The sequence below is a fragment of the Momordica charantia genome, assembly GCF_013281855.1.
Source record: "Momordica charantia cultivar OHB3-1 chromosome 4 unlocalized genomic scaffold, Mcharantia_2.0 BLBB01000004.1, whole genome shotgun sequence".
NCBI lineage: Eukaryota > Viridiplantae > Streptophyta > Magnoliopsida > Cucurbitales > Cucurbitaceae > Momordica > Momordica charantia.
In genome coordinates, this window is record NW_028275162.1 from 18,358,568 (window position 1) to 18,430,656 (window position 72,089).

The 72,089-nt window shown below is 34.3% G+C and overlaps 4 protein-coding genes across 6 annotated transcripts; 2 read left to right on the top strand and 2 right to left on the bottom strand.

Annotated features, from left to right (window-relative positions):
- Positions 1 to 9,532: 9,532 nt before the first annotated feature.
- On the bottom strand, positions 9,533 to 10,537 carry LOC148211968 (uncharacterized). Its single transcript, XM_088122965.1, has 2 exons — positions 10,026 to 10,537; positions 9,533 to 9,950 (listed from the first exon to the last, which is right to left on the bottom strand). Exons 1-2 carry the CDS (start codon positions 10,535 to 10,537, stop codon positions 9,533 to 9,535), a joined length of 930 nt encoding a protein of 309 aa, XP_087979091.1.
- Positions 10,538 to 10,721: 184 nt separating this feature from the next.
- Positions 10,722 to 13,745, bottom strand: LOC148211969 (uncharacterized). The gene is made up of 3 exons (XM_088122966.1): positions 13,648 to 13,745; positions 12,203 to 13,546; positions 10,722 to 11,982 (listed from the first exon to the last, which is right to left on the bottom strand). The coding sequence occupies exons 1-3, from the start codon at positions 13,743 to 13,745 to the stop codon at positions 10,722 to 10,724; spliced, it is 2,703 nt and encodes a 900-aa protein (XP_087979092.1).
- Positions 13,746 to 34,967: 21,222 nt separating this feature from the next.
- On the top strand, positions 34,968 to 36,613 carry LOC148211970 (uncharacterized). Of its 3 annotated transcripts, none has more exons than XM_088122351.1 (3): positions 34,968 to 35,236; positions 35,452 to 35,678; positions 35,767 to 36,613. In XM_088122351.1, exons 2-3 carry the CDS (start codon positions 35,496 to 35,498, stop codon positions 36,073 to 36,075), a joined length of 492 nt encoding a protein of 163 aa, XP_087978477.1. In that variant the 5' UTR covers positions 34,968 to 35,236; positions 35,452 to 35,495; the 3' UTR covers positions 36,076 to 36,613. The 3 variants fall into 3 exon arrangements, with proteins under 3 accessions (XP_087978477.1, XP_087978478.1, XP_087978476.1); XM_088122352.1 differs by having other exon boundaries at positions 35,471 to 35,678; XM_088122350.1 differs by having other exon boundaries at positions 34,972 to 35,236; positions 35,467 to 35,678.
- Positions 36,614 to 40,709: 4,096 nt separating this feature from the next.
- Positions 40,710 to 43,562, top strand: LOC111022343 (sodium/hydrogen exchanger (DUF1218)). Its single transcript, XM_022299508.2, has 3 exons — positions 40,710 to 40,868; positions 41,403 to 41,608; positions 43,005 to 43,562. Exons 1-3 carry the CDS (start codon positions 40,770 to 40,772, stop codon positions 43,270 to 43,272), a joined length of 573 nt encoding a protein of 190 aa, XP_022155200.1. The 5' UTR covers positions 40,710 to 40,769; the 3' UTR covers positions 43,273 to 43,562.
- Positions 43,563 to 72,089: the final 28,527 nt, after the last annotated feature.

Here is a 72,089-nt window from a genome sequence, read left to right on the forward strand (position 1 = left end):
GTTTTGAATGCTATACATTAATTAGTTCCAAAGATTCTGAAATTTCCTGGATACTGTGCTTGTTTTATGTGAAATTTATACATGAAAATGTACTAAATGATTTTACATGTTATTTTAATTATTCCTTTATATATCATGTTTATCATTTTCAAGCTTATTAAATTTTATTTTATGTACTTCATTGATTAAGACTTTTTTTTTTTTTTTACAGGAACCGATTAAGATATTTTACCTTTGTTTTAAAATTTAGACGTTCAAATTTAAACAACTAATGTTATTTATATCAATTTAATAAATTTATGTGTACCAAACATAAATTTAATGTTTAATAGTGCTAATTTTTATGTAAAGAATTTAATATGATGTATTCCTTTTTATAGAAACTTGAATAACATAAAAATAGTTAAATTACTAACTTGCCCTATGAGTTAGGCTAAGTTTATTCTTCAATAATTAGGTCAAACCTAATCTCAAATATAATCGCCCTTATAGTTACAATATTAAAAACATGAAATTTTTTCCATTTTATGTAACAATGAGTTGGTTTTTCTCGTGATATTTTTTGTCGGAGATACATATTTTAACCAGTTGTTCAATTATGTTTAAGTTTGACAACTAAAGTAAAACTTTTAACCTAATTATATGGTCTACTATAATTTCATTGCAAAATTAAAGAAGAAGAAAAAAAATGTCAGAAAAGGAGTCACGATTTTTGTTGGATATGAAGATACAAGAGATCATATGTAAAGTAAATATATACAATACAACAATAGAAAACAAATATGAAAAAAATTGTTATGATATGGCTATTGTCCTCTCCCATCCCATAAGAGAGAGAGAGAGAGAAGAAAGTTGCATTGGGGAGGAGAAGCAAATTAGGAAATGTGGTGCATGCAATTATTTGAAAGCTTATTACAAATCTATGTATCATTTCTTTCTTACTCATATATTCATTTCTCTTTGTATATTTTCACAAATAATTCCAAACACACACCATCCACTGATCTTCTTCTTCTTCCTTTACATCTAAAATATACATATTTGAGTTTTTAATCATCTTCTTCCTAGTTTTTTTAAATTGTTGGATTTATAAGGAGGGCAAACCGAGTCCTACATTGACTAAAGAAGGAGAAGATCATGATGTATGTGTGAGGGACGACTTCTCCATTAGTATGAGATCTTTTGAGTGAAACTAAAAGCAAAGTCATAAAAGTAATCCCCGAAGCAGACAATATCATATCATCGTGGGAATGTAGAATGTGGAGGGTCCCTAGTTTGAATGAGCTCCCAACAAAAATATCCTACCTTTATCCACAAAATCGAGTAGATAGAACAAAAATGAAAATTTAATATCCATGAAATAGTCTCCTCCAACCACACAAACTAAAAATAGAAGTGTAACTTTCTTTTATAAAAATTTTCATGCAATGTGAATTAAGAGGGCAAATAATTTTATATATTACTTTTTTTTTAGTAAATTGAAACAAATGGAAATATATATATACACACACTTAAATATTCTAACTTTTTTGTAAATTAATTTTTTTCTAAAAAAATATTAATCAAACTGAACTCACTATGCATAAGGTAAAGGAAGGTTAGAGTGGGCCTCTTGTGAGCCCACTAAGCAAGAAGGCCCACTGTTGAGGACACTTTTAGGGGAAATTTTCATAGGCACTCTAACAATTCCATCATTTACCCATTTTACCCCTACTATTTCATTTATTTCAATACTATCGTATACGCCAATAACTATCATCAAAAGATATAACTCAATCATTCATCCTCGTTTATCCATAAATTAATAATGCACGTAAAACGTCAAAGCGAGCATAGAGCGATAAGATCTCCCACCATGCATGTAAAATCACTTATTTATATATATATATATATTTCTTATCCTTATTGAGTGAGGATCCATTATTGAGTTATATCTAGAATAAGGACAAGAAATATTATTATATTTCTTATCCTTACTCTAGATATAACTCAATAATGGATCCTCATTTATCTATTAATTAATTACACACAGATTAAATAAATAATTTCAAAACAATCATACATACATAAACCTAACATCAGGGTGTTCTGCTGATTCAGTACGTTCAGCTTTCTTTACCTTACTTGACTCGAGCCCCATCTACGTTGTGCCCGGTTCAAATTCCAGACGCATGTTCTCTCGAATTTGCTAACACATCTGTATATATATATGATAAATCCTTAATCGATACGGATTTGAAATCTTGATAGCGACTTGAATTAGCTTCCTCATATAAAATAAAGTGGGAGAATGTTTTCAATCAATCAACCCATCTTCCAATTTAATCTAAATAATAAGAAATCACTGGCTTTGAATCAACCAACTCACTACTTTCTCACTAGTCTGTCACTAAAAATAAGTAAAAAAAATTTCTCGCCGGTTCAAAAACGCCAAGGATATTGTAGAAGTTAAATGTAAATAATAGATACAAACGATTTTGGACAATTGCAAAATAGCCAAAATAAAATTAAAAAAAAGAAAAGCCTTTTAAAAAGAGTCAAAAAGTATCTAAGTGATAATTGGTCAGATGACAGTTATAGTAACAATCTGTATTTGATTTACGACAGTTATACCCCTAAAATAAAATGGACATACAACAGCCCAATTTTAAGAGAATTCTAAACAAATTGGTTTGAAAAAATCCAAACTTAATTTAGCACTAAAATCGGCTCCTTGTACAAAGTGTGATATTATTGACCATTTACAAAAATATTATTCAAATTTAGCCACTACAATAAATTTTGATTTTGATTTTCTAAAGATAATGAGACATACGAGATAGAGACTTAGGCATATTTGAAAACTCACGTACCGAATAGGCCAAATCTTAAAAGTTCTCTTTTTTTTAGGGATTAGTACATCTATTTAGGAGTCCTAATTAAATAAAAGATGGAAAAGTCTAGAATTCACACTTTTATTTAAAATAATTCCCAAATTAGATGGTACCCATAATAAAAATTATTAATATATTCATCTCAATATTAAATCATTAATAAAATATAAAATTGGTAAATCATTATTAAAATATATTAAAACCCTAAAATTATGCTAATTCAACTTTCCAAAACTGAAAATCCTAAAACCCCAAAATTTCGTAACCTCCTTCATCTCCCTCGATATTCTTTCACCGCTCCGACCGTCGGGCTTCGTCTCCTCTGAAGCATCTCGTCGACATCTTCGCTGTCTCCAGCGGCTTCTTCTCCGTTGTTTGCAGAATATTTCACCGTCGGCCTCCGTCGCGGTTCCTTCATCTCTGGTGGCTCCGTCAGCTCCATTATATGGTAAGATATTTAGGTTTATGCTATATTTCATCGTCACGGCTCCTTCGTCTTCATCAGTTCCCATTATACCGTAGTTTATGCTATATTTAGGTTTCAATTTTGGACAGAATCTCTTGCTCTCTTATTCCCATTATACCGTTGTTTACGCTATATTTAGGTTTCAACTTTGGATAGAATCTCTTGCTCTCTGGTTCTTTTATAATAGTGTATATTTGAGTATATATAATATAGTGTTTAGTGTAGGATATATAATATATCTCTAGTTTTAAGTATCTCGATATATAACAGTGAATCTATCATTTATTGTAACCAAAATTTAAAGAATTAGAACCCGAGCATACGGACCACTTTCCATGGAAAATGTATTTGGTTTTCTAGTAATCACAGAGGACTTTCGATATTACATTGTTCTTGCTAACTGGAAGGTTTAGCTAGAGTTTATATGAGTATATTTTTCTGATTTCGTTTGTTCTGAATAATGTATATGTGGGGATATATAGCGTTTATAGTAGGATATATATTATATCTCAAGTTTTATGTATCTCGATATATACTGATGGTGATTTAAAGTTAAGAATCTATTGGATATATACCGTTACTGATTTACATTAATACATCCGGATAAATTTTAAATCTTAGAAATTTTAGTCTATGTTATATCGGATATATTGTATATTCACTATGTTATACTTTATACCATGTCTTATAGAAATTCATATTGGCTTTCAGCTAGGATTGTTTGCCCTGAAATGAGCCTTTGTTATTTTACATGTTTTATGTAGATATATATTAGTTGAATTACGTTAACATGGTCAAGTGCAAATGACTACCAAAACAGAAGGAAAGAAGAAGTAATAGGTTACTTAACCAATCTTCCAGCAAGTCGAACAAAGACCCTTTATATGTTAATCTTAGCTCAGAGGTAAACGATACTTTCATTATATTATTTTCAAAATCTATATAGGTTATAAATACAATGTATGTTTTAAATTGGGTTGCTCTTAGGAGAGTAAGACAAAAATAAAAAGGATGCTCAACCACTGAAGCCTACCTTCTACAAAGATTTGTTCTGTAATATGTCACGTTATAGGAAGTACTCGCCAATAATCATTTTACCAGAATAAGATGAAAAGGTCAAGACGGAAGTTACTATATGTGATCCTATAGTTGAGTTTCCAAATGAAGATGAAGTCGTTGGAACTCAAAGTGTTTCTTTTGCGGTAATACATATAGATATTCTTTATGTTTAGCACAATTAATAGTGATGATATGCATATTAATATGTTATCTTCAGGTGCGTGCCGATCAACCTCTTATTGATGAAATAACAGAAGAAGTAATAATGGATAATGTGGAGGATCGAAGAGGGAAAAGGAAAGAGATAGAGGAATTTGAGGTATATATTCCTTATATTTATCACAATTAATAACCATTATGTGCATATTAATATGTTATCTTCAGGTGTCTGCCGATCAACCTCATATTGAAGAAATAACAGAAGAAGAAGTAATACTCGATAGTGTGGATCGAAGAGGGAAAAGGAAAGAGAGAGAGGAATCTGAGGTATTAAAACCTTATTATTAGTATAATTTCTTTAACTAGTAGTATAATTTGAATTTAGAATAATGCAGGATAATGATATCCCAATAATTGAAATGAATTTAGAATCATGCAGGATAATGATATCCCAATAATTGAAAGGTTGAAAAAATTAAAAAACGGTGTGCCAAGATGATTTAAAGGGAAGAAGAAACAAGATGATATGACGACCAAAAAGGTGATGATGGTAATTCCTTTTTTTCTTTTGGTAGAAGTATATTTTTAAGTGAAATTGATTATCTTAATCTTTATTGAATTACAGAATGTTAAAAACCCAAGACGCAAAGATAGGAGGAAAAAAAGGAAATATGATAAAAGCAATTTTATTGGTCAGAACCGGACAGATGTGTATGGGGTATGTATTATATATCCATGTATTATATTGTTATTTTTCAATATATCATGTGCATATAATTACATTTAGGCTTATATGATGTTCAAGAGGCTCCACTGTTACTTCCGAGAGATAAGTGGTTAAATAGAACCAAACTTCAAATATATTCAAAATTAGAAGTGTTGGAGAATATTAAGGACGTACTTTCAAAAAAACAACTAAGAAAATTTAGAAATACATGTTTTGGAAGCTTCTTAGATGTAAAGATTAAAAAATATCCACTCCAACTAATTAGCCACATAATTAGGAGACAATGTAGCCCTTGCCCAGGAGATTAAATTAATTTCAAGTTTGAGAGCAAAGTGGTTCATTTTGGATTACAAGAGTTTAAGGCTATTACTGGACTTAAATGCGAGGAACTACCTTCTGTGGACTTCAAAAAATTGAGTGGGAGATTATTGACTAAATATTTCAACAATTCAACAATTCCTGTGTGTCGCAACGTCATCGCGACGCAGAGCGGCTGACGTCATCCCCTGATGGGTCTCTTTCGAGATTAGGGTTTGGAGTTGCCACCAATCATCTACGAGGTGTGATTGGTCACCTATTTAAAAAAACTTGGTCTACGAAAATAGAATTTTGGTTCGGGAGTCGGTTGAGCGTAGGGAAGGTGTTAACACCCTACGACACCCGTTGGAAAACGGTACCATATTTTGTCAAAAATTATCCTATTATACTTTGATCCAAAAAGAAAAATACTTTTGTGTTTGATTTTAAATGTCTCAAATATATTGGTTCATATTTTACGATAAAATATGAACCAACAAGCATGAGTGGCGCAAAGACCATTAGAAAAACAAATTATCACCTTGAGAATATTGGAAAGATCTAATTTCTGTCATTGGGATTTTTGAAATAATTATTTAGTAGAAAAGAGAAATTAATAAATAAAAAAAAATTTAGCCTAGGGGCCATCAATACTTGAACTTGTGATGTGAGAATTCATGTACAAATTTCTTACCAATGTGCCAACATCCTAAGATATTACTTAAAATTTTATGTAAATGTTTTAAGATTTGAAATCTTATAAAAACGAAAGTTTTCTTTTTTATATTAAAAAAAACATTTTATCTAAAATAGTTGTTTGGTAAATAATGATATATAAAAAAAACATTAATTTAGGCAAGCAAAGACTCCAACCTAAAACATGTGAATTACTCCTAAGTAACCTACTACTATGCCAACATCATATGATACAACTTAGTATTAATTTTTATCATACAAATCTTTATTTTAAAAAAATGTTTTAAAAAAATAAAAATAAAACAAATAAAACTAAAACGAAAAAAAATAATAATAAAATAAAAAATAAATATTTAAAACTTATTTTAAAAATAATCAAATCATATTTAAACAATTTTATTTTAAAATATATCAAATCATACTTAAACAAATTTATTTTAAAATAATCAAATCATATTTAAACAAATTTATTTTAAAATATATCAAATCATATTTAAACAAATTTATTTTAAAATATATCAAACCATATTTAAACAAATTTAATATATCAAATCATATTTAAACAAATTTATTTTAACAAATTTATTTTAAAATATATATAATCATATTTAAACAAATTTATTTTAAAATATATCAAATCATATTTAAAAAAAATTTATTTTAAAATATATATATATATATATATCAAATTTAAAACAAGCTTATTTAAAACAAATAAAAAAAACCAAATCATTTCTAAAACAACTTTTTCTATACCACCTACTGCAGTGAGGAAATTCTAGGTGTGCCCGCGGGTCTGAAAACTGTGAAGGAGCACTCGAGGTCGAAGTCAGGTGGTCGGTGATCCGTGCGTCGGTTGTAGAAGTTTTGCGCCGGAGTACTATGGTGCAGGTTGTCTGAACTTGTGATCACCGGGGGACGTGTGCGGTCTGTGTATCGTCGGGGTCACCGGCCTGGGTGAAGAAGAAGAGAAGGTGATGGTAGAGAGAAAGAAGGAAGTGAATTCTTCTGTATGGGTGTTCTGTCCGTCCTCTCCTCCCCACTGCAGCTCTCCTTAAATACAGCTAAAAACTAACGATAAAAAAGAAAAAGGGGGAAAGAAGAGAGAAAAAGAGGGAGGAGAAGAAGGGGAGGGGATACAAGTATGAAGGAAAAAATCAAAGGGGAGAAAAACAGTTTTTTTTTTTTATCTTAAAATCAATTTAAAAAAAAAAACCAATTATTTTCAAATAAAAACTAATTTTAAAACTTAATTTGATTCAATTAAAACTTTATATTAAATTTTATAATAAAGTAAATTATGTTATTTTAAACTAAATTTTATAATCATTAAAAAATAATTAAAAAAAAAGCAACGGACCTAACTTGACACAGGCTTCGACCACGATCTATCGGGTTCGATTTAACCAACAGAAAACTAAAAGGTAACGGACCTGGCTTGACACAAGCTTCGACCACGATCTATCGGGTTCGATTTAACCAACAGAAAACTAAAAGGAAACAGACCTGGCTTGACACAGGCTTCGACCACGATCTTTGATCGGGTTCGATTTAACCAACAGAAAACTAAAAGGCAACGGATCTGGCTTGACACAGGCTTCGACCACGATCAATCGGGTTCGATTTAACCACCAAAAAACTAAAAGGAAACAGACCTGGCTTGACACAGGCTTCGACCACGATCTTTGATCGGGTTCGATTTAACCAACAGAAAACTAAAAGGCAACGGACCTGGCTTGACACAAGCTTCGACCACGATATATCGGGTTCGATTTAACCAACAAAAAACTAAAAAGAAACGGACCTGACTTGACACAGGCTTCGACCACGATCTTTGATCGGATTCTATTTAACCAACAGAAAACTAAAAGGCAACGGACCTGGCTTGACACAGGTTTCGACCACGATCTATCGGGTTCGATTTAACCAACAGAAAACTAAAAAGTGATGAACCTGGCTTGACTCAGGCTTCGACCACGATATATCGGGTTCGATATAACCAACAAAAAATTAAAAGGAAACGGACCTGGCTTGACACAAGCTTTGACCACGATCTTTGATCGGGTTCCAACATAAAACTAAAAGGCAACGGACTTGGCTTGACACAGGCTTCGACCACCATCTATCGGGTTCGATTTAACCAACAAAAAATTAAAAGGAAACGGACATGGCTTGACACAGGCTTCGACCACGATCTTTGATCAAGTTCGATTTAACCAACATAAAACTAAACAAGCTTCCTAATTCCCTCATCCTTTCCTCTGCCTTTCTCCATTCTTCATTTCCTTATATCCCCTTTCTGCCATTTCTTTCACCAATTTTTTTTTGTTTTCTTTTCTAGTTGGGTTGGGTTCTCTTCCATTTTGTTGGTTTCTTTTGCCTGGACCTCATTGCTCCTACCTCTATATCTTTTGACTCCAATTCTCTCCCATTTCCCACCCAATTCTGTCTCTCTCTGTAGCTCTTTCGACCCACTTTTTTCCTTTGTCTGTAGGTGGGCAAAGTCTGTTTCTTTTGTCTGCCATTAGGGGGTCTGATTCTGTATTTTTCTTTGGTGGGGTGGATGGTCTTTTGAGGAAATGGGTCTGGAAGAAGGAAATGGTTCTCCTGAGAAAAAGGAACTAAAGAAGAAAAGGGGGAGGACAGTGTTGGATTGAGTAGAAAATTGAGCGAAACTTCCATATGTGCACCAGAGGAGGATAAAGATGAGGAGGGAAGAAAGATCGAGTTGGGTCCTCAGTGTACCCTCAAAGAACAACTTGAGAAAGATAAGGTTCCAGTTTGCATTCATTTCTTTCTTCCTTTTTTTCACCTCATGCTGTGTTCAACATATAATGATTTAATGCCTTCCAAAATGGTTGTTCTCTTAGGATGATGAGAGCCTCAGAAGGTGGAAGGAACAGCTTCTTGGGAGTGTGGATACCGCTGCTGTAGGAGGTAATGCTTTCTGTTTATGCAAGGATATGCACAACAGTGTATTTCAGATTGCAGCTCGAACCCGACCTCCGGACCCCTCTGAATACTTGGGCGGACCTGCACAAAAAGGTGAGCACTCCGACGATCAAGTCAGTATAGGTCGGATTCCCAGTTTAGTTCGAGGTCAGAAATCATCGTACCTGATCGCGGAATGAGGTCCTCTACTTATAAGGTCCTCTAAACTGGTCAGAAATCATTTCCCAGTTTAATCTTATCCGAGTAAATTTGACATTTGTGACATTTTCTTGCATATTTAATACAATCTGTCTTTATAGTCAGCTAGTAATAGCCAGCTATTAAAATTTGTTTAGCCATCATGTGTCCATTTGCATGAGTGCCACAAACTCCTTCATGAACTTCTTCCATAATCCTATTGGCATATCTTCCTTCGACGCACCTTAGGAGAACCATGTCATGGTTTCTCTTGTACAGTATCTCTCCGTTTAAGAAAAACTTCATTGTCAACTTGCGAAGGGTGCGCTTATCATTTTCTGAAGCATTTGGTGGATACTCTTTACTCTTTATATATTGCTTGATGTCATGAAACCAGGGGTTACTGTCGGGTTCTTCCTCAATGCTCATACAAGAAGCTGGGACATCTCTCCTCCCAACTTTAATCGGACGGACATCCTCATTGAGTTCTAAATTGAACATCACCGCTAATGTGGCCAATGCATCTGCTACTTGATTATTTTCTCTTGGCAAATAATCAAATGAGATTTCATCAAATTCTTGTGACAATTCTGTTATGAGTTGTTTATAAGGCAACAACTTAACGTCTCTTGTTTCCCATTCTCCTCTTAGTTGATGAATTACTAGCGTAGAATCCCCAAAAACTTTAAGTTTCTTAACCTTCATATCAACAGCAGTTTGGACGCCCATCGAGCATGCTTCATACTCGGCCATATTATGTGTGCAGTCAAAACATAATCTAGCGGTAAGAGGGTATAGTTCCCCTTTGGGTGATATCAAAATAGCCCCTATCCCATGACCTAACTCATTAGAGGCACCATCAAACATCATGGTCCAAGTTTGCGGGTCTAAAATTTCCTCACTTGCAGTTATGGTGGAGATATACTCATCTGGAAAATCGAACTTTACCGGTATGTAGTCATTTATAGGTTGTTGAGCTAGGTAGTCGACCAAAGCACTCCCCTTAATAGCCTTTTGAGTCACATAAACAATATCATATTCGGACAAGAGAACTTGCCACCTTGCAATTCGACCCGAGAGAGACGGCTTTTCAAAAATGTACTTTATGGGTCCATCTTTGAAATGAGCCATGTGGTATAATACAACATGTATTGTCTTAGACGTCGAGCAGCCCAAGCTAGAGCACAACAAGTTTTTTCTACTTTAGAGTATCTAGTCTCGCAATCGGTGAACTTCTTACTTAAATAATATATAGCTTGTTCTTTTCTACCTGAATCATCATGCTGCCCCAGTACACATCCCATTGAGCTTTCAGTCACTGTGAGATACAAAATAAGGGGTCGTCCTGGAGTTGGTGGCACAAGAATTGGAGGGTCTTGCAAATACTGCTTAATCTTATCGAATGCTGCTTGACAATCTTCACCCCATCGTTGTTCTTGCGGAGCAATTTAAAGATGGGTTCGCAAGTTGCTGTTAAGTGAGATATGAACCTTGCGATGTAGTTGAGTCGTCCTAGAAATCCTTTGACTTCTTTCTGCATCTGTGGAGGTGGCATCTCTAAGATTGCTTTGACTTTATCCGGGTCAACTTTAATGCCTTCTTGGCTTACTACAAAACCAAAGAGTTTTCCAGTGGTTGCCCCAAATATGCATTTGTTGGGATTGAGTTTCAATTTGAACTTCCTCAATCGATCAAACAGCTTCCTTAAAATAGTTGTGTGCTCCTCGTCCTGTTTTGACTTGGCAATCATATCATCCACGTAAACTTCAATTTCTTTGTGCATCAAGTCATGAAAGAGAGTAACCATGGCACGCTGGTAGGTTGCCCCAGCATTTTTTAGCCCAAATGGCATAACTTTGTAACAGAAAGTTCCCCATAGCGTAATGAATGTGGTTTTTTCACGATCCTCAGGTGCCATCTTGATCTGATTGTAGCCTGAGAACCCATCCATAAAAGAGAAGGTTGAGAACCCAGCAGTATTATCAACCAGCACATCGATATGAGGAAGCGGGAAGTTGTCTTTTGGACTTGCATGATTCAAGTCTCTATAATCAACACACATTCTTACTTGTCCATTTTTCTTTGGTACAGGGACAATGTTTGCCACCCACTCAGGGTAATTAGATACTGTAAGGAACCCTGCATCGATTTGCTTCCTTACTTCATCCTTTATCTTGATCAACATATCTGGCCTCATTTTCCGTAACTTCTGTCTCACCGGCTTGAACTCTGAGTTGATCGGCAATTTGTGCACTACGATGTCTGTATCTAAACCAGGCATATCCTGATAGGACCAAGCAAAAACATCAGCATACTCATGAAGTAACTCTATCAACTTTTTGCGACTCTCTGAAGACATATGAGTGCCTATTTTAATCTCTTTAGCTTCGGCTTGTGATCCCAAGTTAATTGTCTCAGTTAATTCTTCATGGGGTCCCAACATCTTTTCTTCTTCTTCTAGCATTCTCAATAACTCAGCAGAGGGCTCGTCATCTATTTCCTCATCAGATTCAATATTGTATATAGGTGTATCGAGCTCGTATTTCGAATCATTATCGCATTCAATCTCAGTATTACTGTTTAAGACATAATAAAAGAGAAAAGAAAAGAAACAGAAATAAATGAATAAATTGGCCCAGAGAATAGTAGAGGAAAGAAACAAAGTGAATGAACTCAAACTTTATTGATATGGAAGAATTATAAACAAATAATAGGTCTGGATGGAATGTACAGGAAATAGAAAATTAATTTAATTAATTAAGAAAATGAAGGGAAGGGAAAAAAATGGACAATTACTTTGATTTATTATTTACAAAAGACGGTAGCTCTATCACGCTCCAATTGCTCAGCTCGAAACCATCTGGGCACGGGTAGACAAAAGGTTCGACTTGCTCTCTTTCTTTTGTCACTGCTGCCACTACAGAGCTCTCATCGTACTCCTGATGGATTGTGCCGACTTTTCTGAAAGAGTGGCTGAGAGGTGGGACAGTCCTCCTAGGGTAATCAAGCTCCTCATTCTCAAATCTTAAGAGGCGTTTTGCTTTTTCCAGACTTCGCACTCTAATGATGTCGCCTCTACTTGGTTTATAACCCAACCCGAACTTCTTTGTATTCTTAGCCATCCTTAGCAGTTTGTCTAAGCTCCCATTGTCTCCTTTAAAGGCGGTCTCTAAAAGTTGTGGCTTAGGTCTTCCAAACTTCCCATGTAAAGTTGTAGCATTTGCAATCTCGAATGATTGGAATGAGGACTCAAAAGCTTCTTCTGCTGCTTCAACGTATGGCATCGAAGCAAGCCTTGAGACTAGAATGTCTTCTTGTCCCGATATGATCACTAACTTTTGGTCAACCGCAAACTTAATTTTCTGATGTAAAGTGGATGGAACTGCTCCTGCCGAATGTATCCACGGTCGCCCCAACAAGAAACTATAAGTTGATGTGATGTCCATAACCTGAAATGTTATGTCAAAGGTGCAAGGACCTATTTGGATCGGGATCTCAATATCCCCAAAAACAGCGCTGCGAGCTCCATCGAAAGCTCTTACTATCACAGTACTAGGTCTCATATGGGACATATCAACGGGTAACTTCTCTAGCGTGGATCTTGGCATTATGTTTAAAGAAGATCCATTGTCCACAAGGACTTTTGCTATTAGGAAGTTTTTACACTTAACTGAGATGTGAAGAGCTTTGGTATGTCCTGTACCCTCTGGTGGTATCTCCTCATCTGTAAAAGTGATGGAGCTAGATGTCGTTATATTCCCCACAACGTTGCTCAAATTATCCACTGTGATGTCTTGTGAAACGAAAGCCTGCTTCAAGGCTTCCAATAGTGTATTCTGATGTGCTTCAGACGATAACAGTAAAGATAATATAGAGATCTTTGCTGGTGTCCGACCTAATTGTTCAATAACTTTGTATTCACTTTGCTTCACTAGCTTTAGAAACTCTTGAGTCTCTTCTTCGGACATAGGTTGTTTAGGACTTACATCCTTTACAACAATTGCCTCCACCAGTTCATCATGGACATCCTCGTGGAGTTTGGCTTTCCCTTTCTTATCCTCTTCCACTTTCTCCTTCTTTTTCTCACTTGCTTTCTCTTTATTCTTTTCACTAGTAGTTTCATTCACGCGCTTTAGCAGGCTATCCGGTGTATAACATCTCCCAGTTCATGTCAAACCTCCCACTCCAGTGATATTGTCAACTGGGAGTGAAGGAAATGATATATCTTGCCCTACAGTTACCTTGCACTCATATTTCCAAGGCACTGCTTTGGAACTTTTATACTCGAAAGGAGCTGGGATCCTGATAGTGATTGGTTTCCGACTGCAGCTAGATGCATCTGGCTTTTCACGGTAAAAGACGGTGAGGAGTTTTGGTTTAAGAGAATCACTTGAGCCCTCAACAAACAAGATATCCTCCACGATATTTATCCCTTTCTTATGGTGAGAATTTACAACAGTAAGGATTTTTTAGTCTAATAACTCTTGAACTTTCATCCGAAAACTATTGCATTGCTCTAGGGAGTGACCTTTTGCCCCAGCGTGGAACGGGCACGTCAGACTTTCATCATACCCTTTATACTTGAGGTTTGGGCATAAGTATTCCACTGATACATATCCACTACCCAAGAGAATTTCGAATAGTTCCTCCATAGGGGTTGTAATTTCGGCAACCTTACTCTTCGACTCGATCCTTTGGCATTCGATTGCATTTATTTGGACATTCTGATGATTCGGCAGCGGATTCTTACTTACATCAGGCCCATTTTCTTTTTTAAAATTCAACCAACCTACCTTGATCAAAGCTTGAACCCTGTATTTCAAGTGCAGTTCTCTGTTGAATGCCCTACGGCTCCTGCGTGATAGTCACAACGAGCATTTGCATCATACCATCTTGGGTATGGAGGCTGGATCGGATCTACAGGTACAGGTGCCAGCTGATTATTTTGAAATAACTGAGGCAAAAGCTCAGTATAAGTCATGGGGATTGGGTCAAACTGGGTCTGTTTACGTGCCCCTCTATTAGTCTGTTGCCCTTGAGTATAGAATGTATTATGCTGCTGACCCCTAGGTTGGAAATTTTGACTGGCTGGGGGTCGAAAATTTTGGGAAGCATAAGGGGAGTAATGTGAAGTTGCATTATTCACAAATGGTTGATTATACCCGTATGGCGTTGGGTAATAATACGGAGTGTATCGCGGTGTCCGACCGTACGGTTGTTGTTTCCAAGAGTGTCGGTCTGCTCCCACCATTTGCACTTCACCTTCCTTCTTCTTGGAATGACTTGCCTTCTTTGCGGCCAATGGCTCATCGGCAGTACTGGTTATTCGCCCATGTCTAACCCCGTATTCGATCCTTTCTCCAATGGTCATAATATCAGAGAAATTTGTGGAAGCGCTTCCTATCATCCGATCATAGAAAGGATGTTTTAGGGTATTGATGAACATGGCAGATAGCTCCTTATCTGTTAAAGGAGGTTGGAGTTGAGCTGTTGTGTCCCTCCACCTTTGAGCATACTCCTTAAAGCTCTCTGTACTCTTCTTCTCCATCCTCTGTAAATCTAAGCGATCTGGAGCCATGTCTATGTTATGCTTATATTGTTTTAGGAAGGAGTCGGCCTGATTCTTCCACGAGCCAACATGAGAGCTATCTAATTGCATGTACCAACGAGAGGCCGGATCAGATAAACTATCTTGAAAGCAGTGTATCAACAATTTGTCATTTTGGACGTATGCTGCCATCTACCTACAGTACATTATAAGATGATTCTTAGGACAAGAAGAACCATCGTACTTCTCAAACTCTGGCACCTTGAATTTTGGAAGGATGACTAAACCAGACACTAAACACAATTGTGAGGCATCGATGTTGCCAAAAACGTCTGTCCCCTCTATTGCTCTTAATCTTTCCTCCAGAACTTCGAACTTCTCGTTACTGGGGGCATTTTGTCCGACTAGGTCTGTCTTGGCTGGGAGACCACCTAGGTAAAGGACTGTAGGGGGTGACATCATTTGCTCGGGCTCTCGAAAAATGATGTTGGTTGGGATTTGCTGAGCTCCCTTAACAAAGGGATGCGGATACTGACCAACCGGGACGTCATACAGAGGGTTGTACGTTGTATATTGTGGCATGAAACCCTCTGCCACTGGCCTAAGAGGTGGACCGTACCCAGGTGGATAAGGCGGGGTTTCTTGCGGCTCATGGACAGGGTTGCTAGATGTAGCAGGATCTGGAGCCGCTTTGCCTTTTTCCAACGCGAGGAGGATGGCATCTAACTTTTCTCGCAACTCCTCAATATCTTTCCTTGTTTTCTCCTGCTCGGCTTTTTGATCTTCCATCATTAATCTTGCCCTGCGTCTGGTACGGTAAGTGCGATGTGGTGCCAGTGAGCGAGCTATCTTGAACAATCCCTTTTGTTTTTTAGAAAAATAGAAGACCAAAAGAAAGAGAAAGAAAACCATAAATAAATAAGATTGTGACTTTATTATAAATTGGATAAATAAATAAATGAAGATTACAAGAAAACAACAATTATGCCAAATTTGAACTCCAATGCTTAAATCATGGAATTGAAAGTACATTAAAGCAAAGTGTCAATAAAACTGTCCCCAATGCTCTAGATCTCGTCGAAGTTTGCCCAAGAACTTGAGTGTGTTTTTGTCATTCGGCTGTGTAGGGGCAATGGCAGACGTGAGAGCCCGTGCCTCTTCAGCTAAACCATCTGCCCTACGGGCTGCCTGTCTGACTTGGGTGAGTACATGTTCTGAATTATGACGCAACAATGTGTTATCGCGCTTCACATGGTCTAATTCATACCCCACTTGGTTGTATTGTTCCTTGATATGGGCATAATCATGCATTAACCCATCAGCAACATTCTGGGTTTTGTCGAGACGGCTTGAAAGCACCTGAACAGTTTCCCTTAATCTTTGATTTTCTTGAGCATACTGAGCTAACTGTACTTCTTTCTCCTCCAGCACAATGGCTTTTTCACGAAGGGACATGATTTATATTTGTAGAGAAGACATTTGTTGTGATATTTGATTGTCTCGCGCCCTCAAGGCTGCTTGTGAGCTCTCTTCGTACTTTCTTCTGTTAGGATCCCGAACCTCTACTTCTAGCGGTCTGTTTTCTTTCCCTTGGTAACCGACCTCCCTTCTTGCCTGTTGTAATTCCAGCTCAATGTTTCGAGGTAGATTTTGATTGAACCCTAGTTGTAGTCTTTCTTTAGCTGATGTGGGGTTCCCTTCTCGCAGCTCGTATTCTATCCTGCGAACCTTCCGCTGAGTAGTTTGATTTGGGCTCATTTCAGAAAGAATTCTCCTAGTGGGAACCTCTAGCTTCCCTTTGCCCTTGTCGGTTGGTAGGAGAACCACAGTTTTTCCTCTACTCGAATGCCACTGTTCGTATCCTTCAAATATATTATCGTGGTAATTGCCACTTTGGATTCTAATAATCGTCTTCCACGCCTTTACGATCTCCTGAATTTTGTTTTTGCAAAACCCAACATCATAGGCAAATTCAGAGTTTCTTAAGTCATGTGTGGCTGGGATAAACTGACGTACTCATATCTGGCGCAGTACCATTAATGGGGCATAAGATACACATCCATGGACCCAATAATGGTAGACTGTGAAATTTACCACACCTATACATCATAGGTTTGGTTGACATCCATCGGGCCCTCCACTCCACGTCTTCTGGCCTTAGTCCTGCAAAGAAAATGCTCCACTCTTCTTTCCCTGGGTGGATTTGACTCCAATCTGCTTGGTTGAATTCAATGATGGGATTTTGTAATCTACTCCACGATCTTGAAAATTTGACCTAAGGACTCTTAAACTCTGGTGGACAATTTATATGGCTGAGGATCCAAATGTATAGCAGCTGAACACAGCCTATAAATTTCCCTACTCCTCGCGATCTGCAAAAATTTAGTGCTCGGAAGGTTTCTGCTAGGATGGGTATTACGAGATTAACCCCCATTTCTACCTTGACAAACAGCTTGACCACCCGCTCCTCAACGTACCCGCTAACTTTAAGGAATAAAACCAAGTTAAATAAGCACAGAGCTAATAGCGATAGCTCCCTTTCTTCATTAACGAACCTCTGCTGAAGACTCAGGATATATTCTATCGGTAAGCATGTGTTTTCTCCCTTCCTTTTCACATGTTTTTCAATCTCACCAGCAGATATCTTTCCTACAAGCAGCGATACTGCCCTTTTCAATGTAAACCCACCATCATAGGAATAAACCTCAATTTTCTCTTGCAGTGACATTTGTAAGAGGGTGTGGTATTCCTCGATAGTTGGGGTTATATCCATTGAGCTAAAAGTAAAGCATCTATAGGCCAGATCCCAATGTTGAACTAATGCTCTCAACACTGAGAAGTTTACTCGCACGTACAGGAGCTGCGCTATGTGGCCATATTTTTTTATGAACTGGGTCTTTCTATCTGGTCTTAAACCCTCCCATAAACGTTTCACCATATCCAACTGATTTTCTGGACACGTTACATTTTGAAATGGCATGATTACATTCTGTGATAATGCGTCACCATGAGTATGTTGCATATTCTCTGACCATTGACGGACAATTTCTTGGTCTTGCTCTCTCCACTCTTGGGTAGGAACCTTACTGGAACTCATGCTTTAATTTACTGTCAATATTAATGATTTAAGACTTAGGTCAATTTTGGTAAAATTGAAAGAAAATAAATTTAAAGGGAAAGTTGCGAAACTCTTTTTTTATTGTTGTAAAAAAAAACGATTACTAAGTGAGAGAATGTATGAGACTCTTTTAAACAAATCACTTTATTAACACCAACAGAAACAAACTAAACAAAATAAATAAATAAATAGCATAAATCTGATGCTAGAATGAGTGTAAAGTTAATGCCTACACAACCTAGAGGGAAGCGGCCCCCAAATCTTCCATACGCTTGCGCGGTATGGTCAACTTGAGTGGAGAATTTCATGCGCCTGCACGGGAACCGAAATTCCACGAAGGTCACACTACTCAGTCTCCGATCTAATCTTAAAGGTAAAGCCCGGGTAGGAGGCTTGTGTATTTGTGCGAGATGCATATGATGCCAAACCAAATTAATAAATAAAAAAAACAAAGCGAACAAGAAAGGAAAAAAAAGAAATATAATAAGATAATAAATGACAAAAATAATGGCTTGACTCTCTAAAGGTCCCCAGTGGAGTCGCCAAGCTGTCGCAACGTCATCGCGACGCGGAGCGGCCGACGTCATCCCTTGATGGGTCTCTTTCGAGATTAGCGTTTGGAGTCACCACCAATCATCTACGAGGTGTGATTTGTCACCTATTTAAAAAAACTTGGTCTACGAAAATATAATTTTGGTTCGGGAGTCGGTTGAGCGTAGGAAAGGTGTTAACACCCTACGACACCCGTTCGAAAACGGTACCATATTTTGTCAAAAATTATCCTATTATACTTTGATCCAAAAAGAAATATACTTTTGTGTTTGATTTTAAATGTCCCAAATATATTGGTTCATATTTTAGGATAAAATATGAACCAACAAGCATGAGTGGCGCAAAGACCATTAGAAAAACAAATTATCACATCGAGAATATTGGAAAGATCCAATTTCTGTCATTGGGATTTTTGAAATAATTATTTAGTAGAAAAGAGAAATTAATAAATAAAAAAAATTTAGCCTAGGGGCCATCAATACTTGAACTTGTGATGTGAGAGTCCATGTACAAATTTCTTACCAATATGCCAACATCCTAATACATTACTTAAAATTTTATATAAATGTTTGAAGATTTGAAATCTTATGAAAACGAAAGTTTTCTTTTTATATTAAAAAAACATTTTATCTAAAATAGTTGTTTGGTAAAATAATGATATACAAAAAAAAATTAATTTAGGCAAGCAAAGACTCGAACGTAAGACATCTGAATTACTCCTAAGTAACCTACCACTATGCCAACACCATATGATACAACTTAGTATTAATTCTTATCATACAAATCTTTATTTTAAAAAAAAAATGTTTTAAAAAAATAAAACTAAAATGAAAAAAAAAATAATAATAATAATAAAATAAAAAATAAATATTTAAAACTTATTTTAAAAATAATCAAATCATATTTAAACAATTTTATTTTAAAATATATCAAATCATACTTTAACAAATTTATTTTAAAATAATCAAATCATATTTAAACAAATTTATTTTAAAATATATCAAATCATATTTAAACAAATTTATTTTAACAAATTTATTTTAAAATATATCAAATCATATTTAAACAAATTTATTTTAACAAATGTATTTTAAAATATATATAATCATATTTAAACAAATTTATTTTAAAATATATCAAATCATATTTTAAAAAAATTATTTTAAAAAAAAATATATATATATATAATATCAAATTTAAAACAAGCTTATTTAACACAAATAAAAAAAACCAAATCATTTCTAAAACAACTTTTTCTATACCACGTACTGCAGTGAGGAAATTCTAGGTGTGCCCGCGGGTCTGAAAACTGTGAAGGAGCACTCGAGGTCGAAGTCAGGTGGTCGGTGATCCGTGCGTCGGTTGTAGAAGTTTTGCGCCGGACTACTATGGTGCAGGTTGTCTGAACTTGTGATCACCGGGGAACGTGTGCAGTCTGTGTATCGTCGGGGTCGCCGGCCTGGGTGAAGAAGAAGAGAAGGTGATGGTAGAGAGAAAGAAGGAAGTGAATTCTTCTGTATGGGTGTTCTGTCTGTCCTCTCCTCCCCACTGCAGCCCTCCTTAAATACACCTAAAAACTAACGAGAAAAAAGAAAAGGGGGGAAGAGAAGAGAGAAAAAGAGGGAGGAGAAGAAGGGGAGGGGATACCTGTATGAAGGAAAAAATCAAAGGGGAGAAAAACTGTTTTTTTTATCTTAAAATCAATTTTAAAAAAAAACCAATTATTTTCAAATAAAATCTAATTTTAAAACTTAATTTGATTCAATTAAAATTTTATATTAAATTTTATAATAAAGTAAATTATGTTATTTTAAACTAAATCAATAAACATAAAAAAATAATAATAAATAAATAAATCAGTAATAAAATTTTTTTAAAAAAAACGAAAGCGAGTCGGACCAAATACGGCGTCTACACTGTGAATAGGGCAACAATAAGTACGTTGTTTAATTCAATGGATGTAGTGAAGAAGAAGGATAAGGTTAAGATGGCACAATTATTTTTGTTGTCAAATTTCTTGTTGGGAAAACATCGAGCAGTTGGAATTGAAGTGGAATATATCAAGCTTCTTGATGAGACCGAGCAATTTGTGAACTACCTGTGGGGGTGTATTTGCTATAACTCAACAATCGACTCTATAAAGAAAGAGATTAAAAACCCTCATGCATCGGTTGTGGGACTCTCTGAAATGCCGTTAGCGTTGGTTATTTGGGCATACGAATGCATATCATTGCTTTCTCAGCGGAAACAAAATATGTCAAGCACGTATCTACTGATATACCACTAATGGTAAATTGGGAGGCTACATCACAACCGGAATGACGGGATATAGCCATTAGAGTTTTCGAGAATGAGGAGGTATTATGTATTTCTCTATTTTTAATGTATGTATGTACATACATACATACATATATATATATACATACATACATACATATATATACATACATACATACATATATATATATATATATATATATATATATATACACACTGATGACTATATTAATGATATGTTAATTTTAATGCAGTTTGAGTTTGAAAATATATTCGAGGAAGATGAGAATTCACCGATTACAGGTAAAAAAAAGAGATTTGGAGGAAGGTGAACCATCGAATAGGAATTCATCGAGTTTTCAATCGAATGAAAGGTATATAACTCCACTTTTTGAAGAGTTTAAAGAAATGGTGTTAAGTAGCCTTGATAACATGAATTGCAAAATCAATACACTCTTTTCTAAGATTGAGAGTGTTAAACGACTGGTGCATGAGAGATTAACTGATATCAGAAAGGAGGATGGGGACGGTGATGGGAATGGGGTGGAAGGGATGATAACAACGGTGGTAATGAGGGCGGTGATCAACATGCAAAAATTTGAAAGAATATCAACCAAAGGACAATGGATCAAAGGACAGTGCAGCTATCACTAAGAGTGATAATGATGAAGATCATAATAACATGAGTATCTAAAATTAATGCATCGTACATGTGTAAATTATGCTTAATTTTCATAATCTGTGAAGGACATGTGTAATGCTATTTACTATGTTTTAAATTTTGCAAGGAACTAGGGGTTAAAGAAACTGAAGAATATGTAATGCAAGATGAGTTCGTATGCACAACATTTTTAAATGAGATTAATAGGATAGAAGAGACTTGCCAAAAAAAGGTTTGCTTGTATTGTTTTGATAGTACTCATCTTGATTAGTGGCTCATTCAACGATACTCTATGTTGCTTTATTATAATTTGATTCGTTCAGGACAAGGAGAACATCGAGCAAAATGATATTATATCGGAGAAGGGAGACATGTACATCGATGCTATAAGTATTGGATTTATTGTTTGAGGATAACTAATATGCTACTAAATGGCAAATCGATGTTATCATGCAACGTCTTAATGAATACGTGGTTATCTGTATTTAGCATGTGATAATGTTTTGTCTGATCTGACAAATATATATGGATATAGTTGTATATAATATATAGTATATTGAGAATTATATGCTGGTATATCATTTTATCCTTTGTCTGTGACTGTTGGGTTGTGACGTCATTTAACCCAGGCCATGTTAGTATGTATAAAAACTTTTTAACTTCTCGTGTTTGTGTTGTCATTTGATTTAGCTAACTTTGATATGACTTATTGCTTGAACATTGTTTGTGATATTGTTCTATAGTTTATTCAACCAACCTTTGTTTTGTCTGTGAGATGTGACATACGATTTTTTATAGTTACATCTAGGATATAATTATTGAAGTCTAGGAATCAAATTGCTGATGAATTCTCAACAGTATCAATTGTTTCTTTGATACACAAAATGCTTATTAAAACTGAAGTTTGATAGAGCTAAACTCTTAAGCAAGATTGTTGTCGATGTCTGTAAGGAGGGAGCAACTGAAATAACGTGTAAAATAAGTAATCAACATATTAATATAGTTGTACCATGTAACATCTTAACACTGGTTCTATTGTTGCAGCCCAAGGATATTTGGCGTATGTGAGAATATATTTTATATTTTATATTTGGCGATTGTTGCCGATTCTAAAACAGCCCTACGAACATATAAAGTTATATTAATGTGTAGTTGAGAGGAACATGTCCGTTCAAGAAAGGGGGGAATGGAGATATGAAGACATTAAAGAAAGATCATGAAGTCGAACCATTGAGACGAAAAAACGTAGAGTGGTGATGCGTTCTAAGGTGAATAGATCACCGTACACTACAAAGTTCGGTTCAACAGAAGATAGTAAATATAAGCTATCAAGCATTGAAGATTTTGATGCTCCAGCTTTCAACTTGTTATCACAACTTTAAGTATCGATTTTATGTAATGGAATTCATTATTCAAATTTTTGTGATAGTTATTATGTACTTTTTGGTTAGATGTATTCAATATGACTCAAAGATTAGATATATTGAAGCTTCTTTTGAGGAGAATACTAAGTTATGAATGATTTGATAACCTTTAGACACGTTTGAGTGAAATTACTTGACTATCAATATCTCCAATGGTTGTATAGGGATATATCTTATAGTGTTTATAAAGGGATATATCAACATGTAATTGTCAAGTTATGAAATTACAAAATTACTTGACTATCAATATCTCCAATGGTTATACAGGAATATTTTTTATAGTGTTTATACAGAGATATATCTGATAGGATGTGAATCCCGGAGCGGAAGCGGATCATTGTTCATGATTTTTTGAGAAAACAAAATCAAATGTGTGCAAAAATGAAAATACAGGGGGAAAATGTTTTTACCTTTGAAGAACTCTTCTTCAAGTTAATTTCCACCCGAACACCACCACCGAATCTTCTGAGCTATCCTCTTGGGTCACGAGAACACGCTTGTGGGAGCATTTCTTTGGAACGAGAGGGAGAATTGAGAGAGATTGCTTGAGAGAGATGCTGGGAGTTCTGTGTGTTTTCCTTGTTCTATTTTTGCAGGACTTTTCTGTAATAAACCAAAAACAAACACAGTGACGTGGGGAGTTCCCACTCCCCTGTATTTTTGCAGGGGAATTATATATTAATTAAAGTTATTAATAAATAATAATAAGTATATATATATATATATATTTATTTATTTATTTATTTATTTATTTATTTAATTAATTAATCATATTAATTAATAAATAATTATTAATTATTAATCTAATTAACAATTAATATATATATATATATATATATATAAATCAAATAAATGATTAACACTTAATTATTTATTACAAAAATAGAATCAGATTCTATAGTATTTCTCTTATATAACCTATAGTTGTAATGTAACTCTTATGCACATTATTTTTAACCTATAGTTTCAATATGAATCATATTCATATTAATTTTATTTCAATCTCATTCAAATAATTTATCTCATAATATATAGTTTTAATTTAGAATTAACTATATATTATAATGTATCAATATACATATATTCCTTTGAGCAATTTGAACAGTTCAAATTCTTTCAAAAACTCGATCATCGTTTTACCCGATATAAGCAAGCAAGGGGACCTAATGGACCTACAAAACAGAAGCTCCAACGATACGAGATTAATCGATCAAACTCGTTGACCGAGTTAATCAAAATTCGTTAACTACAGGTCACTCTACTAAAAACCCGCAGTTGCACTCTTCTCACTGCATAATGTTTTCGTGTCCACGAATATACGACCATAAATGACAAGTCAATCCTTCACGAGTGTTCGTAATCACAAATAGGTCAAATTACCATTTTACCTCTGTGTTACATCTTGCTCCTTAAATACCACTGCTCTCCTAATGAACAAGTCGGTTATAGTCCGACTAATAACCGGAAGTCCCTCTAGGGCCAGTGAGAGGGTGGGGCCCCTTGTTCAAGTCCCGGAGTCAGTAATTAAGAGAACACTCATCTACTCCCCTAAAGTCGGAGATGAGTGAATTTCATCTTGTGAAGTTATGTTCCCAGCTCCCCACTCGGTCTCATCCCCAAAATGGTAAGAATATTGAGTCGACAACTCGGGCCACTCTCACCTATACAAATCAAAGGACGAGCCCTCACGGGCAGGAGTCCATAACTCACTCAACATTGAGAATGAGTTGTCTGGTCATCCTATGAAATAGCAATCTGTTAGTCAACGACGTTACATATAAAGATTGTCTATTTCGCAGTCCGATCTTATACAAACTCATTGTATAGGATACCCACACTCGCATGTCTCCACGCGAACGACCTAGATCGAGTCATCTGTAACATTTACAAAGTAGGTCGTATCCATAGTGTTGCCAAGATAAAGTACCCAGCCTTATCCATATACTATAGACCCTTTAGGTTATTCACGGGACATTATCCACTCGTATATCAGGGGTATATCAAATATATACTTAGTATATCAAATATATACCTAGTATATCAAATATATACCCAGTATATATACTGTCCCGATTACATGAAAATAACCTTAGATGTTTAGTTTATTGGATTTTGGATAATGCAATGTTATGAATTCAACAACAAATTTATTGAATAAAACTTTATTGAATATACATTTGTTTCTATATAAATACAAACTACGAGTTTAGGACAACACACCCAACAATATCAATATGTAGTTGTCAACATATGAAATTATGAAATTACTTGACTATCAATATCTTCAATGGTTGTACAGGGATATATCTTATAGTGTTTATATAGGGATATATCAACATGTAGTTGTCAACTTAAGTACCAGTATATTAAAATGTAATAATATATAAATTGTAGTTTGACATGGAATAGAACTAGAATTGAATTGAATTTAAAAACAATAATATGAAATTGTTTAAAGTGCAAAAAATACAATAAGCAAGAGAAAACATATAAATAAATGTCTATCTATTGCGTAAGGGAAAATTTGCACGACTTCCTATTGTGACCATATCTTCCACAACGGCTGCATTTAACACAATTTTTAAATTCTAATGTTGACGGAATCCTCAACTTCTTTGGTCTACCAACAGGACGTTTTACATTGGGCGGCAATATCTTTATAATCTTCACATCTTCTGGGATATTCCAACTTACTGATGACCTAATGAGTATATACTTCCACTGTATGTGGAACGTAAATAGTTGTTGGAATAGTACGAGGAGACGTAACCTTTTCTACGTAAATGCTTCTGAGTTAGTACAGCGCATGCATGTGAACAAGGTATTTTAACAATATCCCACCGACGACAAGAACAGCTTCTTTTTTGAAGTATTACCTCAAACTGTCTATGATTATCAATTACCTAAGAAAAATCGTTATTGACAGCATAAACCTAAAAGAAATTGGAAAGATAACGAACATCAGTTATTTATTATTCAAGAGTCCAAACATATACATCTACTAAATTAATTAAACGGAAAATATTTACTAATAAATCATGGGCATTAATAAATTTAATGTAATGATGCTTATGAAAACTTACTTGCATTGTATGACCAACTAAAATCTGTTCTCTTAACTTACTCTCAGCACTTTTCGTGAATTCAGTAATTTGAAAATCAGCATCGTTCTTACGCTCAGAACCACCTCTGCAACATCATCTGCACGACTTCTAACATGGAAGTAATTGGTAATTTCCTTGCATCTTTTATGGCAGCATTTAGACTTTCTGAAATGTTGGTTGTCATAAAATTGTGACGAAAGAAAATAAGCACACGACCATTTAGAGAAACCTATGCTCGACTACTCCTCACGTATGCCTCGTACAGTAGAATCTAAAAGGCGCATGTTATGTTCAAAATCCTCAACATTGTATGCTTTGGCACATGGGAAGAATAATTTATCAGAAACTTTTTCCTTGCACTTCAACTTTAAATTCTTGAAGAGATGGTACGCGCATATGCAGTAGTGAAAACCTTCTCAGCTGATTTTACTATACTCTTGTGCTCATCCGAGACAATTACAAGGTCTTGACGAGCACCTATACATGGTTTTAGCTGTTCAAAAAACCAAACCCATGAAGCGTCGTTCTCATAATCGACAACACAAAATGCCAAAGAGAATATTTGATCATTTGCGTCTAAAGTTCAAGCTGATAACAAACTGCCGCCGTACTTATTTTTCATTGAAATTCCATCAATTGAAATAACAGGTCGACAATATTCCTAGCCACCGATCGAAGACGACAAAGCCATAAAAAGGTACTGAAACCTACCATGATTGTCAACTTTAAAATCGCAAACTGAATCTACAACGTTATGTATATAGTAGATTATATAATATATTACTCTAACATGGATATATATTGAAAATACGTGAATAGAATCATACCTGGATTTTTCACATTAATCATGTGACAAAACAAATGAACTAATGCGTAAGACTCCTCAGGAGATCCCCTAATTTCTTTAATTGCAGATTCTCTTGCATGCCATGCTTTTTGATAATTCATACTAATACCGAGTTCTCTACGCACATGGGATATAACATCTTTAACACTAAGCAAATCTGTGTCGAACATGTTAATCCTATCCTTAATAAACTCTTTGATAACAGAAAAAGTTGTTTGCCTATGATCGTTAAGAACTATTTCAAGAGAACATGTATGTTCTTGTACAAATTTTTTTACTATCCAAATCTCACTTCCTTGGTCCCAAACTTGAAAGCATGAAAATACCACTGGCAATTGTCCATAAAGCAACGGACAATGAGTACATCACGATTTGATTTGATAGTCCTAAATTGAAAGTTATCTCTTATAGCCACAGACCGCAAAGCATTCTGTAAATTACACTTTCTACAAAACTTGTCATTCACTTCAATGTGGAAATTCATCGAAATATTGGCAACATCAATCGAGTGATGAAATTGACTAATTGATGATATACCATTGTCTATCGATCTTGAAGTATTAATAGGCATGCAGTCTAATACGTTAGAAAGACAATTTCTACAATCGACGACTAAACTACAACATTGAATGACACCATTAAAAATGATGTTGTATAACCAATGCACATCCTTGTCATCTGATATTTTCATGTCCTTCTTGATAAACTGAGTGGTTCAAATGCAAGAAAAAACATCAGGATAATCAGAACTACCTACCAATCTCAATTGTTCCATTATATCTTTCATCAAATTGGCATATGACATTTCTTGATGTATAATTAGTTCTGACACTTTGTATTCCATGTAATTATCTCTGTCGTTTCAAAACCCACTATAAAACATGCTCACGGTAATAGAAGTGCTACCTACATGACATTTATAAAAGTACATTTACTTACGTGGGTATAAATTATATCTTACTTAAAAGGCGTTTATACATAATGTTAATAGTAGATTTCAAAAGTACAAGTAGATTATATACCCACCTATGTACTAATCCATATCTTATAATAACGAAACAACATGAACATAATTTATACCAATATATATGAATAGCTAAACTGTAATTTAAAACAAGAAAATAAAATTCATTCATAACACACACAAAAAAAAAAAGTTACACATTTGGAAAAAGACAATAGGAAATGTAGTAATAATAAAATATAATCATAAGAAATCATAAAACTATGTAATTGCTTATGGCGTGAATGGCAGTGGAAAAAATTGAATTCAATAACACAATAAGAGACTCTGAATGGCAGTGGCGTGCAAACAGCATACTTTTTTTTTTTTTTTAACAAGTGCGAACGTGAGAGGCATGCAGACAATGTAGAAAAAATATTTTACCATTTCGAAACATTGTAGCACCGTGCACTGTAGCAAAAATCGATTGTGAATAAAGCAATGTAGCACCAAAGCAGTGAACGAAAATGTATGAATCAGAAGAAAAAGAATGTTACAAGTAGCAGTGGACGAAGAAGAAAAATCGGAAGAAGTGGGGATGATGAGATTTGGATATTATAGTTGGATGATGAGATTCAGAAGAAAAAGAATGTTACATGCCCACTTGGTATTGGTAGGGGCTCAAAATTGAGAAAGACCATAATTTCCTTTCAAACATCTTTGTTCACGCTCGTTGTTTCACGAGAATTCAAGATTTTTATAGAACAACTACCTAGTTTCATATGGTTTCATATGTTGGTTATGCATAAGTAGGATATATAGGCATTGATCTCCTATGATGTCCATACAAAGAGATATTGAAGGAGTTTTTTAATACTCTCTTCGAATATGAGTTTTCAAGATTTACATGTGAGATCATCCTATCATTACATTTTTCCTATTTATTTTTCTTTTTATAGAATTTTTTTCATCAATTTTTTAATTGTTTATATTTAAATGAATTAAGAGTTGCTGCTAAATATAGCAAGAGAAAAACTAATAGTTACTTGCAAATATAGTAATTATTTTTCTGATTTGTAAATATAGTAAAAAGTGGAAGTCAAAACCCTAATGAAAAATAGAAAAGTCAATTATACCCTTCATGTTGTTGATTTACCCTAATATCAAATATATCACTGATATACTTTATATTATATATATATTAGTTATATTAGTCATATGTTTTATATTTGATATATAACATAACTGATAGCTTACCTAATATATCTCTGGTATGCTTTATATATCAATAAAAATTTACCATGTTAATTAAACTAAAACCTTTTAACTTTGAAGATGATTTAGCAAAGATAAATTGATATGAAGTAGCTCAATAACGAGGAAAAATTTGGAAAAAATAAATAAAAAATAATGATGCTATATTTGCCAATACGGCAAATAGTCTTGCTAATCATTAAAAATGCCCATAAACTAATGTCGGATAAAAAACATTTTTGGTCCCTGTACTAACAATTTAGTCCCTGAACTTTAGTTTGTAACGATTTAGTCCCTATACTTTCAAACTGTCTTTGAACTTTAATATGTATCAGTTTAGTTCTTATAATTTAAAGTTGGTAACAATTTAGTCTTTACCACTAAATAGGGACCAAATATGTTTATAAATTAAAAAGATTAAATTGTTATATGATAAAATTTAACATTTAATTTTAATAATTATTTTTACGATAGGGACTAAATTGTTACAAATTTTCTACCGTAACTAAATTATTACAAGCTAAAGTTCAGGAACTAAATCGTTACAAACTAAAGTTCAAGAACTGAATTGTTTAGTAAAAGTACATGGACCAAATGTGTTTTTTAACTATTAATGTATTCACTCGCTGCTATATTTATATATTACATTTATATGTACAATAAATTTCAATTAAATTGTTTAAAAAGAAATAAATTTCAATTAAATGGTATAGTATCTCTATCTCCATTTATTTTCAGAATGTTAATTTATTTTTATTTTTCCAATAGTTCTCAATTATTCTGATATTTAATGAAAGTTTTTTCCTTCTATCATAATTGATTTTCTTTATTTATTTCTTTATCTTTTACTTATATTGCTGATAATTTTTCCTCTAATAAAGAAATCATACTATTTTTTTTTTTTGAGTGATGTGATTTTTTATAAAATTATAAATTTCTATTTAGTTTTTTAAATAACTAATTTTAACTAATAATGGTTTATTATTCAATTTTTAAAATAGAATATTATTATCACATTATATACAATTAACATTAATATATGTTTTTATTAATAATTTTTTTTTCTAATAAAAAAGTATACTAACTTTACCGAGGCAGGAAAGAGTATAGAAAACTAAGGACCTATTTGGTTGGAAACTCGATTCTATTTTTTATTTTCAGATTTCCCCAATCAAATGGATTTAGCAAATACACATTTGGCAGGATTTTGGATATTGGTTTTTGGAAACTGTTTTCGAATTTTGTGATCAAAACAGTAAAAATTCTGAAAACTAATTTTTTATGTTTTCAGTGTTTTCATATTCAGAATTTGAAATTTTGAATATGCAGAATTACATTAAAAATGATAAAACTTTAAAAATGATAAAAACTTTAATAAATATATTACTTCATATAAACTCATTTTATGTTTGTTAAAATAAAACAAGTAAAATATAATGTATTCTAAATTATATAACCTTGTAAAATAATAATTATATAAAATTCATAAAAAATGTTAATAAATTAATTAGGATAAGTTTAGATTAAACTAAAATTTAGTTTCTGACTACTTCTATTTTACAAATGTATAAGTAAACACACATTGAACAATTTTTTAATGCTATCAAACACATATCTGAAAACACTGAAAACAAATAATATAACTCTATCTTTTATTGAATCCTTATTTTCAAATTTTTGTTTTCTAATTACCAATCACGCACACTTAATTTAAAAGATGGACAAAAATCAATTCTACCATATAAAAAGTTACTCAGCCTAATTTCCCTATATTATCTATACCACTTAAAAATTCTCTCTTCCTTTCCTTATATCCATCCATCACATCAACCTCTCTTTTTTTTTTCTTTTTTCTCTTGAATTTAATTATAATTTTATTTTTAAAAAATTGTCAACATTAGACATAGAAATCAAAATTGGGAAAATAAATTGAAATGAGAGAAATCAGATCCAAGTGAAAGTGGAATCTCAGAAAAGTCATAAGAGATGTGAATGTGGACGCGTCCGACTGATCAAACATCAGATCAGATCGAAGGAACAAGTGCGCCCGGCCCACCTTTTTTCCTTTTTAAATAAATAAATAAATGCATTTTTTTTTCTCTTATTTAAAATTGTTAATGTATAAGTCATGGTCGACATATCGTCAACTTGCAAGTTTTCTGATCAAATTGCACAATGCATGGAATGGGAGCGCCATTAAATAATAACGACTATGGCGGTCCCTTTTAATTATTCTTTTATTTCATTATTATTATTATTATTATTATTATTATTATTATTATTATTATTATTATCTTTTTTATAAATTAAAAAAAAAATTATGTTCTCGATAGAGCTCTATCCACGTGATGATGAAATCACATCCAAATGGGTCACACCGTGTTCAATCAATTATTATAATAAAAAACAAAAACAAAAACAAAAACAATAACAATGGAATACATTATCATTTTTGTTTCTCTTACTATTATTATTTTATTCCTTTTTTGAAACTTCACATCTTTTTTGTCTTTTCACTATTTCAATTTAAGTTAATTTAAAGAAAGTTATTAATGTTTAACTAATTGGTTCGGCTTAAATTGACACCAGATATTATCTTTTGTAAATACTTGAACTAACTTATTTATTATTTTGAATATTTTAATCAATGATTAACTTAAATACGTAGAAATCAAATTATATAACAAATTAACCTTATTTTTTAATAAGACGTGTTTTGTGTAATTTAGTTTGATGTTTAAGGTTGGTATAATTTAAATTTTATAAAATTAAAATAGTGTTTAATAGTAAAATTAATTAAAAATAAAATGGTAGAGATATTTCTCAAAATTAATTCTGGATATATATATTTATGTCTTTCTTCTGATATAAAGAATGAACTTTGTTCTAGTATTAATATAGAAATTGAATTAACGCAACAGTATTGTACAATTTAGATTGTATCAAACATGTAAGTTGTTTTATACATTTTTTCTATTTGAAATTAGATTTTTCTATTATTTTATGATATCTTGAAAAAATCATTATTACTATATTTCTAGCAGTGAATTTTATTTTCAAATAAATTTCAAGATATGAAAAGTATTCTTTATGAAAGTATGTTTTAATGTTTTATATTTTATTTTTATTTATATTAAATTAATATTTTTAGTAATTATTTAATAGTTACATAGTATTTTTCCTATAAAAAAATTACAGTAAAATTAATGAATAATTGTATTAATTTTGAATAAAATTAATAACATATAAAAAATATAAATCAACAAATTTCAAACATGCATAAGCTTTGAAAAAACATTAAGATTAATTCTAGAACGATCTAAAATTAGAAATAACAAAGAAGGGATCAATATATATCATTTTCTTAAGATAAAGGATTTAGTCGATGTTTGAGCTCAAATTGATTATTATTCCTATCGTTGTTAGATAGCATTATTATTCAATAACTTGAAAAAATTGAATTTGCTACTGAACTAAGGTAGAAAGCTTGAAAATAAATATTTGAAAAAGAAAACAAAAGTATATTTGGACTCAAAATGCTATAAATAGGAAAAGAAAAATGGTCATTTTATAGCGACGGTGTGTTATCTACCTCGAAACAATTACTTTTACTTTCATCCACCAAAACTTTATACTACAACCTACTGGAGTTGTCGTTACCTATATATCTATGATTTTCTTTTTTCAGTTAATACAAGATTTGAGTATTATCATTTTCTTTTCTTATTTGAACAGTAAATGTATTATTTATTTTATTAGATCAAAACTCTTAATTAACCAAAATAATTATTTTAGAATTTAAGCCAACTAAATTTTTTTTCCCTTTTATAATGTATTGTCAATTTGGTACGGACATGGAGCAAATTGAGGATAGTGCTTTAAACACAAGCCAAACTCAGCCGGCAATGCAGGAATCAATTTATTCGCCAAAGTTCACAATGGTACGACACGTGTCATCATCCTGTGCTTGAAAATACTTTTTGTATCTTTATAATTTCATTTATTGTATAAATATTATCTTCATCCCATAATTTCGACTTTTGGTTTATTTTGAATTTGGATCGGTCTACTCATTTTTTTCACTTTAGTCCTTGTATTTTTAAAACATTTTTTTTTGTTCCTGTACTTTTAAAAAGTGACTAATGTTTATTTTAATCCTTATTTTTTAAAATATCTATTTTTTGTCTCTATATTTTGAAAAAGTATAGTCACTTCATATTTTTTTATCTTAATTCTTTGATAATAATTTTAACATGACACTTCACTTACTAAATTTTTTAAAATAAAATATAATCACAAATTTATATTAAATGATTTTCATTACATATAAAATTTGTGTCGAAGGTTTGCAAATAGGGGCTAAATTGGTCAATTTTTAAAATTACAGGGACTAAAAACAAACGTTTTGAAAGTATAAGAATACAAATGAACAAAAACTTGAAAATACATAGACTAAAATGAACCAAAAGCAAAAAATACAGAGAATAAAATAATAGCAAACCTTCAATTATTTATATAAATTTTATTCTTAACCTTAATTTTCATGTCTGTTTTTTTCATCCGGACTAAAATGAAACTCCATTTGGATACGCAATTCTACTAGGAGAACAGCTTACCCTAGTTCACGCCTTACTAACTTGAATATTGTTTGTTCATTTTTGCAGGTCCCTCTTGCTTAAGGTTGCACCTCCTCAACTCGTCCTTATTGTCATTCGACAGAATCCTGCGTCAATAGCCCCTAATTCCATCCTCCGCTCTTTCTGTCAAATAGCAGCATCAGTGTTCATCTTCAGAATATCAGAGGGAGGTGGATTCCATCCATGGCGTCGGCTATGGGTTTCTTGATCTCCCACTGTTAAGTTCCTACAATCCGTATCTGCCGCTTTATAATTCACTTCTGAATATTGTTGAGCATAATTGTGAACCCCACACTCATAAAGTTCTTCCGTTTATCTTTGAACCACCACATAAGGTCCCTAAAAGAAGTTAAACCTTTAGGTCAATTAGTATGGAAAAAAGGGATTTCTCTCCACGACTTCTTGCTCTGTTTACATAGCCAGGATTGAATCTGAGTTAGGAGGGATCAAGAATACTTAAGGAGTACATATAAAACAAAAATCCTATAAATTAGATACTTTTTAAAGTTTTAAGAACATATTGTTAGAGATAAAATGAAAACATCACCACTTTTAGTTAGGAGAACAAATCTTGTAATATAACTATAATTAAAATATTAATTCTATTAGACATAATTAAAATATTAATTTTAACATAAGAATTTTGAAATTTTTCAATATGCTCATGTTTGGGGGTGTTTATAGGTTGAGTTAAGGTACTTATGAGACCTAAAATTAGTAACTTTTTTCAACCCAAACTACTTTTATTAAATAATGAACCTAACCCAATCCAAACTATAAAATGTTAGGGTTGGATTCATTCGGCTTACACTTCATTCTAAATAATATATAAACTCTGAGTTGGTTTGGTTAAATCCAAATTTATTCTAAGTCAACCTTTAAACCAACCAAACTTACAGAGTTTAGTATGTCATTCGAATTATGTTTTTTCTTCCAGATCCAAGAAATCAGACGAATTTAATGAATATCTGTTTGATAGATTTACCTTTGAAAATTATTTTTGAATTATGTGAACCGAACAGTATAAATTGAAACCAACCTTTTTCATTTTTAGTGTTTTCAAAATTGGAATATGAGAGCATAAAATGTAGAAATACATTGATCTTCGAAAAAAGAGAGAAAGGAATGTATTAAAATAAGTCAACCAGACAGCACAACTTAAGATTTAGGTCTTCTTTACCATGTCTAAAAGATGAATACAGTTATACACAGCAAATCTCCCTGTATCTCTCTCTCTCTCTCTCTCTCTGTGCTTCGCTGTTGCCCAATAACATATTGCCTTTTTTTCCTCTCTCTGTCTCTCTCCCCTTTTTTATTTTATTCTGTAATTAACAATTCTGATTCCCTTGTCCCTCTGCCCCCTCCATCTTATAACTCACGTTCTTCGTCCCCCTCACCTTCCTTCTTTCTCTTCTCAAAAATTTTCTCGGGAAAATTCTCTCTTCTTGCACTTCGCTTCCTCCAGGTATACTTATTCATTCTTACTCCCCTGCTCTTCCTCCTCAATCTTTTAATTTTCATGTCTATGTGCGAAAATTAGATCTGTTCATTTCTAATTTCCCTTTCCTTCGTCACATCTCTTGGGTTTTTCGTCCTCGACCATGTTTTTCTTTCTGTAAATTTGGGGTTTTTTTTTTCTCTGGACATCGATTTCGGCTGGAAATTTATTTGTTTGACCAGATCTTGTTCTTCCAGGCAGAGAAAAAGAAACGAAGAGGAAGAAGATGAACCAGGCGGCGTTTCAACAGAGTGCGTTTTCCGCCACCGCCGACCGCCGTGACCAGGTGGTTTGCCCGAAACCCCGCCGTCTCGGACTCGTTAACGCCACCGCCAACGAACACCACCCATTTAGACCCCGTTTTGACTCCATGGCACCCAATGATCCTCTGGATCTCCTCTTCTTCAAGGTAAAATTTTAATTTGAAAAACCCAACGCCTTTGATCCGACACAGAACATTCGTACTTTTTTTTTTATTATTATTTTCCCGTTTGCAGGGTGGTTGTGGATTGGACAATTTTAACAGTAACAGTTCACAATTAGCCTCGTCGCCGCCGTTTTTATGTGGGTCGCCGCCGAGCAGAGTAGCTAACCCATTAATCCAGGACGCCCGATTTGGGGATGAGAAGCCGAAGCTCCTCTCGCCGGCAGCGGCGTCTCCGTCGCCGTCGCCGCCGCCGTCGTCCGGTCGGAAAGGCGGCTGTGGTCGGGTGAATTTCGGTAACAATCCAGCGGTGAGGATCGAGGGGTTCGATTGCCGCCTCGACCGGGAGAGGCGAAACCGCAGCATCCCTACTCTGGCTTAGAAAACTGGTCATGATTTGAAGAACCAAAAACACACATGGTTTTTATTTTTAATTTTCATTTTATTTCTTTTTCTCCACAACAAACAAAACCCACAATTCAAATTTTAAAAACTGAAAGGGAAATTTTGAAAAAAAAAAAAAAGGAAAAAAAAACTTTTTGACCAAGACACCATTATTGTAAATAATGTGAACAGAAAATCCAAATTCCAAAGTAAATATTATGTCAAGAAAAAGGGGCCTTGTTTGGTTTCTTTCTATTTAGTTGAGTTCAGAGTCCATGTTTGGCCAATTCAAAATAAAAGATGGTGAGAGAAAGAGAGATTATTCATAGATTTTTGTGAAGTGAGAGAAACAATCTGTCTCTCTCTCTCTCTCTTATCTATTTTGTAATATATGTTATAATTTTTTCTTTGTTTAGTTTAAGCATTAAGGGGAATTTTTATTTGCAGCTTATGAAGGAGAAAACATGTACAAATTGAAGCTGTAAATTCAGTCTCAATCACAATTGTTCTAATGTAAATTTTCTATTTATCTTCTACATTTTTGCTTCTCTCTTTTGTGATATGTTGATTTTATGATTTTTGGAACTCATTTCCTTAACAAAATAGAGCATATAATATATGATTAAAGAGTGTGGAATTGAATTTGTATTTATATTTATAGGGAATGATTGGAAAAATCAATCGTGGACTCTCAAGTTTGGTATTTTTTCTTAATGAAAAAAATATATATTTACGATCACTCATTGAATTACTTAAAATTTAATCTTTGACTTTTGGGATTATTCTTTTTTTGAATGGTTTGGTAATATTGGTCAATCAATGACGATCTTGTCAATTTCGTGCATATCTCTTCTCTAAAAATGGCAAACAAACATGGAAAATATGTTTATTTGCTCTCTTTCCTAATGAACAAGCTTTTTTTCCAGAAAACGAAAAGTGTAAAGAGGAGTTTCAAAAATAAAATCTAACCCTCTGTTGAACATCAAGAAATTTTAAAAAAAAAAAAATTTAATTTCGTGATTTGAAATTCAAAAAATGATTTAAAATTCTTTATATTGTTTGGAACGATAATGATTTTGAATAAATTAAATTGAATTTATTTGTTTAGAAATTCGACCGAAAGGAAAAATTTTTTTTACTATTTGAGTTTTTAATAAAATTTATTAATTAGAGATTAAGATATTACAAGAATAAATAGGTCATTTATTTTGAAATTCTATCGAATCCTGTAAAATTTGACCATTTTGATTAAATTTTTTTTTTTACATAAAAATAGAATTTGAAATAAGATTTCAAATCATTCAAAATCATAATGTAACCGAATTTATTTAAAATCCATTTTGAAATCCCTTAAAATCTGAATTATCCAATAGAGACATTGATTTTTGCAATTTTAGGTTAGATCTCTTATATATTTCTTTTATTTTATACTTTAATAAGTAGTTATTTTTTAATTCAATAAGTAATTTGTATATTTCTTTTATTTGGCAGTTCACTTTAGTTTAGCTCAATTAATAAAGACATGTATCGGAAATAAAAATGGTGTGTTCAAATCCCATCTCCACGTCCCTATAGTTGTCCTTAAAACAGCTATTTTTGCAACTAGTCCTAATTGCGAAATATGATTGGATCAAAATCAAAGGCTTATCGAAACAGCAATTAAAAATTGGATATCATAAGAAGAAATTTATTAATTAATTCCCACAAAAGAAAAAGGGTGTTGTAGGAAGAAAGAAAGTTACGTTTGTTCGGAGTTATCCTGATCATTTTTCTTGTGCATGTGGACGCTCCTCAAGCCACTTTTTTCGCTTTTTTTGCTTTTTCTTATTTTAAAAGGGACACAATTTGAAGTTTTTATTTTTATTTTTATTTTTTTTTCTTTTGTCTTTTATTTTAAAAAATTGGGGATAAAATTGGAGCCAACTTTATGGGCAAAATGGACAAACTACTGTACAACTATCGACGTAAATACAGGAAGGATTGGAAATTCAATTTAAAGTGGGAACCAATTTTAATTTCTTTAAATTTTTTTGGATAAACATAGCCAAATGAATACAACTCTGAAACTCCAAGAAAAGGAAAAGAGAAAAAAATTGATTTATAAATTAATGAGTATCTTTTTATTTATTTATAATAAAAGTATCTTTGTTCATTGAAAAAATATATACCATGTAATCTTACCTTTTTAGATGTGAAGTAAATATAGATCTAAATACTTTTGTTCATGACTTTATATCCTATTTTCATTCCGAAAATTTAAGATTAACCTATTATAGTCACTAAATTTCTAAAATATCTATTTTGGTTTGTAAAATTCTAAGTTTATTCTATTTTGAATTTATTTTAACATATCTATTTAATCCTTAAAACTGTAAAAATGAATAACAAAGCTTTTTTCCTTTTACTATTCCATTAGGTGTTTATAAGGCTTTCAAAGTGGAGTTTTGTGACCTTTTTCTAGTCATAGAATCTGAAAATTATTGCTTGATTTATGAGGGTTACATCTTGAAACATATGTAAATATCTATTTAAATTTTATTCACTTTTTCATTATTTAAATTTTGCATCCTGAAATCTCAAAATTGTTATAATGACATAATTTCAATTCAATGGTGGGGAAGAAACTGCTTTTATTTCAGTCCTAGTGTGTTAAGTGAATGATAGTTGAGTCTCGAAAAGAAAAAAAATGTGACTCTTATATTGAAAAAATATATATTTTGAAAAATGATTCTTTTTTTTAATACAACATGTGGGGGTGAGGAATTGAACTCACAACCTCTTGATTGAAGGTTGATATAAATTACCGTTGAGCTATATTCGCCTTGGCTTGAAACTAGTTTCACAATCAATAAATGAGATTTTATATAAAAATTTACCTTTTAAGCATTCGATCACGCACCAATTCTACAATCATTAAGATCTTACACACTTTGTATACAGAGATACATCATTATGCATTTAGGTAATGTTGATCACTTATTTTATCACTTATTTCATATTTTAAAAATAAAAAGACATAATTATGCTAATAATTATTTCATTTAAAAAAAAAACAGACATAATTATTAGGTAGAATTAAAACTATATATCTTCTTTCAAGTTGGCAATAATTCTGTAATATTATTAAATGTGTTTCAATTACATATCTATATTATATGTGGCAAAGTTTCCATTGGACCTAATTTTACTAATCTACTTAAAAGTAAATTTAATAAAATGTAAGTTAAAAGTACAAAATTTGATCTTTTAACTAGTTGTATTTATTTAGTTTTTTAATTAAAAAATCTTTAATCATATCTTTAAACTTTTGATTTTGTTTCAAATATATTTTTACCTTTAATACTAATACTTATTTGTTGATTGAACCAGCTAGTGATTATACGTAAAATATCAAGATGAAGAAATGGTGACTTTAAACCCTAAACTCTAAGGTTTACGTTCGAAATTAGGTTGACGAATTCTTTCCCCTGTATTTCGAGTTGAAGATAGTGAGATATGTTAGAGAAAGAAAATAAAATGTTTTCTTTTTTTCGGAGGAAGAGATAAAAAGAGTACCTTCGGAGTGAAAGAAAGATTTTTTTTTGCAGAGAGATGTGTTCGAGAGATAATAAATATTTGTTTCTATAGGAGGAGAGAATTTTTTTTGGGTTTATAATGTTTAAAATTAAAATCTTATGAGTGGAATTGTAAAGTAATTTCACGGTAGTTTGTACCATTTGTCTTTTTCTTTTGGGTTTTTATTTGCTCAACCTTCTTAATTTATTAATCAAATAGATTGCTATTAATTTAATTGAATGGAAAGTTAACTCCAACAAAAAAAATATTGTGAGTTCAAATCCTCGTCTTTAAGTATTGTACTAAAAAAAATAATTAAAAGTTGTTGGTAGTTAATCCTAACAATACTCTAATCATCAATATGTATGACAAGAAATCTTTTTTTTTAATATAAAGATGAATATTTAGTTCAATTATATTATAGTAGTTATTTAATATAATGAACATTTGATTCAATATTTAGTTTTGAAAGTAAAATAATTTATATATTTGCAAAAAAGGAAAAAGGAAAAAGAAAAAGAAATTGAAGCCCGAAGGCGTGGCAAAAGGCGAAGTCCATGGGCCGCGATGGGCCCAATAGTTTAAATGATTGGGCCCCTTCTCTCTATCTCTTCCATTCCCATATCAGCAAAAATGGCGGTGCCGTAGTGGCAAATCTGAAAATTTGACGTAATTCGACCACTCTACAGATAAGCAAGTCATAAAGTTCCGGCCGAAGTCAGACGCGGAATAATTGTCATTAAAAAGTAAATAAAAAAATTAATAAAGCACTCAACGGCGTCCTTTCAAACCGATTTGAAATTCGATTCCCAATACAACACAACCAAACAAATGCTAATCCATGATAACAACGGTGAGCTCTGCCGTAGGGTAGCAAAACCGTAATTTAAAGCCCCGCCATCTCCTTTTACACCCCCAAAGGCCTCCAATTACGGGCACGCGTTCTCCTCCGCGTTCGGAACACGCTCGCGTTCAGAGAGCGAGAGACGCGCGTGTAATCACGCGCTCTACATCCGCGTGGGAGATCGCTCAACTTTCACAGCTTTTTTTCACCTCCCAGGCTCCCACTAAGATACAAAGATTGTCCACACTTTTCTCACTCGCATCTGGCTCTGGCTCAGTAGCTGCTCTCTGGAGATGGAAGGAAAAGGGTCGACTCTGGTTCATCTTCTAGTGGTGGTTCTCTGTTTAGTGGCTTTTGGGTTTTCCATTGCCGCCGAGAGACGAAGGAGTGTGGTATGTATCAAAATGAAATCACCCCTTTTCTTTGGCTTCACTGTTTCAATTATTATTGCCCCTTTTAACAACATTTCCGCAATTGATTTGGGAGTTTCAACCTAAATGTATGTGTCAAATCTGGCTTTGGGATGCTTCTTCTTCCATGTTACTGCATATTGATTCATCATTCGTCGTGTAATACTTTGTTTTCCATCCCCAAACAAACAGACACACTTTAGTGAAAGTGCTTTTTGAAGTATTTAACACCCCAGTTCTTTAACATGCTTCATTGATTCCTCTTACATGGAATCTATGTTTAATTTGACATGTTAACTTTTGGATTCAACTCTACTCTATGTGCAGATCGCAATTGTAGTCTTTGCTGGTGTTTTTGGATCTTGTGTTGCAAATTTACTTGTGTTATTACTTTTATCATGCCAGCACAGATTCACCACATTCTTGTTCTCCCCTATGGTGAAGCAATTCACTTGAAGGGGGCAGCATTAGCATATTCTATGCATGTAACAATGAGGGGTATGTGTACTTCTACAGGGAACTATGTTTGAAGATAAGCTAAAGAATGAGACGTACTGCGTCTACGATTCGGATGTTGCGACGGGTTATGGAGTAGGGGCTTTCTTATTTCTTCTTTCAGGTGAATCTTTGCTGATGGGTGTCACCAAGTGCATGTGTTTTGGAAGACCCTTAACCCCGGGAGGCAATAGGGCATGGGCTATCATATACTTTTTTTCCTCATGGTAACAAAGAATTCCAATTCCATTATGCTTTAACTCTGAAACTTAACCTCTAAACAAGTTTAATACCAGTTCATTTATAGTGTATCAGTGCTTATTAGTGCACAAGTTTCCATTCAGCTCTCGTTACTTTTTTATTTCTGGATTTGCTTTTTGTATGCTACTGAGGTTTGGCTCTGCCTTGGGTTAACTTTTTCCTGTTTAGCTTCATTTTGGTCGGAAGAAAGCTATTCACTATTTCTTCTAGTCTTGAGTCTTGATTCTACAATTTTGTTTGGGGTACTACTACAAATGTGCTATTTTCTCTTTTCTCCGCTACTTGAAATTCTTGGATTCGATAATTGGTGTATTTAAACCAGTGTTTTCGAGGCGCAAGGCGCACCGCAAGGCGACGAGTCCTTTGATCGCCTTGAGGCCAAAGGCGATACAAAGGCGACGCCCGATTGAAGCGAGGCGCACCTTGATAAATAAGTAAAAATTATATATATAGTGCATAAATTACCTTAAAAAAATCAATACCAAAATAGTAAATGTCAACAAGATGCATAAAACAACCAAATTCTATAAGTTTAGTTCCAAATAAAGACAAGCAACATTAAGAAATTGTAGAGTCTGAAATAGAACAAAAAGTAAATATAAGTAATCAAAGCTCATCGAGAGACGGGGCCGGTGAAGACGACGGTGGTGAAGGGCAGGTTGAAGATTAACGTGGAGAGGGAGGCAGATGGGTTTTGTTGTCGAGAGGAAGGGAAGGGTTTTTAAAAACTAAAACCCTTTTAAAATTAAAAAAAAAATAATAATAAGATGATCGCCTCCTTGAAGGAGGCGATTGCCTTGCCTTAGGCGACAGGCGCGCCAAGGCGCCCAAAGGCGAGCGCCTGATTGAAGGCGCTCGCCTGGGCACCTTGCGAGGCGCACCTGGGCGAAAACGCCTCGCCCCTCGCCTGAGGCGAGCACCCGGATGCGCCTCGAAAACACTGATTTAAACTCCATGGTAGTGTTTGGCTCATAGATTAAGTTTGTGGAACTCAAAGTTGAGAAACTGAGTTTATGTTAATAGACAGGATGACTTTTCCCAAGTTACACGTTTGTTAATTCCATAAGTTATATAGATCTAGCTCTTATGAAACACTTTTGTTACTTTTATTAACTCAATTTTTTTGCACAATTCGAATACAAATTTTAACCTCGGACTTTGTAAAACTATGAACCAATCAACCATCATGAGTTGGCCTAAAGATATTGGGGCATGAAAAATTTGTTTTTGCTTAAAGATACAAATCTTTTGAGACAACTCTATATCATCTATACTTGGAAATGGCAAATCTAGAGAAAGACAACTTCTAACTTCAAACTTGTAACAGATTAAATACTTGTTGCATATTTTATGAATCTTCAGGGCGACGTTTTTAGTAGCGGAAGCATGTCTAATTGCTGGTGCGACGAAAAATGCATACCACACCAAGTATCGAGGGATGATCTACGCTCAAAACCTACCGTGCGAGACATTGAGGAAAGGAGTGTTCATTGCTGGGGCGGTGTTCGTGGTTGCAACCATGATTCTTAATGTGTATTACTACATGTACTTCACCAAGGCGACATCGACGCAAGGGTCTCACAAAGCAAATCGCTCGAGCTCAACGGTCGGGATGGCCGGGTATGCCTAGATTCAATTGAATTCAAATGTGACAGGCTACTCAAAGCTTCCATCTTGGCCATCATTGGTGGGTAAGTGAGATGTGTTAATGATATTAGAGCTGCATAATCACTTGTGGTTAGGATATATATAAACAGGTCACAGGTCAGGTCACGTGTAAGAAAAAGAAATGATTTTCTAAAATTTTGAAGCAATTTCAAGTGGTTTGGAATGTTGAGTTCTGTCTCTCTCTGTGTAGTTGAAACTGAAAATGTGAAGGTTATATTATATTTGGCGCTATGGAAGAAGCATGCTTCAGAATGCCTACTTTCTTAATTGATATTTTCTGTTTCATCTGGATGGCATTATTATTATCCATTTGTTGATGTTTTTTTTTAGTTAAGGTAGAATAGTTTTATGTTGTTTTTAAGATTAGAGATTTGAATTCCCAATTCTTATAATTTTGTCGGCCTTTCATATTTTAATAAGACTTTAATTAGTTGCTATCGCAAGACCTGTACGGAAAAACCGGTGAATAACCATAGCCGAACACCAAAAAAGAGAGAAACCACCCTTTCCTGTCGAAGCCGCACGGGGGGCGGGATGCTCATCATTGCCTCTGGTCGGGCCATTGGGATTTCCGATCAAACGATGTTCGGCCAACATCTCATCCATCGTAATAAGCGTAGAGGACTCGTTGAGCCCAAGGGATAGCGAGAATTTTCTTCAAAATGTTGTCCGTCTGAGAGGCGATGGGAGGGGCCCCACCAGGGAATATTACCAAGGAGAACCAAAAGCTTAAAAGGCCATACCGGCTGAAGGAAAAATAAAAATTGTTAAGAACATACCATGCTCCCTGAAGTAATTGAACACACGTCTGACCACCAGGCTGTCACTAACTAATCACTACCCTATGATAAGGAACCAGTGATCCTTCCAGTTCCTATTCAAGGTTGAAGCGTTGAAAAGCGTTCCTCGGTGAGAATTAAAGCTATAGAACCCGGTGAAGCCTCTGATTAGACTTCTTTAGACAGTAGCGGGAGAGTCATCTCCTCACCTCCTCCCAATTTCGGCCAAAGGATGGCCAATGCCATCAAAGCTCCCCATGCGTTGGGAGCCAATTGTGCCAGAGCCATGCCGGCGAAAACCAAGAACGCCTGGACGAAAAGGGAGAGGGGAAGCTTGACCCGATTTCAGAACATCTGCATGTAGAAACTTACCCAGCAAGGTTGAGGGGTATCTATCCTTTCGTCCATAGATGGGAGGCGCATGAGGACATAGCGAGGATGTGGTAAGTGGTGCAAAGCACCGAAAGGTCTTGTTCAGTGGCCAATGACAAAATGTGGTTGACGAACGGGCGGCGAGCCATGGAAGTAGTCAACCCATAAAGTAAGCAAAGGAGTAAAGGTGCAAAGAAAGAGTAATCATTATCCTGCCTGCAGGCTGATTTAAAACGATCACTGAGCGCCGCTTTGGATCCCAACAGCATAGGAAATTGCGATTGCCAACTTCGTCGCTTCGAACCACGCGAGGGATGTGATCGCCCGTGAAACGACTATGGGCACGTGTCCCCATCAAACGTCCATACGTGCTGACGACTGATCGACGCAGTCACAATAACTCGTGGACCCCGCCAATCGATCCGTAGAGATTCGAGCGGAACGCCCATGCACCCTATTCGACTACAAACGCTTTTGGGCCTAGCCCACTAATCAACGAAGTGACCTGGCCCTAAAAGAAGGCTAACTGTCATGGGTAGCGTTCGAACAGGACACATGTCTGCCCCTCCACAAGCATGGCCCCATTGAGAACCACCTTTTTAGAGAGGATGTTGCCGAGCAGGAAACGCATCCGCTAGGGAGGGGAAGAAGGATTGTAAACGGTTACGCCTCGTACACAGCCACAGCTGGCAACGCACGCTGTCGGTACGATAGGCGCATTCCACAGCCCTGGGAAATATACCCAAAAGGCACAGGTGGCAGAGCCATTCTAGTGCTGTCAGAACCACATTCCCTTCTGTCCGACCGTACAGTGTGCGATGTCTCTGCCACCTCCAACCATCGTCCTTCCTGGTTGGCCCACCGAGGCTATAAAAGGAAGGACCACCATCCCCACCAAGTGAAAAACTTGTCACTAACACTTAGGTGTCTTTTTCTTACTGATATTCTGATTACTGACTTAATCGTCGGAGTGTATGGTTTCAGGTTTAGTGGATCCCAGGCTGCTCGTCTAGGTACCACGTGACCCTCTACCAAAAATCGTCGTCAACATAACCATTCATTCCCCAACTTTTGTCCCATGAATTTTTCACAATCCAATAATCAACTCCATTTTATGATTGACCAAAATTGTGATAGGTGATAGGTGATGACTATGATATAGAGAAACCTATTAGAAAGCTGTGATAAATGATGACCATGTTATATTATTATAGGTAATGACCATGTGACATATAGCCATCGTAGAACCATGTTAATATCCAATATTCAATCAACTCGAACTCAAATGTTGCTCTGACTAATGGCTCCATTGACCATGATAAACAACTTCTTCAACCACTACTTGCCTCACTTGCTTGTACCTTAGGTCGGACCCTAATCATAAATGGTCATGAAAGTGAGAATAGCTAGCTTTCAATCATTATATTAAATGGTCTTTGAAGTTGTTGAATATATTAATATAAAAATCTTCGAAAGAAAAAGAAGAAATAAATTCTCATTTCAGATCAAATACACAAGAACTAATAATACATGAACTAATAAAGTTTGAGATAGTAATCCCACACATTTAGATCCTAACAAGTTTATAATATTTCAGCATGGAGCATGAGAACAGAGAGAGAATAAAGACGAGAAAAATACTTCTAACATATCGTCACTTGAACATGTTTGTTTGATGCATTCATGGAAGGTGTTCTTTTGTTTGAAGTTACGTTGCTATGGCTTACCTTATTATCAAAGTAGTAAACGGATGAGTGCTCGTTATGGTTGATATCTATGAGATTGAGACAGATTGCAATTGTCCAACAAATACAAGAAAAGGCAAATTATCAATCTTAAAGGGCATTACTAAAATCACTATACACCTAGCTACAACGCTTACACCCCAGTAAAGAAGACAATTGACGAGAGATAGAGTTATATAAAGTTTTATTTTCTTTTTCTTTACTGACATGACTCTTTTATCTTTTATTTTCGTTAGGTGTTTGGCAAATTTCTTTGTTGATATATGACTGCAACCTTTGCTTTGGGTTAAAACAGTGGAGCAATGAAATCAATACTTAGAAAATTTACCCTTTTTGCATAATGTTTGTGGACAAGACTAAAGAAACAATAGTGGAGAAGGTTGTTAAAATGTTTAGAGAAAGAGAGAAAAAAAACCTTTTCAATCTACTATTTGAATTTGGTCTTTTCTTATGCATTAAATCATGAGCTCATTTGACCCTATGAAGCTACCTATGAAAAAGACTCCCATTTTTAGATCGTTCGGTCTATATTAACATTTTCTAGAGATATTAAATCATAGAACTTGTCTTGGTTTCCACCCAATAAAAACTTAGATTACACTTTCTTTTTACGGGGATTATACTCGTGTCTACAATATAATCAATATTTGTGATTTATATTTAGTGCAAGTTGATCATTTCACAGGCGATTCGTACATTGTTGGGTACGAATTCTGGCCTGTCACGTGTCATATTCAAAGAGGTGAGTTGAATTAACGTGCAAGCGAAATATACGAATAGACCCCAAAATACTTAGGTCGGCAGTCAGGGTAGAACCTGCAAGGCCGAGCCGACCTTAAGCGAAGTCCGTAATGTTGTCTTTTCCGAACTCGACAATACGCCGCATTTTTAGGGTGTGTTAGAGTTCCTGTCGGGCCTAGTTTCTATAAATAGAAACCCTTGCCTTAAATGCAAGGTATGCAATCCTAGATAAAATCGGTAAGTTAGTTCGGACTAGAACTAACTTGTTCGTTGGAGTGCTAACTTTGTTTTGCAGGTCTCATGAATGCTTTGGGAAGGTGTTGGACAGCGGCCAATAGCTCATCCTGTACGTTCCGATCTACTACTTGTCGTCTGAGCTCAGGATTTTGGGCTCAAACATAGATCAATAATTCTTTTACGCCTATTGTTATTTATTGTTCCTTAAATCCCATTAATTTTTCAATAGACAAATACGTACAACCCAACTGTAAACTAATCCCTTGGTGAGATCTCATTGTCCAAGTCCTCGACAAATTGTACATTCTTTTAGATTAATATTTTGGACTGAATCATCTTCTAAAACAATAAGTTTGTCATTACATACAATGTAATTTGCACTATAAAGCAAACTAATTATTGTGTTCATAAGTTAAATGTTTACCACAACATTACTTGGTCTAAAATCCCAAATTAGAATTTGATGGGAATACCTACTAAAAAATGGGATGTTCTCCTGATTAAAAAGGTCGAGTTTCTTAGTGAGGTTAATTTGGAAACTATTTTTAAATGATTTTTATTATGGGGCACTTGCAAATATGGCAAAAAGTTTTAGTAAAATAAGCGAAATAGCAACCACATTTAGTTTTTTCAAATATAGCAATTTTTTTCAGATAAAACGGAGGTCCAATTGTAAAATTACAAATTCACACTTTATTATATCTGATATATATCTGTAATATATCTGACTACTGATATATATCTCTGATATACCACTGATATAATAATGATATACAATTGATTTACTTATGATATAATCATGATATCTACTCAACTTCTAGCATGTCTTACCACTGATATACGTATGATAACTATTGATTTACCATGCTAATACAATACATATATATGTGATATATATTTGATATGTCTCTAATTTACCGTTGATATACAAATGATATACCATTGATATAACTATGTTATCTACTGATATAACTATGTTATCTACTGATATAACTTATTATATGATTATATGATTTACCACTAATATAACATTGATATATACTTAATATGCTTCTAATTTACCACTTATACACCTCCGATATAACCACTATATCTACTAATATAACTATTATATATGTGTGTTGATAGCTTTTTTTTTTGATATCATATGTGTGTTGATATCATACTATTATATCAAATATCTTTTTCAGATGAAAACAATGGTGCAAAATTTTTTATTTTTATTTTGAAATATAAAGTTATTATATAAAAGGTTTATGTGGACCATGCACGTCCAAAAAGACAAGATAACATTTGATGTACTTTATAAATTTAAATAGTTGATATTCCTTATATTTAGTATCTAATTAATATTAATATTGAATAAATAGAAGTGATATAGTAATCAACATTATTGATAATATTAGTATATTAATCAACAAATTGAAATGATAAACTATAATTTAAACAGCTGATATACCACTAAAAATTAAACATTTGATATAGCTTATATTTAGTATATCAGTTGCAAATATATTTAGTATATCATAAATTAGAAGTACATCAGATATATATTATATGTATAATATGTACATTTGATGTATCAGTGGTATATTTGATAATGTATATCATGGTATATCTGATACTGTATATTAGGGGTACATCGAATGTATATCAGAAGTATATCAGAGTTACATCGGATGTACATTAGATATAGATTTGATGTATATCATATACAAATTTAAATAAAATGTATATCAGATATAGATTTAATGTACGATATATATCATATGTATATCAGATATAAATTGGATGTATATTAGATATAGATATACATCAGATATATATTAGATATCATAAGGGTAAAATTGGAATAATAAAAAATCCGAAAATAAAAATTCAAATATTTTGCCATATTTGAAAATTTGAAAAGCGGATGACATTTTTTGAAATATATAAAATACGTTTGCTATCCATTACAATTACCCTTTTATTATTTTGAACAAAAATTTATTTGGAAGGTCAATTTTAGAAAAAATAGTGTATTTCACAGGTGTCATTTCTTTTTTAACAGAACAACTAAACTTCTTCTACCTTCCTTAAATATAGATTTATAAATAATATTTTCAATATAAACAATAATATCAATCTAAATAAATTATCTAACCATAGTTATTCAAATCCGAATAAAAAAATTCTTAAAAATAGTTTAAAATTTCCTTATGTTGATTCTCATTTTTTGTTTTTAGTTTTATGGGTTAAAACCAGAGACTTTGGAATGTTTTTTTCCCTCTTTTTTCTAGACAAGTGTTACATATGTAGGAAATTAACAGTGAGTTTGAGAATAACTTTTTAAAAGAGCACTCATGAGTGAGAACAATTTTTCCCTAAGCTCTTTTAAAAAGCTAATTAAATGTTTCTCTTAATTTTAAAAGTCATTATTATTGATTATTTAATCAAACACAATGGAAAAATTTTTAAATATGTATTTTTAATTGGTCAAAAATAATTTTCTACCTTTTCAAAATTCATTTCAAATTCACCCAAAAATTCAGGTTAGATTTGTGTTTAAAATTAATGTAAAATAAATAAAAATGATTGAAATATAATTTTAGGTCAAGTATGGACACTAAAGATTTAACCCCGAAAATATTTGGAAAAAACTGAAATAATATGGAAATTTAGAGATGAAAATATATGTGTGTATATATATATATATCTTTTGTTTTGAGATACCAAGAAAATTGACCCTTCATTCACGCAATGTTAAGTTTGTGCACTTTCATATAAGAAATGATAATGGAGAAAATTATTCCAATGTTTGAATTGGAAAAAAGGAAGAAACATATTTAGTGTTTCCGTTCACATTAAATTAAATTAGGAAATTTCTTGGCCACATCAAATAACCTAATCTTAAGAGACTTCCATCTTTAGATTTTCCTTATTCACACTAACACACTACTTTGGAGAGATATATTAGATTTAGTCCAAATCTAAGTTGAAGCTTATTCAAATTTTGGCCAAAGCACACCATGAATATAGATTTGAAGACCCATGGGCACCGCAATGATAGTGGGAATGTCGAAATAATTATTAAATTTTGTAAATTCGAATCATAAAATAAATGAAGACATTACAGGTCCATCTAATCTATATTATTAATCTTCTCTGGATCGAAATTCTTCAAATTCAGAGTAGATGTTGTATAGATATTAGAGTTTTGGAGGGTGAAAGTATACAAATTCTACAAGAATCTCGACTTTCTACGACGAATAATTGGCAACAAAAAAGTTAACGTTGTTAATTTGCGAATAAAGGGACGAAAAAATGTTTAATGTCGCAAAATAAGCAACATATTGGTTTTATATGTCGCCAAGTTAGCAGCAAATACTACTTAAAAGCGCAAAATCTTGCTACGCTAAAGTATAATGTCGTTAGAAACACCACCATTTTAGTGGCACTGAATAAATCCAGGGTTAAAACGACCACGTTTTGGACTTGTCACGTGGAGAAAAGGGAAAGGTCAGAAATCAAGTTCTTTCACTAGAAAGTTCAAAGACACGTTTTGCTGACCTTGGAACCCGACCATGAGGTAAACTTGTAAAACTTGGTAAATTCTATATGGTTGAAGGTATTTCCATACTTCGACCTTAATCACCCATAGGCCAATCGGAGTAACAAACTTTCTAATAACTGCAAACTGAACAGTCGGACACTCATGTCGGATCTTAAACTATAAATTTATGGCACAATTCTGACTCTAGGTATGCAATCGAACCTCGGCTTGAGACCTAAGGTCGAGTTCTTACTTACTTGAACGCTGGAGTGTTTGCTTCTCTTGTGCAAGTATTCTTCACTAAGCTCGTTCACAAACTTGGTCGTATCTGATCTTTGAAGTCCTTAAGTTAGACTAGAATTCACCAAAAAGATCTAGCACTGTCTGTGGAGAGTCGACTAAAACAAGGTCATTCCCTACTCAAGCTATGACTCGCTCCAATTCTTAAGGATCCAACCCTAGTCGTTGGAATGACCTTCCTCTCCAGTCCTGCAAAACCCTCTAGTGTCATAGGATCCTCTAGCTACATCACCTCGAGGAATACAAACACTGGAGTTCGCACTACTGCTGAACTTTGACGTCCAAACTAACCTTCCTTCGACTCGGGGGCAATAGACAACTTGTAGCGGTCGTGGACGAACTGGGGTAACAGGATCAACCTGCAAAGTATCAGAATTGAAAGAAATTCCAACCGTCCAGTAGATCCAAATGTGCATGCAATTATGCAAGCTGAGATGGATGAGATGCAAACTAGGATGGAAGTTATGGAGCAGACTTATGAGAACCTCGAGAAAACTGAGGTGTCTATCCCACCATACCCTCGCGACCAACGCACGAGGAAATATCCACTCGATCTAACTCTTCTAGAAGAAGATGTTCAAGGTAGCCGAGTTGATGATCGACTAAATCTAGACAATAATCAAGATCAATGAACTTGAATAAGTTACGAGACTGACCCTTAGTGTCGGATCCAGAAATTTTGTTAGAGTGCTTCACACTAATTTACAAGTGAGTAATTCATCAAAGTAATTTTGAAGTCGACAAGATTCCTTTTGAACACGTACTTTATGAACTTGATTTCAAATATTACAATTGTAATAAACAATTCTAGTTCTTAGATAAGGGTATGCAAGTAATTTTTCTAAATCTACTTATTTAAGACATCTATCAAAACTACTATTACTTTTCAAGATGATGATCCGATCGATTTTGTTTTATAGTATCTCTTCATTTATATTCCAAATTAAATCTACAACAACATTTATAAAAATAAAAGAAAAAGTCAAAACATAAAATAAGAATTAATCCACAAATATTCAAATTCATAGTATATAAAATGTAAAGTTTAGATTCATAGTATAAGAATTAAAAAGTTTAGGTTCCAAGTTTTTACTAACTATTATGTTTAAAAATAACCTCAAATTCATGCTTCTGTTGGCGTTGTCCTTTGAGAAGTTCACGAAAGTTGAATGGCCTTGATCAATGTCTCCTCTAAGAACTGCCCATCGCTAAACTTGACCCTCAGCTTGTCAAGCTTCTTCTTCATGGAATCTTTTTCCTTTAGGCTCCCATTCAGCCTCATTTGTTGCTCGACCTTCTCTTCTTCAAGACCTTTGATAGTGGCACTAATGCACTTCAAAAAAATCTCTCGTCTTTGACCGTATCCAATGATTTGGCTAAGTCAAGCACAAGGTCCTCGACCCTCACCTTAGCAGCTTCAAGTTCGACCATTGTCTCTTCAAGCTCCACCTCAGGTAGCAGCTACAACAGTCAAAGAATGGTATAAACCTATGAAAATAACTGCGCCCATCAAGTTTGGCCTTCATAAAAAATGCGGCTTGGTAAGCAATGGTATAAGCTTATGAAAGTAATCAAAGTTAAATACTATCTAGTTGATCAGCCCAAAAATCAAGAGATCAGAGATTGTACCTCAATAGTGTAGTCAATTGTGCCTTGGACTGACTAGTCTATTGGAAAAATAAACTTGCCAAACCAGTAGAGAAACCTATCAAAGCTCGCCCACCCGATCCGATCCACATCCTCTTTGACCTCCACATTACTTGGCTTGATGCAAAAGGTCATTTGAAGGTCGGATGTATATACGCGATCTTTGTGTTTAGGTCTTTAATAAAATCAATGACCCCTTCACCAGGGCTGATTCTCTTCAGCTGGTTTCGAGCTCTCAATCCTTCTTTTCGCCTTTTTATTCTTCGCCTTATTCATCCAAGCATCCTCCCAGATGGTCTTCAATGGAAAAGCTGCCAAAGCTTCCCCCTCAAGTACTTTTTTTGTTGAAGCCTTCGTAGCCGATCTAGACATCTGTTGAGACTTTCACTACCTTCAAAAGATAAGAGATACGTGCAAGCCTACACGGTCACAAGTAATACTTCGGAGTAGTCCAAGATCGAATCCTCATGGACTTGTGCTTTTCAAAACGGTTTTAAAGAAGTGAATGGTTCAAAATGCAATTGTGGTTCATGAAGAAAATAGTGATAAAATGTTGGTGTTTGAGGTTTCAAATATCAAACAATTTAATAAAACTCAACCTCTCTACTTCCTACCTTAGTTTTGATGGAAAATATGAAAAATACACACTTTGGAAAAAATGCCCCAGCCACTATTTGGCTAAATCTTGGGAATATGAGTTCTACTATTTCACGAACCACTTTTGGTTGCTGCAGAGGCTAAGGTAACATACAATCATATTTCTATGTGTGATTACAATCCTAGAAAGTGATTCTCAAGTCATTTTCATTTATCGGCTAGAGGGCCTATGTTGAAGACCGTGTTTTATGTACTTATTTCTAAGTCACATTCAATGGAAAAAAGACGTAAAGACAATTTTTTAGAAACCAACCCAAGATTGTGCTAGGCGCAATCTGGTCAAATCCCCAGCATGTTCGAAAATCAAATCATTTGACTAAGGTATTCGACAGAGAGGTCGATAAATAATTTAGTGCAAAATTAAAGGAAAGGAAACACACAAAACATAAAATAAAGAATTTCCATTAAATTTAAATGAAAAATAACGGCGTACAAGGCGTTCTAACTTGACCCTCTTCTCTTTCGAGCGTGAGGGGAGTGTAAACTCGCTTAAGAACTTTAAAAGAACGGAATAAATGAAGAACGAAAGTACAAAGTCGAAAGGCAATACGATAAGTAAAAGAGTGAAAATACAAGAAACGAATAACTAAAAGGTAACTCTAACGCCTATGAACGAACTCTACAACTAAGAATGGATGAAAGGAAGAAGAAAACGAGATAAGAATGAATGCTTTGATGCTGGGGGAGTTGCTTCCTTTTTATAGGCCCTCAAGTTGGTTGAACTTTCCATCATTTTAAGTGGAAATGGGTTGAGATTCTCTCAACAAACCTTCTCTCACTTGGACTCACAGTTTTTGCTTGATTCAAACATGTTGGAAGTGACTCCCTTGCAATTCATTAAGTGAAATGCACGTTTTGGCAAAGTTGACTTCAAAAAATACGCCAGGCGTAATTCCTGCAAAACAGTTTTATGTGATTTTCTTCGAACTTTGACCGCGTTTTTCTCACGTTTTTCCTAAAGAACCATATATTTCAAATTATCCAGAAATGTTCTATGCATGTTATACTTTAAGAATATGTAAACCTTTTTAGCTAATAATGATGGAAAATGATTCATTTTTATGGTCAAATAGGCCCATCGATCGACACATATTTTTGAAGTAAAAAGTCAACCCTAACAGCACCCCACCTTTAGAAGGGGAGGAGCTAGAACCCCCCTCGGTTCTCGAAGCAGCGGTAAACATGTTTCTCTTAATGCCAACTACAAATTGCAGAATCATCATTGCAAAGAAAGATTAAGTTCATCATTTGATGGAATATTTGAAGCTTGGCAAATCAAAAGCTTATCTAGCTTGTTTGAAGTCGTGACTTGGCTTGAAAATATTGGATCGTTCTCTGGAATATGTCTAGAAGTCCACACTCTAGTAGAAGCTCGTCGATGAAGGGACGTTAATCCTGCAGCGGAAACGACGATCTTGTTCTTGAATTTTTAGAAACAAAAACCACAATACCAAAGAAAAATACAAGGGAAGAAATTAACTTACGTTTGAAGACCTTTCTTCAAGATTCTCCGGTAATCAATCCGTTTCACTACCACCAATCTTCCCGGCTATTCTCTGGGAATGAGAACTTGCTTGTGGGAGCTTTGATTTGGAAGCAAAAAGGAATTAGAGAGAGATGATAAGGTTGAGAGAAAATTTGCAGGGAGAAGCTCTTGTTACGTTTCCAGTTTTGCAGAATTATTCTACAAAACAACAATGACGTGGGGAGTTACCCCACCCCCACTCCCCTACAATTAGGAAGGAGAGTGTTTTATTTAATTTAATATTAATATTAATTAAATTAAAATTAAAATTAAAAATGAATAATAATTAATATATATATATATAATTAGTTAATCTTATTAATTAATTAATTATTCATCTAATTAACAATTAATTAATTAATTAATTATATATTAATCAAATAAATAATTCACACTTAATTATTTATTACCATAATAGAATCATTTTCTAAAGCATTTCTCTTGTATAACCTATAGTTGTAATGTACATCTTATGCACATTATTTTTAAACTATAATTTTAATATAAATCCTATTCATATTGATTTTTATTTTTGAATCTCATTCAAATAATTTCTCTCATAATATATAGTTTCAATTTAGAATTAACCATATACTATAATGTATCAATATACATACATATAATCCCTTGAGCAATTTGAACATTTCAAATTCATCCAAAAAACTTAATCCTCGTTTTACCCATTGTGAGCAAGTAAGGGGACTTAATGGACCTACCGATTAGAAGCTCTAACGATGCGATATTAATCGGTCAAACTCATTAACTGAGTTAATCAACATTCGTTAACTGCGGGTCACTCCACCAAAGACCTGCAGCTGCACTATTCTCACTGCAGAATATTTTTCGTGTCCACGGATATACAACCATTAATGGCAAGTCAATTCTTCACGAGTGCTCGTAACTCAAGCTTGGTCAAATTACCGTTTTACCCCTATGTTACATCTTACTCCTTAAATACCACTGTTCCTCTAATGAACAACCTGGTTATGATCTGACCAATAACCGGAAGTCTTTCTTGGGCCAGTAAAAGGGTGGGGCCCCTTGTTCAAGTCCCAGAGTCAGCATTTAAGAGAACACTCATCTACTCTCCGAAAGTCAGGGAGGAGTGAATTCTATCTCGTGAAGTTATGTTTCCAGCTCCCCACTCGGTGTCGTCTCCAAAATGGTAGGAATGTTGAGTCGGTGACTCGAGCCACGCTCACCCATACAAATCAAAGGACCAGCTCTCACGGGTAGGAGTCCATAACTCACTCAGGATTGAGAATGAGTTGTCTGATAATCCTATGAAATAGCAATTTGTTAGTCAATGGTATTACATCTAAAGATTGGTTATTTCACGGTCCAGTCTTATATAAACTCATTGTATAAGATACCCCCACTCGACCTGGATCGGGTCGTTTGTAACATTTACAAAGTGAGTCGTATCCATAGTGTTGCTAGGATAAGGTACCTAGCCTTATCCATATACTACAGACCCTTTAGGTTATTCGCGGAACATTATCCACTTGTATATCAAGGGTATATTAAATATATACCCAGTATATATACTATCTCGGTTACATGATAATAACCTTGGATGTTTAATTTATTGGATTTGGATATGCAATGAATTCAACAACAAATTAATTGAATATAAATTTGTTTTTACATAAATACAAACTACGAGTTTAGGGCAACACACCTAACAGTCGATACTATAGTTTTCACGTGACGTCCCTTCTTTGTTCGTTTTCTAAACCTCTTGATGAAGGAGCAGGTTTGTTCAGTCAGACTTAAAATAGGTTTGGGGAGCACTGTAGAAACAAAAAGAAATAATCAAATAAAATCCCAAGGGATCGAAAGACACAGTTATCCTATGCCAACCTTACCTAGGATCTCGAAGTCATGAGACATAATGAAGAACGGTTCACACAACTCCTTGTCCATGATGAGCCAATCCGCATACACATAAAATCACATGCCCTTCCACTTCTTAATAGAAGAAGGGCACCTAAAAATTGTTCCAACACCCCACCTAGTGTAAAGGTAAAAATAATGTTGACCTTATTTTGCAACTTCTTGACCTCGTGAGAAGCCAAAAGTTACTCTACGATAAGAAGCTCGAAATGCTCGTTACTCTTTCATTCCAATCACCAAATAATGCACAAGCCGAACATGCCCCACCCATTGAAATTGAGTTGCCTAGGTGCAATGTTAACCTCTACCAAGAACTTTTGGACAAAGGGGTGGAGGGGCAACCTGAAGCCAAGTACAAACATTTTAAGGTAAAAGGGTGATGCATCCATCTGGATGATCCTTAACGGTCTCCCTCCTACAGGAAGAAGCATACCTATGTGGTCTGCAATGTCATCATGTTGCTCAGTTATAAACTTAAAATATCCTATAGCTAGCTTAGAAGGACATTCCACTTCTAGCCAGAACTGGAGGGCTGACCTTCAGGAAACCAAGTTGATCCAACCTCTGAAGACTCGACGCTCTCATAACAAGGAGACACCCTACTATCTAACCTAGAGTTCGACCTACTACAAAGACTATCCCTATCTAAGCTAGAAGACGAGTTATTCTCATCCGAACTCCTAGACGAACTACTCAAAGAAATCTAGAACTAGAGATTGCTGAAATAAAAAAAATAATAATAAAAGAATGGGCAAAGGATAGAGGAGAGACCTAGGATGGAGATTCCAAGCTTATAAGGTCGAGACCAAACGACTTTTTGAAAGTATAGAAAGTGGATTGGACGACCTCTAGCTATTTATAGAAAATTGAAAAATGATCCCAGTCGTCCATGTTATCAAGAATCGACACTTTAGATTGAAAAAAACTCGGCCATTGGCGGTACTCAAGTGCTCTATCAGCTGTCAGGTTGACCTTCTTCACCTTCCAACAGCTATATTCCGCCATCTCCGAAGCCTTAAGCTTTTCCCACAGCCGCGAGGTTGTACTTGAAGATTATCTCTGCTAAAGTCGGAACTCCAACTCACCAGAGAGGGGGTTAATGTTAAGGAGTAAAAATAAACTTTCCATGTGGAAAATAGGGAAATGTTAGAAATGAAGATCTTTCCGTAGAAGTTCAAAGATACATTGTGGCTGACTTCGGAACTCGACCATCAAGTAAACTTGTAAAACTTAAAACAATTTCAACCTTGATTCAATAGAAATAATTCTCATACCTATTTCTCAAAGACAAAACTGTGGGAATATTATATATCAAATGTATCACCTATACCTACTGTCAATTTAGGAAAGAATTTGACAGCAGGGGTGGCTGTCAATTAAGGAGGTAATTGACAGTAATTGAAACTTGATTTTAGGAAAAAGAAAGGTAAGATAAAAGCAACAGTAATAATCCCTTTATGGCCTAAATTATAAAAGATACAAATCCCATAAATAAAAGGATTTACCAATTAATACAAATGCTCTAAAGGGGGCTAGAAATATGAGTTTAGTAACAGTATAGTTGGTGTATGTTTGTTGCTCATTTGGAATTGATTTGTTGTCTGAATTTATATATTTCCTCAAACTAGAGTGTGGCACAGCTTAAACTCCAAGTTTGTCTCGAAAATGCAGAAAAGACACTTTAGTCAATGGTTTTGTAAGAATGTCAGCCAATTATTTGCAAGAAGGAACAAATTGAGTGACTAGGGAGCCATTAGCCAGTTTTTCTCTGACAAAGTGATAGTCAAGTTTAATGTGCTTGGTTCTAGCATGGAACACTGGATTTACAGACATATAGAGCGCACTCATATTGTCACAAAGTAGTTGTGGTGTTCGATAGAGAGGGATGCCCAAGTCGCGAAGTAAGAATGTTATCCATGTGAGTTCAGTTGTAGCACTAGCCATGGCTCGATATTCAGCTTCCGCACTTGATCTAGCTACTGTACGTTGTTTCTTGGAGGACCAATAGATGCAATTGGATCCAAGGAAGATACAAAAGGTAGTAGTACTGCGCCTTGTTGTGGAACATCTGGCCCAATCTGCATCACAAAAGGTTAAGATTACTATGTTTGAGAATTGGAATTCCATAATTTAAAGTTCCCTTTATATAACGAGTAATGCGTTTTATAGCCCTTAAGTCTTTCTCAGTGGGATGTTGGAGTTGTTGACAAACATGGTTAACAGCTTGTGTAAGATCTGGATGGGTGAGAGTCAAGTATTGTAGTGATCTAACTATGCTTCAATAATTTGTAGCATCAGTTTGGTCATTATCAGAAGGATAGTCAGAGGTAGATACAGCCATATGAGTGCTAATTTGAGATGCTTCAAGCATGTGATTTTTGATCAGTATGTATTTAGCGTATTTGCATTGACATAAGAAGAGACTTTGAGGAGTATAAAGAATTTCAATGCCAAGGAAATAACAAAGTGTTCCTAGATCCTTTAAGGCAAATTTGCTACCAAGAGTGTAAATAAGATTTTGAAGCTCAGTAGGTTGGTTCCCAGTCAAAATTATGTCATCTACATAAATAAGCATGAAAATTATGATGTTATGCCTAAATATGAAGAGAAAAGGATCTGAATGGCAACAACTAAATCCAAGTTTTATAAGGTAATTTGAAAGCCTCTCAAACCAAGCACGAGGAGCTTGTTTCAAGCCATAAATAGATTTATTTAGTTTGCACACATGATTTGAAAGGTGAGGATTTTTGTAACCTGGAGGTTCAGACATGTAGACTTGTTCCTTGAGAATCCCATGGAGAAAGGTATTATTGACATCTAGTTGACGTAGGGGCCAGTTGGATGAGACAACAATGCTAAGAACTAAACGAATTGTTGCTGGTTTGACAACGGGACTAAAGGTTTTTGCATAGTCAATCCCTTCTATTTGAGAGTAACCTTGAGCTACTAATCGGGCATTATATCTATCTATTGATCCATCTTCCGTGAGTTTGGTTTTAAACACCCATTTCGATCCTACAATATTTATTTTTGGAGGTTGAGGAACAAGATCCCAAGTATGGTTTTTATGGAGAGCATCCATCTCTTCTTTCATAGCTTTGTACCAATGAGGAATCTTAAGAGTAACTTTGTAGGACTTTGGTTCACTGGTTGAGGTAGAGGTCAGGAAGGAAAGATGTTGGTTTTGGTGAATCACTCATGGTGCAGTTTGGTCAAAATTGGGATGGCTTTTAAGCATGCTTATAGTTATTGTGTATGAATATTTTGGTTTGTCGTTGTAGTAGCTTCAGAGGAAGAATGAGTACCTACAGAACATATAGATAAGTCTACATAAATTTGCTCACTAATATCAAATAAATTAGAGAAGTTTGAGGGATTAGAGAGCTCATTTGTTGGAATGTGATGGACATTTGTGTTCTGCATGAGCATAAAATTCGTGGTCTGTATCTGCATCAATTAGACTTGCACAGGAATCACTCTCTAACATATTACTAGTGCATTTTGAAGGATTTATTTGTCCTTCCTCAAAATTGTTCCCGTGATGTTCGACGATTGAGGGAGCGAGTTGTTCTCCATCAAGTTGCTCTTCCTCAAAAGTGACCAATTGTTGTTGCTTTGGAGCAATTGATAGTTGTTCACTGTTGGTGCTATGTCCTTTCTCAAAATTTGCTTGTTGATCATACTTGATGTTCTGTTTTTGGAAGCATGATCTTTGATTCATTATTCAAAACCTGTAGTAAAAAATGCATCAACCCAATATCTCATAGGAACATTTGATTGGAAAAGAAGTGTTAGACCGGTTTCTACAATAAGCCTATGTTTTTTTTAGCAACACCATTTTGCTGAGGTGTGTGTGGGCATGAGAATTGGTGATGAATCCTATGTTGTTCTAAGTGAGTTTTAAAGCAAGAGATGTAAACTCTCCACCCCCATCACTTTGAAAAAAATTTATCCTTCTATCAAGTTGATTTTCTACCTCCTTTCGAAACTTGATAAAGCATTGAAAAAAAGTCAAATTTCCTTTTTAATGGATAGAGCTATGTAAATCTAGAGAAGTCATTAATAAAGCAAGCATAATATTTAAAATTTTGACAGGATTTAATAGGAGTAGGACCCCATAAGTCGCAATGAACCTTTTTTAAGGGAAATTTAGTTAAGGTCGAGCTTGGATAAAAGGGAAGCTTACAACTTTTTCCCATTTGACAGCTAGTACAAATATTTTCAGCTTTTCTCCCGCTAGAAATATCAATAAGATATTTATCAGCTAAAAATTTTAAGGCTCGTTCATTTAGATGGCCTAAGCGTTTGTGCCAAATAGATGAAGAGCATTTATTAGAAGCAAAGAAAGCAGTAAAATCCTTGTTGACAGCAATTTCTTGTTCGTTGAAAGCATAGAGTCCATCTCTTCTAACTCCCTTGGCCATGATCAATCCTGTTTGTTCTTCACAATAAAAATGGTCAGCAAAAAATTCAATGGAGCAGTCATTATCCGAGGTCAGTTTACTAACAGATAACGAGTTCTTTTTTATACCAGGAACTACTAGTACATCATTTAAAAAGAGTTTATTGTTTCCTAAGTTTATTGTGCTTTTGCATATGTGAGAAATTTTTAATCCTTCTCCATTTGCCTACATATACTTTCTCTCTACCATTATAGCCTTTTATACTAGTCATCTTACCGGTGTTATTGGTTATGTGTGCTGTGGCTCCAGAATCAGTGTAGACTATGGGGTCTTCATCCTCAAGAGGACTCATAGCTGCAAGAGCTTTTGGTATATTTTCGGATTGATACGAGTGGTAAATCCTATTCCAATAGTTAATAGCCACATGATTTGTTTTTCCACAAATTTGACATTGTAGAAACTAAGGTTCAAGAGAATCCAATGTGATTTATTCTCATTATTAAAGTCTATATATACAAACAAATATACAAGGTTGACCTAATCCTATAAGGAGAAGGTAAATGATAAACTAATATTAATACCAGAATTATAAAATATACTAATATCTATACTCTAACACTCTCCCTCAAGTTGGTGCATATATATTAATCATGCCCAACTTGTTAGACAAACAATCTCTTTGTACTCTATTCAATGCTTTAGTAAAAATATCTCCTAACTGCTCTCCAGTCTTCACATATTCTGTAGCCATCAATCCTTGATGTGTTTTCTCACGTACATAATAACAATCAACTTCAATATGTTTCGTTCGTTCATGAAATACTGAATTAGATGCAATATGAAGAGCTGCTTGATTATCACACCAAAGTTTCATTGGAGTGGTGATGCCAAATCCCAATTCAGTTAGAAGCTGATGTATCCATACTAATTCACATACCGAATGTGTCATAGCTCTATATTCTGATTCAACACTCAAACACGACACCACGTTTTATTTCTTACTTTTCTAAGAAACTAAATTACCTCCAACAAATACACAATATGCTGAGGTTGATATTCTATCTTCCTTAGAACCTTTCCATTCTCCCCCTGAGCAACAAAACCTGGTGGTTGCTCCATATACACTTCTTCTTGAAGATCACCATGGAGGAATGCATTTTTAATATCAAGTTGATGCAAGGGCCAATGGTGAGTACATGCCAAGGAAATGAATAACCAGTGACCGACCAGATGAACCAAACCAATTGAACAAAGCCAAGTGAACCAAATCAATTGAACCGAACTGGACGAACCGAACCGAATGGATCGAACTGGACGAACCAAACCGACTGGACTGAACCAAGTGAACCAGACTTGTTGAACCGGACTATTTGAACCGAATCGGGTGAACCAGACTGCTTGAAACCAAACCGGTTAAACTGGACCGCTTGAATCAGACTGCTTGAACCGGACCAGGTATTTTCTGAAACCAGAAACCCTAAGTGCTACCCCACGACAACCAGAGGGGTGAAGGCGACGGGTGGCGACTGACGGTGATGGAAGCGAACGACGACGACGATGGTGCCTGGCGGTGACGGAGGTGCGAATGACGGCGAGACGAAACCCACGAACAATAATCGAAAAACAGCAGCTGGCGAATTAGCAAACGAAGGCGGCTGCAGTGGTGAGTTGAGTTGGATACTAATGAACAAAATCCTAATGGGCACAAAACCCTAATGGGCATAAAACCCTAAGTTCAAAAGTTTTAGAAGAAATCTAGTGGCTCTGATACCGTGTAGAAACTGAAGGGATGTGAATCCCGGAGCGAAAGCGGACCATTGTTCGTGACATTTGGGAAACAAAATCAAAACCGTTAAAGATGAAAATATAGAGGAAACATTATACCTTTGAAGAACTTTTCTTCAATGAATTTCCCTCGAACACCACCACTGAATCTTCCTTGCTATCCTCTTGGGTTTCGAGATCAAGCTTGTGGGAGCGTTTCCTTGGAACGAGAGGGAGAGTTTGAGAGAGATCGATTGAGAGAGAAGAATGAGAGTTTTGTATTTTTTGTTTTGTTCATCTGTCTTTTGCAGAACTGCAAAAGGAAGAACAAAAAGCAGTGACGTGGGGAGTTACCCCACGTCACTTAACTGCAATTCCAGGGGAGTTAATTATATATATATATATTAATATTATTAATTAATAATAATAATTAATATAAATATATATAATTTATTAATTAATCATATTAATTAATAAATATAATTAATTATTAATCCAATTAATAATTAATTAATATATATATATAAATCAAATAAATAATTAACACTTAATTATTTATTATAAAATTAGAATCATATTCTAAAACATTTCTCTCGTATAACCTATAGTTGTAATGTACATCTTATGCACATTATTTTTAACCTATAGTTTTAATATGAATCATATTCATATTAATTTTATTTGAATCTCATTCAAATAATTTCTCTCATAATATATAGTTTTAATTTAGAATTAACTATATATTATAATGTATCAATATACATATAATCCCTTAAGAAATTTGAACAGTTCAAATTCTTCCAAAAACTTGATCCTCGTTTTACCCGTTATGAGCTAGCAAGGGGACCTAATAGATCTACAGATCCGAAGCTCCAACGATACGAGATTAATCAGTCAAACTCATTGACCGAGTTAATCAACATTCGTTAACTACGGGTCACTCCACTAAAGACCCACAATTGCACTCTTCTCACTGTAGAATGTTTTTGTGTCCATGGATATACGACCATAAATGACGAGTCAATCATTCACGAGTGCTCGTAACTCAAGTTGGGTCAAATTACCGTTTTACCCCTGAGTTACATCTTACTCCTTAATACTACTGCTCTTTTAATCAACAACCCGATTATGGTCCGACCAATAACCGGAAGTCCGTCTTGGGCCAATGAGAGGGTGGGGCCCCTTGTTCAAGTCCCGAAGTCAGCATTTAAGGGAACACTCATCTACTCCCCTAAAGTCGGAGAGGAGTGAATTCCATCTTGTGAAGTTATGTTCCCAGCTCCCCACTCGGTCTCGTCCCCAAAATGGTAGGAATATTGAGTCGGCAACTCGGGCCACTCTCACCCATACAGATCAAAGGACGAGCCCTCACGGACAGGAGTCCATAACTCACTCAGGATTGAGAATGAGTTGTTTGGTCATCCTAAGAAACAGCAATCTATTAGTTAACGGTGTTACATCTAAAGATTGGCTATTTCGTGGTCCGGTCTTATACAAACTCATTGTATAGGATACCCCCACTTGCATGTCTCCACACGAACGACCTGGATCGAGTCGTCTGTAACCTTTACAGAGAGGGCCGTATCCATAGTGTTGCTAGGATAAGGTACCCAACCTTATCCATATATTATAGACCCTTTAGGTTATTCACGGGACATTATCCACTTGTATATCAGGGTATATCAAATATATGCCTCGTATATCAGGGGTATATCAAATATATACCCAATACATATACTGTCCCGGTTACACTAAAATAACCTCGGATGTTTAGTTTATTGGATTTTGGACAATGCAATGCTATGAATTCAACAACAAATTTATTGGATAAAACTTTATTGAATATACATTTGTTTTTACACAAATACAAACTACGAGTTTAGGGCAACACACCCAACAGAAACTAAGGTTCGAGAGAATCCAATGTGATTTATTCTCATTATTAAAGTCTATATATATAGACAAATATACAAGGTTGACTTAATTCTATAAGGAGAAGGTAAATGACAAATTAATAGTAATACAAGAATTATAAAATATACTAATATTTATACTCTAACAGACATGTTACCTGGTCTTTAGATTTGGTAAGAAATTGTTTTGTTGGAGCAAAATGAGTGATCTCTTTATGAAAGGTCTGTTGAGCAGAGTTGGAATTGTGGAAGTTTTGTTGTATGTTTCGAGGGAAACCCCTTCCTTTAGAAGAAAATTGCCTTCCTCGAACTCTGCTTCTCCCTCTTTGACTATAGTAAGCATGATTGTGATTGATTTGGGATAAATTTTCTTCTTCAACTTCAATAGATAGCATTTGGTCATGTACTTTGAGAGCCAAGATAAACTGATTAAAAGTAGGATATGGGGGCTTTGATAACATTGTTGTTCGAAAACCTTGATATTTAGTTCCTAGTCCTCTAGCTAAATGAAATACTTTTGTTAGATCATCCAACGGCTTTTTGATTGCAGCAAGTTTATCACATAATCCCTTAAATTTCTGTAAGTATTCATCTAAAGTTAGAGAACCCTTCTTCAAAGTAAGAAGATTTTCACTTATGTGAATTTCACTTTCTTTGGTCATTGTAAGGAGTTGATCTTCTAGAGATTTCCATACCTGATATGGTGTTTTAGTACCTTCAATCATGCTTAGAATTTCTTCAGATATGATCCACAACAACCATGAGGTGAGAAGGCCATCATTGCTAGCCTATACTATATGCAGAGAATTGATACTTGTGGTTCCATCCTTGTCTTTCGTTTCATAATCTGGTGCTTCTTCACTTGTCAAATGGTGTTCTATTCCCATGATCCTGATTAGAGGAAGAACTTGTGATCTCCATAACAAGTAGTTTCCAGAATTAAACTTACTTGAGATAAGACTAGTGCATTGGTGGAAAGATTGTATATTGAGAGCAGTTTATGTTTTTGCCATGAGAAGAATTTAGATGAATTGAGGTTGAATTTCTCTAGCAAATAACGCTTTGATACCATAAAACAAATTCAACCTTGATTCAATGGAAATAATTCTCATACCTATTTCTCAAAGACGAAACTGTGGGAATCTTATACACCAAATGTATCACCTATAACTGCTGTCAATTTAGGAAAGAATTTGACAGCATCCTAATTGATAGCAATTGAAACTTGATGTTAGGAAAAAGAAAGGTAAGATAAAAGCAACGGTAATAATCCCTTTATGGCCTAAATTATGAAAGATACAAATGCCATAAATAAAAGGATTTACCAATTAATACAAATGCTCCAAAGGTGGCTAGAAATATGAGTTTAGTAACGGTTTAGTTGGTGTATGGTTGTTGCTCATTTGGCATTGATTTGCTGTCTGCATTAATAAAACAAATTAGTAAAACTCTTTATCGTCGAAGGTATTGCCATACTTCGACGTTGATCACTCGACAAGTCTACTTGGTGTAACAAACTTCCAAGCAACTGCAACCGAATGGTTGTTGTTAAGAAACCCTTGAGAGTTGGATCTAAGAACCTTGCTAACGAACAAGACCCATAAAACTCAATCCCAAAAACCCCGAAAACAAGTATGGAATCAACCCAAGGAAAAGTTTAAGAACAGATTACCTTGATGATCAATATCAAGAGTAGAGAAAACTCGTTTCTAAACTCGTGATTCGAATCACTCCACAAGAGGTATGATCAACACCGCTTGAATGATCCTAACATGCAAATTCTAAAGACACAAGAAATTGCACAAGAAATGGGAGATAAAGCTCTCAACCAAGCTAATGAGAAAACTCACTTTTCATTAAACTTCAAATTGTGTTTACAACAATACATCTCAAGGCTATATATAGCCATCCTAGCAAGCCATATGAAAAGTCTCAAGCAAATGAAAAGAGTTGTAACTTATAAGAAATGAAAAGAGTTGTCAATGAAAAGACATAACTTACAAGAAATGAAAAGACTTGCAAATGAAGTGGAAAGACAAGCAAATGAAAAGGTTAAGAACATGGAAAATGAACCAAAATAAGTGCAGTCCCGTCCATAATGAGGGATGTGAGTGTTTGACTTGGTTTTTTAATTGAATGAGTTGACTTTGACTTGTCTTGATGGAGTCGACTTTGACCTTGACCAAGTTGACTTTAACTTATCTTAAAAACACTTAGAAATGTGAATTGTTGAAGTTTGATAGCTCTTGATCTTGCAATTGGTCAATGAGGCATGACAAAGGGAGCTCTTTGGTTCATATCATTTTCCCCCTCTTCAGAAGGATTCATCCTCGAATCAAAAGCATCTCCTTACAATACAACCTTATACTCAACATCTGGAGCTGGTTCAAACATGTTGATTGGATAATTAATTTTTATGATAAGCTTGTAATTGCTTGTAAAGGAAAACCTTGCAGTCTCATTCCAAATTCTTTGTTTAAATTCCCAATACACTCGACCATGAGTCCATAGTATTTGATTCTCCAAGAGCCTAGAAGCTAGGAGTGAATGTTGCTTCTCAGTGTTGCCTAGGTCTTCATTTTGCAGTTGTGTGCTTTCCTTATTCTTCCAATTTGCACAATATTTGTAACCTCGATCGCTTTCTCAATAAGTACCTCCTCTATGGTTGTGTACTCATCATGCGTCAAAACCTCAACATACACATCTTGTTCATCATCATAAATAACAACATCAATATTAAAATCTTCTTGTTGGGCATGCATAACAGTCTCAACATTCATATCTTCAACAACATCTTGATTTCTCCCTCATTTGGAATTTGTTGATGATTATCCTCTTGAGGCATAGGACAATCTTCCTCTTTTTGAACCGATTTTGCAGCATGCCTTTTCATGTCTTCGTATCACATTTTGAACTCTTGGCACAATTCATTAAGGTCATTTATGTTTTTGCGAATCCCGACCAATTCCTTCGTATATGGATCGTCGCCATGGTGGTTATCATATTGTCTTTGAATATGGTGGAACTTCGATTTTTGTGAATGTCTAGTGTGAAACATGGCTGCAAAACAAAGTTAAAGTAACAAAGAAAAATGGACCTCACAAGCACTCCCTTACTATTCCACTCGTTAATGAAGTTCACTCGTGTTTAACACTCAACACTCAAAATAATGTATCACTCCCTTTCAATCTCTCCCTCACGACTTAGTACACTCTTACACACATCAAACAAATTGGTAAGTGAGTAGCAAAGTCAAAGAGCAATGTGCATTTCAAGTGGTTTAGATAGCACATAAGAACTCATAAAAGAGCGTGATTTTAGGAGTAACCCGAATAACAACAAAGAAACAAGTGAATAAAAAAAAAATAATGGACATAATTAGAATGGAAGCTAGAAAGAATTGAAAGCAAAGTTAAAGATATAGATGGTTGGGAATTGAACAAAAATGAAGTGGCAAAATTAAGAATGAGAATTCAATGCAAGACTAGTAAATGAATAGAAAGTGTAACAATAATATTAAATAGCTAATGGCTAGTTTTAAAAACCAAAGTAGGGATTAAACATGCTGAAGTAAAATCGAACATAAAGGTGTAAATAACAAAATAAGAACAAAAGAAATCATAATCTCGGTTTTTTTTTTAATGTTTTCTTGACATATTTACGAAATTGAATGATTTCACCTTGAAAAAAATCTGATTTAGAAGATATCAAAGAAGACAAAGTTTTAGATAAGAACGAGATCTAGAAAAACGTAGAAGACTAAAAGATCAAAACATGTACGCAAATATGATTTTTTTTTTGTGCTTTTTGACAGAATATGAAAAACCGATGGAATGGAAAGAACAAAACAAAACAAAAAAATTCAAAGATAGATTGAACAGAAACGCAAAGGAAACATATATCTGATCCTGAGCCTAAAACTCTGGTAGCAAAATGTTAAGAAACCCTTGAGAGTTGGATCTAAGAACCTTGCTAACGAACAAGACCCATAAAACTCAATCCTAAAAACCCTGAAAACAAGTATGGAATCAACCCAAGGAAAAGTTTAAGAACGGATTACCTTAATGATCAATATCAAGAGTAGAGAAAACTCGTTTCTAAACTTGTGATTCGAATCATTCCACAAGAGGTATGATCAACACCGCTTGAATGATCCTAACATGCAAATTCTAAAGACACAAGAAATTGCACAAGAAATGGGAGATAAAGCTCTCGACCAAGCTAATGAGAAAATTCACTTTTCATTAAACTTCAAATTGTGTTTACAACAATACATCTCAAGGCTATATATAGCCATCCTAGCAAGTCATATGAAAAGTCTTAAGTAAATGAAAAGACTTGTAACTTACAAGAAATGAAAAGACTTGTCAATGAAAAGACGTAACTTACAAGAAATGAAAAGACTTGCAAATGAAAAGACATAACTTCAATAAATGGAAAGCCAAGCAAATGAAAAGGTTAAGAACATGGAAAACTAACCAAAATAAGTACAGTCTCGTCCATAATGAGGGATGTGAGTGTTTGACTTAGTTTTTAAATTGAATGAGCTAACTTTGACTTGTCTTGATGAAGTTGACTTTGACCTTGCCAAGTTGACTTTAACTTACCTTAAAAACACTTAGAAATGTGAATCGTTGAAGTTTGCTAGCTCTTGATCTTGCAATCGGTCAATGAGGCATGACAAAGGGAGCTTCTTGGTTCATATCAGTTGTACACTTATAGTTGATCTTAAACCTATAAACATAGGGCACTAGACTCCAGACGTAACCTAAGTTTGACTTGAGACCTAAGGTCAAATTCTTACTGACTTAGTGTCAGAGTGTTTGCTTGTGTTTACTTCTCTTGCGTATGTCTTCCTCATGAAGCTTACTCTCAAGGCTGTACCCGATCTCGACAGAGTCCCCGAGTTAGATCGGAATTCACCATAAACAGCCACTAAACCGAAGACACTGTCGTTCTGTTCATGCGCATCAACCAAACCAAAACAACGTTGTTACCAATTTTAAGTGAATGAGATGTTTTCTACGCTTAGATGCTTCTTGTTTTGCTGTTGGAAAAGAGGAAAGTGAGAATAGAAAAAGAGGAAAAAGAGAAAAGGGAAAGTTGTCGTTACCAAACTCGAAATGGAAGATTTGAGAAAGTGAAGAAATATATATAAAGTCCAAATGGAAGCTGCCTAAAAGTGATCAACTTTATTGCTTGTGCAGACTCTCTATCTTCCTCACACATTCAGATTTTTATTCCTTTTTATCTTTTCAGTGTCTGCTTCTAAACCTAACAAAACAAAACAAAACCACTTTTCTTTTCCCTCTTCCAAACTCCACCTGCCATCACCAAACCCTTCTACCTATGCCTTACCCACTACTTTCTAAAAATATATATTCTTTTCAAACTATTTTAAACTTAATTTGGAAAATATGGGAGAAAATTTAAGAATAATACCATTTAAATAAAAAAAATTATAAAATAGAGTAGTTTTTAAAGTAATAATTAAAAAATGTTAATTAAATATAAAAAGCTTTTAAAGTATGGTAAATGAATAAACTATTGACAAAATTGGTGTAGTTTTTTGTCAAAGTCCAAACTCATATACATCCCACACGAGTTTGATATGTCACATATAAATTGACAGGTAAAATATAGTAACGTGGTTTTTAAATTAAATCGAGTGCACTGTAGGCATTTTTCTTAATGTTTTTTTAACAAAGATTGTCTTTATAAATTTCAAAGCGTATCATTGTTGGTATCCAAATAAATAGCCAGTACTCTCTTACTTTCAGTGTTTTTTCTTTTTTTTTTTTTTGAACAAACTTCTATTGATGAAAATTAGTTAACTGCCACCTGGGCAACATTTGAAAAAGAATCGAGATTCACTCTCGAAACAAGCAATTCAGAAAGCCATAACTGATTTGATTCTCGACTGGCATGCATAAAGAAAATGGATGGGAAGCAGATTGCAATTTGTTAGATATCACGAACCCAAGTATAAATTTCGTTTTGCCAGAACGATTTTGTCTCAGATTACACGCTACATCTGTGTTGATTTTGAGAAAACCACTTACTGGAGGTTGCAGAATTCCTTTCTTGTCCCCCAGGTTCTGATTTACTGTTCAGATCTTTCTCTGTATATCTCATAATCCAATTACATTTATCCTCAACACTTGGGGTTTTTCCCCCTCACAGATCCTGTTCCTGTCATTCCATATTGTGGTGGTGATGTAGTTTGCCTTATATGTTACTGTGTTAGAGGTCTTGTGTACAATTTCTTGTTGACACATTACTTTAGTTTTTTTCCCTTTCTTTTTTTCCTGTTATTAAGGTTACTTTTCTATCTCTAACTAGCGGTTCAATTAGGGCTTGTTTGATAACGTTTCCGTTTCTTGTTCTTATTTATTCATTTTTAATAAAGAAACATGAATTGCATGGTCCCAACATTATGAATTCAAGTATGATCAAACAATCTTTTTATTAGTATTTTGGAACAAATAGGAAATGGAAACATAAAATAAAAAACTTGTTTTGGTTGTTTCTAAAATTTCTATATAATTTTGAGAATGTTCTCAAAATTAAGAAAGAAGAACATAGTTAGTTGCAAAATGTTTAAATTTCTTAAGAAAATTGGAAACGAAAAACAAGAAATAGTACAATGTTATAAAACGAGCCCTTAATGACTTGTTTCTCTCTCCATGCTCTTCCTCTCCAGAGTCAAGAGACAATTTCACTGCATCATTTGATAAAATAGACTCTAAGCAAATATTTTTTTTCATAAATTTACATTAAAAATAACTTTTTTTTTCGCAAAGAGCCTACGGTACAGTTTCACAAGATTGAACCTTTTTTGTTAAACCAAAGTAAAGGAGTTCTAGAGCACGAGGGAATGGACTTTCATTCCCAGGGGTGGTCCTGATGCCGGGACGGGGACGGAGCCGTATGAGGCGAGAGTGTCACGTAGGGTTCCTTTGACAAGGGTGTGATACCACCACCTATCAGGCCCGACAAGCGGTCCACGAAGCTGCATCCCTACTCACCTAGTCGAAGGAAATAATGCTATTTTTTTTGGATAAAATACACTTTTAGTCCCTGAGTTTAGGGATAAGTTTCTATTTACTTCTTAAATTTAAAAAACTAACACTTTAATCCCAGACCTTTAGAAAATAGTTTTAAATGGTCTCTAAAACTCATTTGACTGGTATTAACTTACAGACCTATAATATGACACTTTAGTTGGCGATTCTATTTTGCTGGTTTGGAAAAAAAATATTAAT

Excerpts from the sequence above, each read along its gene's own strand:
- LOC148211968 (XM_088122965.1), bottom strand. The coding sequence starts at position 10,537 with ATGGCTCATTTCAAAGATGGACCCATAAAGTACATTTTTGAAAAGCCG. Across the intron at positions 9,951-10,025 it reads TGGGAAACAAGAGACGTTAA|AGAAAATAATCAAGTAGCAG; the intron begins GTTGTTGCCTTA and ends TTATTTGCCAAG.
- LOC148211969 (XM_088122966.1), bottom strand. The coding sequence starts at position 13,745 with ATGCATCTAGCTGCAGTCGGAAACCAATCACTATCAGGATCCCAGCTC. Across the intron at positions 13,547-13,647 it reads CTTGGAAATATGAGTGCAAG|CCTGCTAAAGCGCGTGAATG; the intron begins GTAACTGTAGGG and ends TACACCGGATAG. Across the intron at positions 11,983-12,202 it reads TTTGTAAATAATAAATCAAA|TAATACTGAGATTGAATGCG; the intron begins GTAATTGTCCAT and ends TGTCTTAAACAG.
- LOC148211970 (XM_088122351.1), top strand. The coding sequence starts at position 35,496 with ATGAACCAGGCGGCGTTTCAACAGAGTGCGTTTTCCGCCACCGCCGAC. Across the intron at positions 35,679-35,766 it reads TGGATCTCCTCTTCTTCAAG|GGTGGTTGTGGATTGGACAA; the intron begins GTAAAATTTTAA and ends TCCCGTTTGCAG.
- LOC111022343 (XM_022299508.2), top strand. The coding sequence starts at position 40,770 with ATGGAAGGAAAAGGGTCGACTCTGGTTCATCTTCTAGTGGTGGTTCTC. Across the intron at positions 40,869-41,402 it reads CCGAGAGACGAAGGAGTGTG|GGAACTATGTTTGAAGATAA; the intron begins GTATGTATCAAA and ends GTACTTCTACAG. Across the intron at positions 41,609-43,004 it reads ATATACTTTTTTTCCTCATG|GGCGACGTTTTTAGTAGCGG; the intron begins GTAACAAAGAAT and ends ATGAATCTTCAG.